At 42.4% G+C, this 72,089-nt stretch overlaps 1 protein-coding gene across 3 annotated transcripts; it reads left to right on the forward strand.

Annotated features, from left to right (window-relative positions):
- The first annotated feature begins 9,424 nt into the window (after positions 1-9,424).
- On the forward strand, positions 9,425-60,108 carry LOC115132964 (anoctamin-4-like). Of its 3 annotated transcripts, XM_029665715.2 has the most exons (29): positions 9,425-9,876; positions 11,276-11,356; positions 22,132-22,368; positions 33,224-33,418; positions 34,193-34,329; positions 34,628-34,780; positions 35,620-35,720; positions 36,114-36,158; positions 36,263-36,394; positions 36,816-36,922; positions 37,265-37,320; positions 37,703-37,824; positions 38,065-38,199; positions 38,502-38,598; positions 39,181-39,241; positions 46,063-46,145; positions 49,048-49,188; positions 49,471-49,635; positions 50,813-50,849; positions 51,056-51,167; positions 51,274-51,331; positions 51,872-51,969; positions 52,068-52,210; positions 55,643-55,795; positions 56,110-56,257; positions 56,364-56,483; positions 56,581-56,689; positions 56,793-56,996; positions 57,400-60,108. In XM_029665715.2, exons 1-28 carry the CDS (start codon positions 9,636-9,638, stop codon positions 56,982-56,984), a joined length of 3,459 nt encoding a protein of 1,152 aa, XP_029521575.1. In that variant the 5' UTR covers positions 9,425-9,635; the 3' UTR covers positions 56,985-56,996; positions 57,400-60,108. The 3 variants fall into 3 exon arrangements, with proteins under 3 accessions (XP_029521575.1, XP_064877607.1, XP_029521577.1); XM_065021535.1 differs by lacking the exon at positions 38,502-38,598 and having other exon boundaries at positions 46,050-46,145; XM_029665717.2 differs by lacking the exons at positions 9,425-9,876; positions 11,276-11,356; positions 22,132-22,368 and adding an exon at positions 24,799-25,205.
- The last annotated feature ends 11,981 nt before the right edge of the window (positions 60,109-72,089 follow it).

Raw genomic sequence — 72,089 nt, forward strand, 5'->3', positions numbered from 1 at the left:
TCTCCCACAGAGTCAGTTTGGTTTTAAATGCCTTCACTGTACTGTACATATCAGAGATGACACGATCCCGACCCTGCAGCTGCAAGTTTATTGCATTCAGATGACTCGTAATGTCACACAGAAAAGCCATTTCACACAGAAACATTTCGTCTCGGAGTTGTGTTGTGTCTTTCCCTTTGCTGTCCAAGAACAGACAAATCTCCTCACGAAGCTCGAAACATCTTTGAAGCACCTTTCCCTGGCTTAGCCATCGCACCTCTGTGTGATAAGGCAAATCACCATGCTCCGTTTCTAACTCCGTCAGAAATGCCTTGAACTGGCGGTGATTCAAACCTTTGGCTCTGATAAAGTTAACTGTGCGCGTGATGATGCTCATTACATGCTCCATTTTCAAGGCTTTACCGCACAACGCTTCCTGGTGTATGATACAATGATAAGCTGTCAGCTCACCTGTCGCGTTTTCCTCTTGCATCTTTTCCGTATCTTCGCCACCAGTCCGCTCCTGTGTCCACACATCGCAGGTGCTCCGTCGGTTGTCAAACCCACGAGTTTTTCCCAAGGCAGCTCCATCTCATTTACACATCTTGACACCTCTTCATACAAATCATGCCCCGTAGTTGTGCCATGCATAGGACGTAAAGCCAAAAACTCCTCTGTCACGCTTTAGGTTGGAGTCCACTCCGCGGATGAAAATTGACAACTGGGCAATGTCAGAAATGTCGGTGCTCTCATCCACAGCCAAGGAATATGCAATAAAATCTTTTCCCTTTTTCACAAGCTGCTCTTTTAGATTGATGGACAACTGGTCTACTCTCTCGGCAATGGTGTTTCTGCTCAGACTCACATTTAAAAAGAGTTGCCTTTTTCTGGGCAAACTTCGTCACAAACTTTAATCATGCAGTTTTTGATGAAATCCCCCTCCGTAAATGGCCGGGCTGATTTAGCGATCTCTTCTGCCAAAATAAAACTGGCCTTGACAGCAGCCTGGCCTTGTGATTTGGCTTTTTTGAACAGAGCCTGTCGAGATTTGAGGCCTCGTTTTTAATTCCTCTGCCTTTTGTAGCCTTTGTTCCATGTCCATATTCTTGTTTTTGTCCGCGTGTTTCGTTTCATAATGTCGTCTCAGATTATACTCTTTCAGTACCGCCACACTTTCTCCACACAGAAGACACACAGGTTTTCCAGCTACCTTCGTGAACATATACTCCGACTCCCACCTTGTTTGAAACCCCCGGTTCTCAGTATCCACCTTCCGTTTTGCCATTTTTGATGGGTATCTGAAAGTTAATTTTACTGTGATGCTGACGACTGCTGTGCCAATAAATATTGAAATGAAGCAGCCTACTGCTCGGTGCGTCACCTTTGCATTGTGGGAAATGTAGTATTGGTGCGTGTAAAAGATCTGCGGGCTGCCGGCTTGCTGCGGGCCGGTTCTAATAATAAATCAAGATCATCCCAGGGGCCGTAAAAAACCTTCTTGCGGGCCGGATGTGGCCCGCGGGCCTGAGACATGGATTGTGTATGTGTGCCATTTAGAGGGTGAATTGGCAAGACAAAATATTTAAGTGCCTTTGAACAGGTTATTGTAGTAGGTGCCAGGCTCACCGATTTGGGTGTGACAAGAACTGCAACGCTGTTGGGTTTTTCATGTTCAACAGTTTCCCGTGTGTATCTAGAATGGTTCACCACCTAAAGGACTTCCTGTAACGGTTCTCTTGTGGTGAAGGAGAGTCGGACCAAAATGCAGCGTGTAGATTGCGATCCATGTTTAATAAACAAACGTAAAACACAAATCAATTATAAACACTACAAAACAAAGAACGTAATGAAAACCGAAACAACCTATACTTGTGTAAACTAACACAGAGACAGGAACAAGGACACTAAGGACAATCACCCACAAAACACTCAAAGAATATGGCTGCCTAAATATGGTTCCCAATCAGAGACAACGATAAACACCTGCCTCTGATTGAGAACCACTTCAGACAGCCATAGACTTAACTAGAACACCCCACTAAGCTACAATCCCAATACATACACACCACATACAAAAACCCATGTCACACCCTGGCCTGACCAAATAAATGAAGATAAACACAAAATACTTCGACCAGGGCGTGACACTTCCAGCCAACGGCAGGCCAGTGGTCATTGATGAAAGAGGACAAAGGAGACTGTGACACAAATTGTGCAGAGCAACAGACGGGCTACAGTTAGTGAATTGACAGTCCAGTACAACATTGGTGCCCAAGGACTTATAAAAGAATGCACAACTCATCATACATGAGTGGGAAGCATTGGAGTCAACATGAGCCAGTATCCCGGTGGAATGCTTTCGACACCTTGTAGAGTTCATGCCACGACGAATTGAAGCTGTTCCAGGGTAAAAAAAAAGGGGTGCGTTCCTAATGTTTTGTGTCAGTGTATGTGGGGGTACAGAGATGAGGAAGTCATTCAAAATCATGTTAAACACTATTATTGCACACAGAGTGAGTCCATGCAACTTATTATGTGACTTGTTAAGCACATTTTTACTCCTGAACTTATTTAGGCTTACCATAACAAAGAAGTTTAATATTTATTGACTCAAGACATTTCAACTTTTCATTTTTAATTAAATTGTAAACACAAAAATTGTAAAAATCCACTTTGACGTTATGGGGTATTGTGTGTAGGCCTGTGACACAAAATCTCAATTTAACCCATTTAAATTCAGGCTGTAACACAACAAAATGTGGAAAAACTCAAGGGTGTGAATGCTTTCTGAAGGCACTGTAGCTGCCATTACCACAGATGAGCATGTGTCATTTAATCACTGGGTGAGCCTGGAAAGATAGACTTCCTGTGAGGCAAAGTCTGAACTCTTGTTACCTTGGTACCCATATACCCATATACATTGAAGTCGGAAGTTTACATACACTTTAGCCAACTACATTTATACTCAATTGTTCACATTTCCTGACATTTAATCCTAGTAAAAATTCCATGTCTTAGGTAAATTAGGATCACCACTTTATTTTAAGAATAGGAAATGTCAGAATAATAGTAGAGATAATGATTTAAGTTATACTGTTACACATGCACTCAGTTAGTATTTGGTAGCATTGCCTTTAAATTGTTTAACTTGGGTCAAACGTTTCGGATAGCCTTCCACAAACTTCCCACAATAAGTTGGGTGAATTTTGGCCCATTCCTCCTGACAGAGCTGGTGTAACTGAGTCAGGTTTGTATGCCTCCTTGCTTGCACATGCTTTTTCAGTTCTTCCCACAAATGTTCTATAGGATTGAGGTCAGGGATTTGTGATGGCCACTCCAATACCTTGACTTTGTTGTCCTTAAGCCATTTTTCATTTGAGCCATTGTCCATTTGAAAGACCCATTTTTGACCAAGCTTTAACTTCCTGACTGATGTCTTGATGTTGCTTCAATATATCCACATAATTTTCCATCCTCATGATGCCATCTATTTTGTGAAATGCACCAGTCCCTCCTGCAGCAAAGCACACCCACAACATGATGCTGTCACCCCTGTGCTTCATGGTTAAGATGGTGTTCTTCAGCTTGCAAGCATCCCCCTTTTTCCTCCAAACATAACGATGGTCATTATGGCCAAACAGGTCTATTTTTGTTTCATCAAACCAGAGGACATTTCTCCAAAAAGTACGATATTTGTCCCCATGTGCAGTTGCAAACCGTAGTCTTGCTTTGGCGGTTTTGGAGCAGTGGCTTCTTCCTTGCTGGGCGGCCTTTCATGTTATGTGGATATAGGACTCGTTTTACTGTGGATATAGATACTTTTGTACCTGTTTCTGGGATTGATTTGCACTTTTCGCACCAAAGTACGCTCATCTCTAGGAGACAGAACACGTCTCCTTCCTGGGCGGTAGGACAGCTGCGTGGTCCCATGGTGTTTATACTTGCGTACTATCGTTTGTACAGATGAACGTGATACCTTTAGGCGTTTGGAAATTGCTCCCAAGGATGAACCAGACTTGTGGAGGTCTACAATTTTTTTCTGAGGCCTTGGTTGATTTCTTTTGATTTTTCCATGATGTCAAGCAAAGAGGCACTGAGTTTGAAGGTAGGCCTTGAAATACATCCACAGGTACACCTCCAATTGACTCAAATTATGTAAATTAGAAGCTTCTAAAGCCAGGACATCGTTTTTCAGGAATTTTACAAGCTGTTTAAAGGCACATTCAACTTAGTGTATGTAAACTTCTGACCCACTGGAATTGTGACACAGTGAATTATAAGTGAAATAATCTGTCTGTAAACAATTGTTGGAAAAATTACTTGTGTCACGCACAAAGTAGATGTCCTAACTGAAACTATAGTTTGTTTTAACAAGAAATTTGTTGAGTGGTTGAAAAACGAGTTTTAATGACTCCAACCTAAGTGCATGTAAACTTGAATGTAAACAAACTTGTATGTAAACAGACTTCAACTGTATCAACAGATATTGCTCTATAACCATATCAATTTGATATCTCAAGTAAAAAATACTCTCTTTATTACCACAGAGACTAAATAGTCCATCCTCCTCTCTTTGAGGTAATCAATGATCTGATATGACTGGATGGGTGAAAGCTATACAACAGAACCCTTGTTTACACCCATTCGATTGTGTGAGATCTACACTTACCTAGAGGAAAGAGGAAAGAAAGTAAAAGAAAGTTGCACATGTAAAGGGTTTGAATAGGGTCGGTGTGTGTACGTGACAACAGTCTCACATACACACACCCTGCCACTCACACCCCTGTCTTGTGATCAGGAAGTCTAGCTCATTGTGACTTAGGCGTCCACTCCTCTCCATAACCAGAACACTGACTGTGTTTCCTCTTGCTTATTGGGATAGGCAGGGTTTGTATCCTTTCTAAACTGATCACCCAGGCCAAGAGCAGAATGCAGTACTAAAGTTCTAAACCAGGCTAGTCACAGTGTGGTGGTTATTAGTATAGAAGAAAAACAGGCTAGTGTTTTGGTTATCAGTATGAGTGCATGCTTCACTTCTTCCTGACTGTGACACCTAGGCTCAAGTCTGGACAGAACACACCATACTGCTGATAACTCCGCCATCTAGTGGTGCTAGTGTAATACAACAGCACAAACAGGATCTCACCACTCTAGTCTTCCATAGAAGCAGAAGAGACCACAAACTGTGTGTATCAAGAATGGTCCACCACCCAAAGGATATCCAGCCAACTTGACACAACTGTGGGAAGCGTTGGAGTCAACATGGGCCAGCATCCCTGTGGAACGCTTTCGACACCTTGTAGAGTCCATGCCCCGAAGATTTGATGTTTTGTACACTCAGTGTATAATGGTCATTGAATTAGTATAATGAATTTTAATTGACACAAAACTTAGCCCAAAAAATACAGGTAAAGTAGTGCATGAGAGCGCTTTTGAGAACACCAAACGTGAGACTTTCAAGATGGTGACACGGTAGAAATGTTACAAACTAAACTGTGTTTTATAGACAAACTGAGCAAGGTAATGATTGCGTCTTCAGCATGAATGTAAAAAAACACTATTGCTAACACATACAAATGCGAGCTCCCATCTGAACATTAATTAATAGACATTCAGAAATACAAATTGACCTATTCCACTCTAAGATCACTCTGCTGAATGACAATACAAGAGGCACGAGTGTTATACTGTAGTACATGGTGGTAGGCTATGTGCAAAAGTGTGTTCATAACCTATGGCACACAGCATTTACTTGCTACATATAGCCTTGGAGATCGGTTTAGTGGGAATATGTCATGCTACAGATAGCCTTGGAGATCGGTTTAGTGGGAATCTGTCATGCTACAGATAGCCTTGGAGATCTGTTTAGTGGGAATATGTCATGCTACAGATAGCCTTGGAGATCTGTTTAGTGGGAATATGTCATGCTACAGATAGCCTTGGAGATCTGTTTAGTGGGAATATGTCATGCTACAGATAGCCTTGGAGATCTGTTTAGTGGGAATCTGTCATGCTACAGATAGCCTTGGAGATCTGTTTAGTGGGAATATGTCATGCTACAGATAGCCTTGGAGATCTGTTTAGTGGGAATCTGTCATGCTACAGATAGCCTTGGAGATCTGTTAAGTGGGAATCTGTCATGCTACAGATAGCCTTGGAGATCTGTTTAGTGGGAATCTGTCATGCTACAGATAGCCTTGGAGATCTGTTAAGTGGGAGTCATGCACATGGCCTATTTATGCATCTACTCACTGGCATAACCCCACCCCCTGCTGCCAGAGAGAGAGTGTGAGGAAGGAAGCCTCTGAGTCAGCACTTCGCACAGCCTTAGTGGAACAAGCCCTCATATTGCAGACACGTGAACCCAGATAGAAAGGCAACGATGAGTCCACCTCTCTGTCTCTCTCTTCTTAGGTAACACACAGGTTCCTGCTTGATGTGTGTGGGCTACTCCATCCTAACGAATGGCTTTCACAAGTGTTGTGTTGATGTGGCTAATAAGATTCAGATTCAATTCAAACACAGTAACTACAACAAAGTTTCTTGTCAAAGTTTCCAACACAACAACTTGTACTAGGCATGTTCTGTAGCTTGACATGGTCACATGTCTTTTGTACTGTTTGGCTGAGCTAGCCAAAGAAGCTGTGATTACGTAGTTTTCCAGCTTCAAGGATGACAGATTCTGGGCCTCTTTCTGTATCTAGACTATACTCTTTGGCTGCAAGGAGGCACTGTTGGCTACTTGGTGAGTGAAATGAAGACGTACTTCTGTGTAGTGAGGCCTAACACTACTCAAGCAAACAAAAGACACTGCTGTGTATCATACAGCTGCTTGGTGTGAGGCAACTGACATTGATTGTTTCTCACTTTGACACATACACACATACACACACATTTAGTGTCAGGTTGCCTTTTACTGAAGCTGTACCCTGGGAAGAGGCAGGATGCCAGATAAAAGTGACTGACTGATGTCCCTTTTTGACATAAGATGAACCCATGGTCTTGTTTCGTTCATATCAAATGACTATGATAACGTTGTAGCTCATCAGAAAATATGTATTGTGTTTCACAGAGATTAGAGGTCAACTTCTCCAACTCTTTATGGGTCTGATGGTGCGACAGTGCAGCTGCTAGTGACCCCAAAAAGTCTCTTCAAAATGTACTTTGAAGAGAGATAACTGTTTCGTGGTGAATAATAACATTGAATGTAATTGTGTGAAATACACTCTTAGAAAAAGGGTTCCAAAAGGGAACCCTCTGTGAAAAGGGGTTCTACATTAAACTCAAAGGGTTCTACCTGGAACCAAAAAGGGTTCTTCAAAGGGTTCTCCTATGGGGACAGCTAAAGAACCCTTTTAGGTTCTTTTTTTGAAGAGCGTAGACACTGATATGTGAAGTACTGATTGAATTCAGCATAAGAGAAGCAAAGCATATGGCAGCAAAATCTGCCAAACATTAAAAAACAGTTTTCCAGCCAAAGATTGAGCCTACTAGTCCTGAATTTAAAAAGTACTTTACACAGGAAAATCAGGTTTTTGACTGCACTGGCCCTTTAAAACAGCACAGCTCTAACTTTCTATATTTTCCCCCTTTTACATTGAAAGATGTGAAGGTAAAGCGAGGGATACTTGCAGAAGTTCCCTGCAAAGGCGAAACCCTAACTTCAAGTCCCCAGGTCCTTCGTCTTATGTTTGTGAATGTAGAACACGGCATTGAGGATATCGGCCTATGAGTAATGACCTGACGGATCTGGGCTATTTCCCCTGAGCCAGAGGGCCTTCCTCCACAGTGCTGTGCTTTGCTGAGGAGCTTTTCCACCCAAAGTTGACAAACACGCACACAAAGAAATTATGAAACATGCTCCACATTTTTCCAGTATTTTCCTGTTTTAAGATGTTGCAATGCAAACTGTGTCCTATAAAAAAAAATGTTATGCCCATGCTGAAAATATATTTTAGATACCTCCATGTTCGTTTTAGACACCGATTTAGCTGAGATTCCACTTCACAGCATCTGAGCAAGCATATAATGTATAGCGCACATACTTCTCATCCGCTGCAACGAAAAGTTTTATCCTAGTTTTTAAAGGACTCTTTCAGTGCAAGTGACCAACATTTTTTTTTTAACAAACTTGAAGGAGTCAACATCGTGTTTTTAAGCTGTACAGGGTGGCAGAAGCTGCTATATCATATCAAACTGTCATTCTGTACTACATGAAACTGAATGGTGGAGCAAAAACATATTTGTCTTCTTGACCCAAAAGACCTTGACCTTAGCCTACATGACATAAGTAGATTTGCTGATGAACCTCTTACTGCAAATTAAATTCACATGGACATTTTAGGATATGGCCCCATGATTTTAATGGATTGGTTGTGGATCATATCAAACTTACAAGCATTTCGCTACACCCGCAATAACATCTGCTAAACACGTGTATATGACCAATACAATTTGATTTGGTTTGATCAAGACAGGTGTGTTTTAGACCTCCTGTTGGACACCAAAGATCAGTTCCTGGTGATCCCGGATTATACCATTTTCATCACACCACTCCACAGGTCGATAAACACTGGTATTCCTAATTGGGTAGAATCATCTGAGAATTTGATTGCATACGTGTTTTGGAACAGTTGCATAATAAAGAGCTCCCTCCAATGTGAAATCCTGACTAAAATATTGAGACTCAAGGTTATAGCACAATCTGACAGTGCTGAAAGATGCTGTGGACCAGCTCTGCACCTAGCTGTTTATCTGTGTTAATGATAAAAGCCATCTGTACTCACTGTACCATGCAAACCATCCACAATTTAGAGTTGATGTGTGATGCATTAATCTACTTATAATTGACTGCTGATTCATTCATACATTTTTATGTAGACATTTTGTGCAGTATAATCCCCTCTTTGAGAGAGTCCGTAATTGCATGTAGCCACAGATCTACAACAATAATAATTTGGTGGGTGCTTATAATTATTTGTCCTATTTTTTTGTGCATATGCCAACTACACCTGAGACACCCTCAGAGTGGTATCACAGGTTACCCTATCCCTACATTCGGTTGAAAACTCAAACCCTGGCATTAGAACTAGTGAAATAATTTTTCTATAATGTAACGACCCTGGGTACACACAATGTGCTATATGCTACAGAATGTGTTGTTTTACGTCAGTCAAATGTAGGTACTTATCAATAAAAGGTTGTGTGCTTAAATCAGAAAATCCCTCCAAGGTTCAAATATATTTAATGGGCTTAGGCTACAGCAATATGCTACACTCATGGTTAACTTATAACGATGCGTATTTTGCAAGTCTCTAGCTGTAGGATCACGTCCATCTATTGATCTGCAGCCTATGATCAGTCGGGAGAGTATGGCAGGTTGCCACCTGGATGACGTGCATGAAAACCACGCCTGTCCCAAACTCTTCGCCTACTGCTAAATCCATCGACCTTATTCTCCAAGCTTCCTGGAAGGACGAAGTCAGGGTGGCCGATAACAGAATGGCAAGCCAAATGATCCATAAAAAAGACGTTATACATCCTGAGTAGTTGTAGGCTAGGTTCTGTATTTATTTATCGTCATTAAAATATTAGCTACACTTGTGCTCGAGACATGTAGGCTGGTTAACATATCTCAGGAATTGAACTTGCTGGTGATGATGCTCGTGGATCATGACTGTTCTGGGACTGATGTTCGGTTGGTTCGTCAGCTCAACAAGGGTATGAGGATTCAACCAGGGATATGCAGCGGAGGGACCGAGCAGCAACGGGGATGTAAAACCGGAGATGTCAATGAAAATATTGTTTGTCTGCAATCTCAGGATGAAACGGGACGGGTGTGTCCTGGAAGCCCAGCACTGGCGACAGACACGCGGCTATCCTCCTGTTCCACAGCAGGTAAAGTCCAAAGAAAGCATTGTATATTTTTTCTGTAAGGTTTGCAAAGTAGGCGACACGAGATTAATGAAAACAAATGAATAACCCCTTTACATAGGAGCTCGTATATCTGATTATGTAGATAAGTGTTGGTGCATGGGTGGTGATACAATGTAGCAAAATGTACAGTGCGCTACAATTTACACTAACATCCCACACTAACTTTAAATTAACAATTTAAGGGCAGCCATAAGCAAGTACATAGATGCTTAATATAAATCATGTATAGTCCTGATGAAGCCTAAATGTGATTGTTTTTCTATAGGCCAACTCAGAGTTATTAAACATTAACTTTTTAATTTCCCTTGATGACCCAGATTTAATTGGTTATTTCTCAGCTCATCAGCCATAGTTTTCAAGGTTAATTTTTTATTTGACTGGATGACCCTCATAATCGTAGCCAGCAAAACTGCTCACCCATTATGGAGAGTCATTGACATGCATGCACACTAGTATTCCAATATGACACCAAGTGTGGAAATACAAGATGTGAGCTTTAATTATTTTTTGCATCATGTTATCTGAAGTAGGCCTACGTAATTGTTTGTAAACGTTGGCACCCTTTCCCCTCAATATATATATATTTTTACCTTTATTTAACTAGGCAAGTCAGTTAAGAACAAATTCTTATTTTCAATGATGGCCTAGGAACAGTGGGTTAACTGCCTGTTCAGGGGCAGAACAACAGATTTGTAGCTTGCCAGCTCGGGGATTTGGACTTGCAACCTTCCGGTTACTAGTCCAACACTAACCACTAGGCTACCCTGCTACCCCAATATAATTAGTAACGTTTCCAAAATGTTAATGCCTTTTTGGCTAATGAATGCATCCATTGCATCTTTTGAGCAGTCTGAGTCAACATAGGTTTTGTAGTGTACGTGGAGACAGTATTGCAATTTAGGACCTATTTAGTGTGCCTTTACTTTAAATACATATTGGATAGTTCGGCGCAAATGTTTTCAGTTCATTTTCAGAGTGGCGACAACAAACATCCTCCTGAATTAAAGGAAACATGTATCTCTGAGTAGAGTATTGATTATATTGCAGCACTTTCCCCAACACAGACACAAAAGTCCATCCAAAAACAGACATTATTTATTTAGTAAGTTTCAGCAGCCTCTGGCCAGATTTAGCTCCTCCATTAAAGCTAATCGAACTAATGGGGGCGTTTTTGTCTTCTGTTCTAAAACACAAAAAAATGTCCTCCAAGAAACTCCAACGCAGTAAATCAACTACTGTGTGTGACCTTGCATGGGATAAATCCAGGTTATCTGGGGAAAATAAACATGTTCTTGAAGGTTGAGTGTGATGTGAGAGTGGCTCTGATCAAAGGCAACCAATGATGATGTTGTCTTTCCAGACCGTGAACCAAGCAGTGGCAGTTACAACGTCTCCACTGGAACGGGAACCTTTTACAGCTGCGTCAGTCAGATCACCATCGGTAATTGTACTTTACAGAATGTCTTACTCTATATCCAAAAGAGACCGCAAGGGGAGGCCATATTTGGTTTGGTGGGAAAAAGTCACGCTGAAACTTTCAGAAATGTTTGGAAAATAGACCATGTGTGAAAACGCTGACCACGCCAAGAAATGAGACTTTTAAAAAATGAGTCTATCCTTTATCAGGTAAAAGTAGACCAGATCCAATATCGTGCATCTTTTACACCTGCACATGAACAATTCCTCAGGTGCTGTATGTGGAGTTCTTGACAAATGAAATTGATATAGAGTAGCCTAGATAAAAAGCTAATGTTTAATGGATGCATGGATGAGTTTTTGACCAGGCACAAGTCATCCACAGATTGATCATTCTAAATGTAGCCCACATGCTTTACCTTGAGCCACCTCTAGTCTTCAGAAAATGACAAATCAATAGCCTTTCTCAATAAGCTACCTTCAGAGGAGTCAATATACCCCCTGGATGAGTGTGATTTGAAAATCTTTCCCCATTGTTTGGCCAGGATAGGGTACTCTGCATCACTATGGGTCCCCTGAAGTGCTAATGGACGATCAGTCTCCCCTAATTCAACCCTATTGGTTTGTTGTAGTCTTTACTCTAGTAAGTGCTGTTGAATATTGGAAATGAATAAGCGTATTATAACCATGGAGAATTCCTGGATTACAAGCAAAGGGTGTTCTAATGTGATGAGCTACATCTAATCAAATGTATTGAATTGATTTATTGATGCAGAATATTCGCCTGGTCAAACATACTGATTGCTGCACTCACCATTGTTTGAATTCACTTATTGACCAGGCCAGCTGATCACAGCCCATGATGAATCCAGATACAATTCCATTTTACTGTAAACAAATTGACCAGACTTTCAGCACGCTTATAGGGAAGGACGTTCAACAAGCACTTGCACAAATGACTGAGGATTGGCTGAGAGAAATTGATAATAAAAAGATTGTGGGAGCTGTTTTGTTAGACTTCAGTGCAGCGTTTGACGTTATCGATCTTAGTCTGCTGCCGGAAAAACACGTGTTATGACTTTACACCCCCGACTCTGCACTATACACACCAGCTACTACAGCGAGTGAAATCACTGCAACACTAAACAAAGAGCTGCAGTTAGTTTCAGAATGGGTGACAAGGAATAAGTTAGTCCTAAGTATTTCAAAAACTTTGGGACAAATCATTCACTAAACCGTAACCTCAACTAAATCTTGTAATAAATCATGTGGAAATTGAGCAAGTTGACTAAACTGCTTGGAGTAACCCTGGATTGTAAACTGTCATGGTCAAAACATGTTGATAAAACAGTAGCTAAAATGGGGAGAAGTCTGTCCATAATAAAGCACTGCTCTGCCTTTTTAACAACACTATCAACAAGGCAGGTCCTACAGGCCCTAGTTTGGTCGACCTGGACTACTGATCAGTCGTGTGGTCAGTTGCCACAAAGAGTGACCTCGGAAAATGACAATTGGCTCAGAACAATTGGCTCCCTTAAATGTACACATGAATAATATCCATGACATGCTGAATGCACTGAGGTGTCTGTTTAAACTACTAGCACACAGCTGAGACACCCATGCATACCCCAAAAGACATGCCACCAGAGGTCTCTTCATAGTACCCAAGTCAAGAACAGACTATGGGAGGTGCACAGTACTATGTAGAGCCATGGCTACATGGAACTCTATTCCACATCAGGTACAGCGCATTCGGAAAGTATTCAGACCCCTTGACTTTTTCCACATTTTTGTTAAATTACAGCCTTATTCTGAAATTGATTAAATAGTTTTTCCCCCTATCAATTTACACAAAATACCCCATAATGACAAAGCAAAAAACACTTTCCTTTTTGGGGGACATTTTATTTATTTTTTTACATGTTTTTTTAATTGTATAACATTTACATAAGTATTCAGACCCTTTACTCAGTACTTTGTTGAAGCACGCTTGTCAGCGATAACATTTACATTTACATTTACATTTAAGTCATTTAGCAGACGCTCTTATCCAGAGCGACTTACAAATTGGTGCGTTCACCTTAAGACATCCAGTGGAACAGCCACTCTACAATAGTGCATCTAAATCTTTTAAGGGGGGTGAGAAGGATTACTTTATCCTATCCTAGGTATTCCTGAAAGAGGTGGGGTTTCAGGTGTCTCCGGAAGGTGGTGATTGACTCCGCTGTCCTGGCGTCGTGAGGAGTTTGTTCCACCATTGGGGGCCAGAGCAGCGAACAGTTTTGACTGGGCTGCGTGGGAACTGTACTTCCTCAGTGGTAGGGAGGCGAGCAGGCCAGAGGTGGATGAACGCAGTGCCCTTGTTTGGGTGTAGGGCCTGATCAGAGCCTGGAGGTACTGAGGTGCCGTTCCCCTCACAGCTCCGTAGGCAAGCACCATGGTCTTGTAGCGGATGCGAGCTTCAACTGGAAGCCAGTGGAGAGAGCGGAGGAGCGGGGTGACGTGAGAGAACTTGGGAAGGTTGAACACCAGACGGGCTGCGGCGTTCTGGATGAGTTGTAGGGGTTTAATGGCACAGGCAGGGAGCCCAGCCAACAGCGGGTTGCAGTAATCCAGACGGGAGATGACAAGTGCCTGGATTAGGACCTGCGCTGCTTCCTGTGTGAGGCAGGGTCGTACTCTGCGGATGTTGTAGAGCATGAACCTACAAGAACGGGCCACCGCCTTGATGTTAGTTGAGAACGACAGGGTGTTGTCCAGGATCACGCCAAGGTTCTTAGCGCTCTGGGAGGAGGACACAATGGAGTTGTCAACCGTGATGGCGAGATCATGGAACGGGCAGTCCTTCCCGGGAGGAAGAGCAGCTCCGTCTTGCCGAGGTTCAGCTTGAGGTGGTGATCCGTCATCCACACTGATATGTCTGCCAGACATGCAGAGATGCGATTCGCCACCTGGTCATCAGAAGGGGGAAAGGAGAAGATTAATTGTGTGTCGTCTGCATAGCAATGATAGGAGAGACCATGTGAGGTTATGACAGAGCCAAGTGACTTGGTGTATAGCGAGAATAGGAGAGGGCCTAGAACAGAGCCCTGGGGACGCCAGTGGTGAGAGCGCGTGGTGAGGAGACAGATTCTCGCCACGCCACCTGGTAGGAGCGACCTGTCAGGTAGGACGCAATCCAAGCGTGGGCCGCGCCGGAGATGCCCAACTCGGAGAGGGTGGAGAGGAGGATCTGATGGTTCACAGTATCGAAGGCAGCTGATAGGTCTAGAAGGATGAGAGCAGAGGAGAGAGAGTTAGCTTTAGCAGTGCGGAGGGCCTCCGTGATACAGAGAAGAGCAGTCTCAGTTGAATGACTAGTCTTGAAACCTGACTGATTTGGATCAAGAAGGTCATTCTGAGAGAGATAGCGGGAGAGCTGGCCAAGGACGGCACGTTCAAGAGTTTTGGAGAGAAAAGAAAGAAGGGATAACATCATTGAGTCTTGGGGATGACGCTACAAGCTTGGCACAACTGTATTTGGGGAGTTTCTCCCATTCTTCTCTGCAGATCCTCTCAAGCTCTGTCAGGTTGGATGAGGAGCATCTCTGCACAGCTATTTTCAGGTTTCTCCAGAGATGTTAGATCGGGTTCAAATCTGGGCTGTGGCTGGGCCACTCAAGGACATTCAGAGACTTGTCCCGAAGCCACTCCTGCATTGTCTTGGCTGTGTGCTTAGGGTCGTTGTCCTGTTGGAAGGTGAACCTTCACCCCAGAGGTCCTGAGCGCTCTGGAGCAGGTTTTCTTCAAGGATTTCTCTGTACTTTGCTCCGTTCATCTTTCTCTCGTTCCTGACTAGTGCCCCAGTTCATGCCTCTGAAAAACATTCCCACAGCATGATGCTGCTGACCACCATGCTTCACCGTCGGGATGGTGCCAGATTTCCTCCAGACGTGTCGCTTGGCAGTCAGGCCAAAGAGTTCAATCTTGGTTTCATCAGACCAGAGAATCTTGTTTTTCATGGTCTGAGAGTCCTTTAGGTGTGTTTTGCCAAACTCCAAGCGAGCTGTCATGTGCCTATTACTGAGGAGTGGCTTTCGTCTGGCCACTCTACCATAAGGGCCTGATTGATGGAGTGCTGTAGAGATGGTTGTCCTTCTCTGGAAGGTTCTCCCATCTCCACAGAGGAACTCTGAAGCTCTGTCAGAGTGACATCGGGTTCTTGGTCACCTACCAGACCAAGGCCCTTCTTCCCTGATTGCTCAGTTTGGCTGGCGGCCAGCTCTAGGAAGGGTCTTGGTGGTTCCAAACTTCTTCCATTTAAGAATGATGGACGACACTGTGTTCTGTTTTGCTAGCACAGACTGGAATATGTTCCGTGATTCTTTCAATGACATTGAGGAGTACACCACATGAGTGCATCGAGGACGTCGTCTCCACAGTGACTGTACGTACATACCCCAATCAGAAGCCATGGATTACAGTTAACATTCGCACTGAGCTAAAGGGTAGAGCTTCCACTTTCAAGGAGTGGGACTCTAACCCAGAAGCTCATAAGAAATCCGGCTATGCCCTCAGATGAACCATCAAACGGGCAAAGCGTCAATACAGGACTAAGATCGAATTGTACTACACCGGCTCGGACGCTCGTTGGATGTAGCAGGACCTGCAAACTATTACAGACTACAAAGGGAAGCACAGCCGAGAGCTTGTCAATGACACGAGCCTACCAGACGAGCTAAATAACTTCTATGCTTGCTTCAAGGCAAGTAACACTGAAATATGCATGAGAGCATCAGCTGTTCCGGACGACTGTGTCATCACACTTTCCGCAGCCAATGTGAGTAAGACCTTTAAACAGGTTTACATTCACAAGGCTGCAGGGCCAGACGGATTACCAGGACGTATACTCCGAGCAATGCGCTGACCAACTGGCAAGTGTCTTCACTGACATGTTAAACCTCTCCCTGTTGGAGTCTGTAATACCAACATGTTTCAAGCGGACCACCATAGACCATCTGCCCAAAAACACTAAGGTAACCTGCCTAAATGTGACTACCGACCTGTAGCACTCATGTCTGTAGCCATGAAATGCTTTGAAAGGCTGGTAAATGCTCACATCAACGCCTTTATCCCAGAAACCCTAGATCCAACACCATCAATAAGTTTTCATATGACACAACAGTGGTAGGCCTGATCACCAACAACAGTGAGACAGCCTATAGGGAAGAGGTCAGAGACCTGACCGTGTGGTGCAAGGACAACAACCTCTCCCTCAACCTGATCAAGACAAAGGAGATGATTGTGGACTACAGGAAAAGGAGGACCAAGCACGCCCCCATTCTCATCGACGGGGCTGTAGTGGAAAAGTTCAACCTTCCCAAGTTCTCTCACGTCACCCCGCTCCTCCGCTCTCTCCACTGGCTTCCAGTTGAAGCTCGCATCCGCTACAAGACCATGGTGCTTGCCTACGGAGCTGTGAGGGGAACGGCACCTCAGTACCTCCAGGCTCTGATCAGGCCCTACACCCAAACAAGGGCACTGCGTTCATCCACCTCTGGCCTGCTCGCCTCCCTACCACTGAGGAAGTACAGTTCCCGCGCAGCCCAGTCAAAACTGTTCGCTGCTCTGGCCCCCCAATGGTGGAACAAACTCCCTCACGACGCCAGGACAGCGGAGTCAATCACCACCTTCCGGAGACACCTGAAACCCCACCTCTTTCAGGAATACCTAGGATAGGATAAAGTAATCCTTCTCACCCCCTTAAAGATTTAGATGCACTATTGTAAAGTGGCTGTTCCACTGGATGTCTTAAGGTGAACGCACCAATTTGTAAGTCACTCTGGATAAGAGCGTCTGCTAAATGACTTAAATGTAAATGTAATGTAATGAAAAGGTTTTACAGCTGCACCATCGAGAGTATCCTGACAGGTTGCATCACTGCCTGGTATGGCAACTGCTCGGCCTCCGACTGCAAGGCACTACAGAGGGTAGTGCGTACGGCCCAGTACATCAACGGGGCCAAGCTTCCTGCCATCCAGGACTTCTATACCAGGCGGTGTCACAGGAAGGCCCTACAAATCGTCAAAGACTCCAGCCACCCTAGTCATATCTGTTCTCTCTGCTACCGCACGGCAAGGGGTACCGGAGTGCCTAGTCTAGGTCCAAGAGGCTTCTAAATAGCTTCTACTCCCAAGCCACAAGATTCCTGAACAACTAATCAAATGGTTACCCAGACTATTTGCATTGCCCCCCCACTGGAATGCTGCTGCTACTGTCTTATCTATGCGTAGTCACTTTAATAACTCTACGTACATGTACCTCGACACCGGTGCCCCCGCACATTGACTCTGTACCGGTACCCCTTGAATATAGCCCAGATATTGTTATTTACTGCTGCTCTTTCATCATTTGTTATTGTTATTTCTTACTTTTTGGGGTATTTTCTTAAAACTGCATTGTTGTTTAAGGGTTTGTAAGTAAGCATTTCACTGTAAGGTCTATACCTGTTGTATTCGGCGCATGTGACATACAATTTTTTTTATTTGATTGGACTTTCTTGGACCTTCAATGTTTTGGTACCCTTCCTCAGATCTGTGCCTTGACACAATCCTGTCTGGGAGCTCTACGGACAATGTTAACTTGCCAAAACTATAGTTTTTGTTTTGTTTTGGCAAGTCGGTTAAGCTTCTGATAGGCTAATTGACATTATTTCAGTCAATTGGAGGTGTATCTGTGGGATGTATTTCAAGGCCTACCTTCAAACTCAGTGCCTCTCTGCTTGACATCATGGGAAAATCTAAATAAATCAGCCAGGACCTCAGAAAATAATTGTAGACCCCCACAAGTCTGGTTCATCCTTGGGAGTAATTTCCAAATGCCTGAAGGTAACACGTTCATCTGTACAAACAATAGTATGCAAGTATAAACACCATGGCACCACGTAGCCGTCATACCGCTCAGGAAGGAGACGCCTGTCTCCTAGAGATTAACGTACTTTGGTGCGAAAAGTGCAAATCAATCCCAGAACAACAGCAAAGGACCTTGTGAAGATGCTGGAGGAAACAGGTACAAACGTATCTATATCCACAGTAAAACGAGTCCTATATCGACATAACCCGAAAGGCCGCTCAGCAAGGAAGAAGCCACTGCTCCAAAACCTCCATAAAAATGCCAGACTACAGTTTGCAACTGCACATAGGGACAAAGATCGTACATTTTGGAGAAATGTCCTCTGGTCTGATGAAACAAAAATAGACCTGTTTGGCCATAACGGACCATCGTTATATTTGCGGGAAAAGGGGGGAGGCTTGCAAGCCGAAGAACACCATCCCAACCGTGAAGTACAGGGGTGGCAGCGTCATGTTGTTTGGGTGCTTTGCTGCAGGAGGGACTGGTGCACTTCACAAAATAGATGGCATCATGAGGATGGGAAAGTATGTGGATATATTGAAGCAACATCTCAAGACATCAGTCAGGAAGTTAAAGCTTGGTCGAAAATGGGTCTTCCAAATGGACATTGACCCCAAGCATACTTCCAAAGTTGTGGCAAAATGGCTTAAGGACAAAGTCAAGGTGTTGGAGTGGCCATCACAAAGCCCTGACCTCAATCCAATGGAACATATGTGGGCAGAACTGAAAAAGCGTGTGCTAGCAAGGAGGCCTACAAACCTGACTCAGTTCCACCAGCTCTGTCAGGAGGAATGGGCCAAAATTCAACCAACTTATTGTGGGAAGCTTGTGGAAGGCTACCCCAAATGTTTGACCCAAGTTAAACAATTTAAAGGCAATTCTACCAAATACTAATTGAGTGTATGTAAACTTCTGACCCACTGGGAATGTAATGAAAGAAATAAAATCTTAAATAAATAATTCTCTCTACTATTATTCTGACATTTCACATTCTTAAAATAAAGTGGTGACCCTAACTGACCTAAGACAGGGATTTTTTACTAGGATTAAATGTCAGGAATTGTGAAAAACTGAGTTTAAATGTATTTGGCTAAGGTGTATGTCAACTTCTGACTTCAACTGTATATAGACAGGTGTGTGCCTTTTCAAATTATGTCCAATCAATTGAATTGACCACAGGTGGACTCCAAGTTGTAGGAACATCTCAAGGATGATCAATGAAAACATGATGCACCTGAGCTCAATTTTGAGTCTCATAGCAAAGGGTCTTATTTATTTATTTTAGTAATATGTATATATTTTAATTGTTTGTACTTTTTTACCCCTTTTCCTCCCCAATTTCGTGGTATCCAATTGATAGTTACAGTTTTGTCCCATCGCTGTATCTCCCGTACGGATTCGGGAGAGGCGAAGGTCAAGATCAATGCGTCCTCCGAAACACGACCCTGCCAAGCCGCACTGCTTCTTGACACACTGCTCGCTTAACCTGGAAGCCAGCCGCACCAATGTGTCAGAGGAAACACTGTACAGCTGGCGACCAAAGTCAGCGCGCATGCGCCTGGCCGCCACGAGGAGTCGCTAGAGTGCGATGGGACAAGGACATCCTAGCCGGACGACGCTGAACCAATTGTGCGCCTCCTCATGGGACTCCTGGTCGCGGCCGGCTGCGACACAGCCCGTAATCAAACCCAGATCTGTAGTGACACTTCCAGCACTGCGATACAATGTCTTAGACCGCTGTGCCACTCGGGAGACCCCTGTTTTTATTTTTAATACATTTGCTAAAATGTCAACCAGTTTTCGCTTTGTCATTATGGGCTACAATGTGTAGATTGATGAGGAACACATTTAATTTAATCAATTTTAGAAGAAGGCTGTAACGTAACAAAGTGTATAAAAAGGGAAGGGGTCTGAATACTTTCTGAATGCACTGTAACTGATGATTTAAAAACAGATAATAATACACCTTATGGAACAGCAGGGACTGTGAAGAGACACACACACACGCCATGATAATACACCCACTCTACACACAAGTACACATGGATTTTGTATTATAGATATGTGGTAGTAGAGTAGTTGCCTGATGTGTTGTGAAAAGTGTTATGAAATGTAATGTCATGTAATATGTTGCCTTAATGCAACACATTTTGTAATGTTTAGATATGTGTATTGTTGTGAATTGTTAGATACTACTGCACTGATGGAGCAAGGAACACAAGCATTTTGCTACACCTGCAATAACATCTGCTAAATATGTGTATGTGACCATATGACCAAATATGTGTATGTGATTTGATTTAATGTTGCTGGACCACAGAAAGAGTAGCTGCTGCCTAATGGGGATCCTTAATAAATACAACATAATACAAATCTAGCCCAATTCTAGGCACCTGCATAACAGTGTACCTTGGTCCCTCTAAGAGGCAGGAAGTGCTGGCGGTGGTGATCTGGGCCTGACGTTCCTCAGAGAGCTAGGCAGGGCAATTTTTTTTATGATGACTGCGACAGAGATGTTGCTTAGAACACACTGTATCGTTCAAGCAGCTCATTGCATGGATGGTTTTAGAGGGCACCCTGAGGCACACACAGGTGTGGATTACCTTGTATGCTATAGCATTTCAAGTAGCATACAGTTGCAATGGAGGTTGAGATTTCCCAGGGATCCACTACATTTGCAATTATAGGAATAAAGATTTATGTTCATGAATAAAGAGTAGTAATAAAGTTGCCACCCGAAGAGGCGATACATTCTTAACTCCATTTTACCGCTTGCTTCAGTGTAATATATAGCCTAATAAAAAATGCAATGAATTATGTATTACTGTCTACTGATGCTTTACACAGCATTAATCAGAAGGCTACTAGCTCTTCAGTATGGGCCATACTACTGTCAATGTTTGTCTATGGAGATTGTCAGCAACGGTTGTGGCTGAAATAGCCAAATCCACTCATTTGAAGTGCATCTTATAATGTGCTGAGGTTGTGTTTCCAGAAAAGCTAAAGAAGGCTCTCTTTGCTCTTTGGTGTGATGCCCGTGGACGGAGATATTTGCGTTCATGCAATGTCTTTAGGATTGCTGGGTATGTTGGCAACCTTCATGTGGTATGCTTCAAAAGGAAAGTCAAATGCATAAAGTAAACTCTGTTAAAATCAATTCAAGTTAAATGTACACTCTGCAGCATGCTATCAATGTTACCATATTTTTCTTATTTAATTCTACAGATTTGACAGAATTGACAGACTTCCACAAAGGTGCTTGCAGTTGGAAATGTTTCACAACATACCTTTTTAATAAAGATTTAGTTGTCAACTGTCAAAACATACTTTTTATCATAAATAGCCTCCTCATACTTAGTTATGATACTTCCCAAGATGTATGTGGAAGTAGACCACTGACAAACGAGAAACGAAGATGGACTCATCAGACAAGGGAAAGGACAGTCATGGAGCAACATCAACCACTAGAGAGCAGCATTGTTATGGACATAGCACCCACATTTTTCCTTTTGAACTGGGAGAGCGAAATATGTCAGCATTTTGCTTAATTGGTCCAACTAGGGAAGCGGAACCCTGAATTTCTGAGATATGGGAAATGTAATCATAAGTGGAAACTCAACCCTCCAGAGAGCAACAACCTTAGTTTCATTATGAAACAGGAAATTATTTGAATAATATCACTAATTTCCCTTTTCAAGCAATGGGATTTTTTTGCAATGTCTGACTTTCTGGGATCTATTCAATAACAAAGATTTTCAAAGAACCATGACATTGCTGTAAGAGAAGTAGACTAAGTATGCAAGTTGCAAGGACAAGTGTTCACATTCACATGCTTTCCAGGGTTATGTGTTATAGCAAGGGAGTCCATGTTTTGAGAAACTCTTTCTGAGATATTAATATTCCCTACAGGGTTTGATCTCGGGGGCCAAGTGGCCATTGGCATCTCTCATTGGAAGAGTCCATTCCCTCCCAGAGGTCACCCCCTGTGTGACAGTCCTGATGGGGTTCGCTCCGAGGCCTCTGCTGCCACAGCCCCGCATCTCCCTGAGTACCAAGAGCCAGTGTCCTGTCCTGCCTCCCTGTCAATCAACCCTATATCATCCCACTGCAGCGCCAGCCAGGAGACCATCAGCGACAGCAGCACAAGTAAGGTTTCACCTTTCAACTTTGAACCCTGACTTCATTCTAATCTCAGCTCTGTGGTTTGGTCACTAAAAATCCGGCCTAGAAACGGCTTTATCCTGCCTAAGCTCAGAACCTTTGGCCTTCGGGGTAAATTGGTTCTGAGATTCACAGAAGAGAGTATCCTGGAATCACATTATAGTGTGAACACACCTGGATCGTTCCATATCATTTCACCAAGTCATGACACCCACTATCTCAGATTGTTCTGAAATTATTTATTTCTGTAGTTAGAAACAGATAAGATGTCCTGCAGCATTATTTTGTTGAAATATAATTTGTTGAAATATAATTTGATCTCTGAGAAATTAAGCTAATTGATTGCATCCACATTGCCAATTTTTAATTTATAGGATTCATATAATACTCAATAAATAAATTACCGTGGGGCGTTGGTTGTCTGTGAGTGGCTTTTGACAATTTCTCTGGATTCCTCATGTCTAACTCATTGTTAGAAAAAAGTTTGGTCCAAATTGGATGTTAGCCACTATATTTATTGAATATTATATGAACCCTATACATTTAAAATGGCAAATTTGGGTGCAATAAATTAGCTTAATATCTCAACAAAATAATGTAGCAGGAATGATAATCTTATGTTTCTAACAACAGAAAGAATTTCCGAACAATCTGAGATGGTGGGTGTAAAAATTCAGTGCTTGAAACAAATATGGTTGTTACATAAGCATAGACACAGTCTATTTCTGGTTAGTACCCGTGGGGGGAAAAGTACCCAGTTGTGATGCTTAAGTAAAAGTACAGATACCTTTTAACAGGAAGTTACTCAAGTAAAAGTTAGTCACCCAGTAAAATACTACTTGAGTAAAAGTCAAAGTATTTGGTTCTAAATATACATGTACTTAAGTATCACAAGTAAATGTAATTGCTCAAATATGCTCAAGTATCAAAAGTAAAAGTATAAATCTCTTCAAATTCCTTATATTAAGCAAACTAGATGGCACCCTTTTATTGTTTTAAACATGTACAGATAGCCAGTGGCACACTCCAACACTCAGACATTATTTACAAATGATGCATTTTGTGTTTATTGAGTCTGCCAGATCAGAGGCAGTAGGGAGGACCACATGTTCTCTTGATAAGTGCGTGAATTTGACCATTTTCCTGTCCTGCTAAGCATTCAAAATGTAACAAGTACTTTTGGGTGTCAGGGAAAATGTATGGAATAAAAAGTAAATGTATTTTATTTAGGAAAGTGAAGTAAAAGTTGACAAAAAAAAGAGAATACAGATACCCCCAAAAAAAGTATTTGGGATCGGTGTCCCTTCCACGGGACGGTTGAGGCTAATGCGAATAGCATGAGGTTGTAAGTAACAAGAACATTTCCCAGGAAATAGACATATCTGATATTAACAGAAAGCTTAAATTATTGTTAGTCTACTGCACTGTCCAATACAGTAGCTATTACAGTGAAAGAATACCATGCTATTGTTTGAGAGTGCACAATTTTGAACATGAAAAGTTATTAATAAACAAATTATGAAATGGTTCATTGGATCAGTCTAAACCGTTGCACATACACTGCTGCCATCTAGTGGCCAAAATCTAAATAGCACATGGGCTGGAATAATACATTATGACCTTTCTCTTGCATTTCAAAGATGATGGTACAAAAAAATACAAAATAACGTTGTTTTTTTCTTCTTTGTATTTTACCAGATGTATTGTTATATTCTCCTACATTCCTTAAAAAATTTCACAAACTTCAAAGTGTTTCCTTTCAAAGGGTACCAAGAATATGCATATCCTTGCTTCAGGGCCTGAGCTACAGGCAGTTAGATTTGGGTATGTCATTTTAGGCGAACATTTAAAAAAAGGGGCAGATCCCAGAACTTTTAAGTATTTTTTATTAAGTACTTTACACCACTGGTTAGCAGACTGTGTTCCAGTTGGATCCTGCCTGAAAACAAATAGTTAAAATAATGTTACTAACATGGTAAAGCGTACAACAGACTTGAAAACACACTTTTGGAAAGCAGCCAGCTATTATATATGTAGGGTTTGTTTCATTTGCAGAAGCGTGACACTCACTCTGAGTGTTGCATGCAAGTAGGGTAACTAATGGTAGAATTTTCTAAGAGATTCCTCCTTTTAAAATATACACACTCTATACAACAATTGTGTGTGTGCATCAATGTGTTTATGTGCATGTGTCTGAGGTGCTGGCTTTTAAAAACACATTGACACCCAGAGCAGCAGCAACTGTCATTCCTTTGGTCAACAACCACACTGATAGAGCCAGCCCTGCTCCGATTGGCTACCCTCAAAGCTCCTATCCCACGGATTGGCTGACAGGGATAACTGATTAAGAATACTGATTGTCTTGCAGCTCTCTTGCACTCCCCCTCACTCTCTCCCTCTCTCTGCATAGACAATCTGCTTGTATTTTTCCCTGAGAGAAGATCTAAGCTGGTCTGCATCTGTTTCTTCCTGAGCTTTGCCTCGTGCCGGCTGGACAGAGGTTTATATAATCTGAGGGATGTTTTGGGGATGAGCAGAGTGGTGTGTGTGTGTGTATGTGTGTGTGTGAGGGAGCTCAGAAGCTAGAGCAGAGCGCTGCGGTGCTCGGGAGTGGAGGTAAACATGGGGAATGCAGCTAATTGCCTCTGCAGAAGGTCCTTTTCCTTTTCCCCCTGCGGGGTCTTTAGTACGGGAGCCAAGTTTAGCTAGTTTGTAGCTACTGTAGCGCTTGCGGAACCTCCGCTGGGTCGGCCCCCGGGCTGTGTCGTCCTCTCCTGTTGCCCTCTGAGGGGTTGAAGCTCTCTCCCTCTCTACCCTGCATGGTGAGTGCTGCAGGCAACTTGTTTTAGACCCACAGCAGTGTTGTTGTTTTTTCCCTCTGTAGTGGTTTTGCTGCAGTGATCTCTCTCTCTCTCTCTCTCTCTCTCTCTCTCTCTCTCTCTCTGTCGCTCTCGCTCACCCCCCCCCCTCTCTGTTTCGATCTATTTCTTTCTGTCCCTCACTCATATGCTATGACCCAAATGTCCTCTTCTTTTACTGTCTATCATCTCTGTTCTCTTTTCACACTATTGTGTTCCTGAACCGTACAGGCATTTGACCTTCATACACACACACACTCACTCCTTCTTTCTCCCATCTCTCCTTGGCTCCCATTCCCCCCTTCTCTCTCTCCCGTATCGCCCTCCCTCCCACACGGTTTCACTCCGGGGGTTGTAAATGAGCTGTGTGTCCAAAGTGTAGCACTCCTCCATTATGCATGGTTCAGGGAAGGAGAAGTGGGTCAGGGATCAGTGGAGACGCCGTGTGTCCAAGCTCTGTTTCCTATCTGGCAGGTGTGAAACGGCCATTGTGTTGCCCCGGGGCCTGATGGAGCCTGGAGGTCTGTTGTCCCCTGACTGTACTGGTGTAGTGGTACAGAACCCTCCTCTGTCTTCCTGGTCCCCATGGCAACCATCCCCCCCTTTTTTTATTTTGCACTCACTTACCCAACCAGCTAGCCTACTGTGAGCTGTCATGCTAAGGCAAGGTTATGTCATATGGAGGAGGCGCTAGCGATTTCATTGGGGAATCATTTTTTGCAAGAAAGATTTCTCTACTGACAATCCATCAGTGGCTTATGATTCAGGGTTACAAATCAACTAGCAATACTGTTATACTGTAGCATTTTGTCATTTAATTCAAAAGTCATTTTCGCAGCATAACTAGAAGTTCATGCACTTTGTTGCAAAACATCTTAATATTCAACAAAAGTTTTATTGTACCCAAGAATGTAAGGCAATGTAACTCACCATCGTTGCATCAGTGGGAGCCTGGAAGCCTTGGGCTTGTTTTCTTGATGCGTGGAGAAGTCCGCTAAATAGCTATTTGAAAACCAACCGAAACTAGCTTCGACTATTTATTTGAACCCTACTTCTGATTTTTAAGTATTCTCAGGTAGCCTAGATTGTTGGTTAATCGGTGTGTCTGACTGGGTATCATGCAACATTTGCTGTTGTCTGTCCTGTTCAACAGTTTTAGATTGCTTGTAGATTCCATGATGAATATATTGTGTAGGTGGTCTAGTTTTTGACGAGTTCACCATTTCCAGACATTCAGATCCAAAAATGGGCATCCATCCCAAAATATCTCTGTGCTCTGTCTGTTTTCCTCTGCTGCCAAGGCTGAGGTGACCTCACCAGTAGCTTATGTTACAAATGAATGGAGATTCCATATGAAACCAGGACAAAGAAATACCATGATTTGTGGGGATTTTCACTATTTTATTCATATCATTTTTCTTTGGGGGAGGTATTGTTGACATATTTGACATTTGTATCTAAAAGTATAATTGAGAAAAAAAAGAAAAAAAGTTGGCATTTATAAAATTGTCCTGGTTTCATATGGAATTACTCAAATGCAGGTGTGACAGAGAGTCTTATAATGATACAGATTAAATGAGTGCCGACTGTTTAAGCCATAGAATTATATACAGAATCACATGAATTATAGGACCTCTATGAGCTCAGCTCACTAGATTTGTGTGGTCATAAATACCATGAAATGTGAAATAAATATTCTGAATCAATACTAGCCAATCTCTTTTTCATCATGTAAGAGGTGACATTTATGGGAATGAGGGAAAAACAATTTGACTCTTGACAGAATGATTATTTTGTAGGAAACACTACTTTTCTGAATTGTTAGATATTACTGCACAGTTGGAGCTAGGAACACAAGCATTTCGCTACACCCACAATAACATCTGCCAACTATGTGTAATTGACCAAAACAATTTGATTTGATTTGCTGTGAATTGTGAGCCAGGCTAAATAATGTTAGCTAAACAGTGGCGATTTTAGCATGTAAATCTCAGTGGGGCAAACAAAATAAAATGTGGGATGCATGCCAGCAAAGCCACAACACAACACTAAACAATACATTTATTGCACTATAACAGTGACCACAAACTGGTAGGGCCTACATGTATTTTGTATTTAACCTTTATTTAACTAGGCAAGTCAGTAAAGAACAAATTCTTATTTACAATGATGGCCTAGGAACAGTAGGTTAACTGCCTTGTTCAGGAGCAGAATGACAGATTTTTACCTTGTCAGCTCGGCAATTCTAACTAGCAACCTTTCGGTTACTGGCCCAACGCTCTAACCACAAGGCTACCTGCCGCCCCAATAAAGCTGTCATACATAAAGCTGTCCCAACAGCAGAGTCCCAACACCTTACCACTGCTACACTTGGATTTCAGCGGAGGCTTGTCTGGCAGCGAAGAAAGTTAATTCAGCCTCATTTACTGCCTTTTAAAAAAACATAGCTGATATGGCTGACTTGCTTCAAAAAATGTGGTTTCTACTGACAATTGGGATGTACAAACTATGGCATAAGAGGACGACAAGCGGATAAGAGGCAATCCATCATTTCGATTAATGAGCGAGCAACGACGGACGTAGTCAATAACTATTTGTTCAGCACTTTTGAAATGTACAGCGACAGAATTCAGAACATGGGCCGTTCTTAGTGTACTCCCTGTACAACAAGTCAGAACCGTAGGAAAAATAAAGGGGGCACATAAACAGACAATGAAAGCTCTTACAATATTCAATTATTACATTTCTCTAAAACAGGTTATAGGCTACATGTGCACCACCAAGTTAGAATAGTAGACAAAATTAAGAGGTGAAAATAGACTAAATTATTAGGGTGAGGCACATTGAACGCCGTTTGGGTATTTGCGTGTCAAAAATATACATGTCATATAACACTATTTGACGCATTAAATAGTGTCAACTTACACAATTCTATTATAGAACGTTGTGTGTGCTGAATTTGCACGTGCAAGCCAAGCGCCACCACTACTATTAGTAGCTCTGTACAAAACAAATTTGCAAATAGCCACACACCTGCCACAAACGATGTGTTTACAATACCACGTTGGTGAAAATTAAACAAAATATTAAGATGAGGCACATGGGCTACTAACAGCTTACTACACAACATACACTTAGTATTACTTTTTTAGCTACAGTATACATATCTCCCTTGCATATTACATCATTTATGCTGCAGCATACAATACATTTTTGGACTCACCTTGTGAAGGTGGCGTGGCAGTCCTTTGTGGGCAAATTTTGTCATCAAAGTCTGGCTTTCTCTGGATTTATGGTGGGTACACTGAGGGAAAACAGGGGTTGCTTTGCAATGTTGCAGTCAGCCACTGATTTCTTACAAACCACTCATTGTTGAATTTGTGATTTCCAACTTGTTGTGTAATCTTTATATCCAATGGCCGATGAGCACCGACACGTTTTATCTATCATTTCTATTCATTGTTTCTCTTCATATATGACAGGGATTAAAAATGATTTGCCAGTAGATTGACTTAATTCATGGTGATGACTTGCTAGCTAAGACTAAGTAAGATGTTGACATGATCAGTCCAATCAAAGCTACTGTACATATAACGTGATTTGACGTCATTTTATCTGTGGCCAATGATCTTGAGACTTGTAATATAACTCTATGGCAGGACCCAAAGGGCTGAAATTTTGGATGTCTACTCTTACTAAGGACTTAAACTTGGCGATGACATAGTGTCCCCATGAGTGACAGAACACTGAGCCAATCTCGGCGCAATGCTCCTATTTTCTGCTGGCTCGCCCCACCACCACAGAAAGCACTGAGATGGGCTGAAACACCTCCATTTTGGAGCTGCCTCACGCAATAAAACCAAAAATATACCATGTTTGTCGCCACTGTAGCTGAATGGTGCAGCTTTACTCACAGATTAGCAAATAAAGTCACCTAAGAATCACTGTAGTCCCATGTTACATTTCCTGAGTGTAATTTCATTACATCCACTGAATGTAACTTCATACTTTGTTTTGCTGTCTGCTAACTTCATTGCATCTTGGTAATGGCCCCCATTCCTGGAGGAATAGAGCCTATTTTTCCCTCCATGTGGCAGACTCAATCACTAACTTAATAACTTGTCAAGTAAGACTGCTTACCTTTTCATGTACAGAGGCCATGAGCCACTGTTTGGTGCTATCTGGGATCCTTGGAACTTCCCTGCCCTTACTTAACCATTAACCGTTTTAAATTTCAACTTCAATGGGGTGTCGTCAGAGTTGGGAAATTCCAAGGATCCCATTTAGACTTTTCCCATGAGCCAGTCTATTTGTCCTGTAATTAGCTGGTGATGTGATGCAGCACACCTGAATGTAATGTACTTCTCATTATCAATCAGAAGTTTCTGATAATACACTTCTCCACTGAATAGTACTATGTGTTTGTGACTGTACAATGGTTTTGTGTGGGAAACAACTTAAACCAACTAGTTTAGCCTGAACATCCTCCTGAGATAGCTAGCATAGCAACATGTTAGCACTGGCTTGGCCTACACGCTTATGGCATGGATTACCACATGACAATTGGCATTTTGTGTGTGTACCTTGGGTCAGGATTTTGGCCGATATGCTCATTGACTCTGCACTGTGACTGTCTGACTCAGTGTAAATCAGTTGGTGTGTGTGTGTCTCAGTTGGTAGAGCTTGGTGCTTGCAACACCCGGGTTGTGGGTTTGATTCCCATGGGGGACCAGTATGGGAAAATGTATACACTCACTACTGTTGATCTGGATAAGAACATCTACTAAATGGCTCAAATATGTGTGTGCTGCTACCTAGTGGTCACTCAGAGGCAACAGAGCCACTGTTGTTAATTATTGATTGGCTTTATGTTTCTCTATGGACACCTAGGCTTCTATGCTGATATCATATCAAATCATCCAACCTAGATCAACCTAATGGTCTATTAGTAGGCCAATCATCTTGTCATGTTCAATATTTATAATTTTCCAGGGTCTAATCTACTGACTAGTTAATATAAATAATGTAAAGTATATCTTAAATGTAAAGGATTTTCTCAATGTTGTGACTTGTGCTTAATCTTGAACTTAGAGGGTACTGTGGTAGTTGTGGTAACAGCACGATACAGACCTTGTGCTTAATCTTGAACTTAGAGGGTACTGTGGTAGTCGTGGTAACAGCACGATACAGACCTTGTGCTTAATCTTGAATTTAGAGGGTACTGTGGTAGTCGTGGTAACAGCACGATACAGACCTTGTGCTTAATCTTGAACTTAGAGGGTACTGTGGTAGGCGTGGTAACAGCACGATACAGACCTTGTGCTTAATCTTGAACTTAGAGGGTACTGTGGTAGTTGTGGTAACAGCACGATACAGACCTTGTGCTTAATCTTGAACTTAGAGGGTACTGTGGTAGTTGTGGTAACAGCACGATACAGACCTTGTGCTTAATCTTGAACTTAGAGGGTACTGTGGTAGTTGTGGTAACAGCACGATACAGACCTTGTGCTTAATCTTGAACTTAGAGGGTACTGTGGTAGTTAAGGTAACAGCACGATACAGACCTTGTGCTTGGAAGTAGCACAGATGGAATTTTAAAGTGTGCAAATGATATGCTTTGATGTGTCAATTCAGACCGGCAGAGCTGTGTTAGAAAACTCTTTCAAATATGATGGAATCATTGGATTTCTATAGTGCCCTGGCTTTTATCACTCACATCTCCTCTGGGGCTGCAGTAACCTCTACTCACGCTATAAAATACCTCCTAGCAGCTGATGGCTGAGTGAAACGTTTATTACAACTGAAGTCCCTGAGGGAACCCGCCCATCGATTTCATCCAGGAAGAAAGAGTTTGTGGTGGTTTTATTACCTGCTGTTATTTCAATACCTCAGCCACTGCGGGAAGGGAGCGTTCTCCCTCCCACTCCTTCTCTGTATGTCTGGGGCTCAGCAGAAATATTTTGCTGAGTCGCGGAGCTGTCACAAAGGGAAATTCAGCTTTCAGACCAGCGACGACCTTCCCCAGAGCCTCGTCAGATGGACGAGTGGGTCACAGACCTCTTCAGAGGGGTTGTTGTTAGCCTACTCACTAGGCCATGTTAGATAATGGCTCCTCTCAGCGGGTGCACAGGATCACTTCAGGGCACACAATTTATTTCTCTGATCAATTTTATTAGTGTCAACAATGTGCAAACAATATAGCTCAGTGTTTGTATTATTTATTTTATACAGGCTTTTTTGCTCATCTTTATTAAGGGTGTCAATTATTTCAGGCCCGACTGTATAGAGATAGATATATCTATACATCTTCTTTGGGGCCACTGTAAAGTTTACTCATGATTTGCATGTCTGTATAATAGTGATGGGGGGTGTATTATTTTGGGACAATATTATATCAATATTTGACACAAAGTATTTTATTTTTTATTGGTAGCGTTAGCTAGCGCTATCGGCTGTGGGCCTACCTGCGCCAAAACGCTGGTATTTACCTCCTATATCTTGTTCTCCATCTTCTTTTTAAATATTAAGCCAACATGGTTTCAGCACTTGTATTTCCCTGACTGATCAACACTCATTTTCTCATGGCTCTCTCGTCCCTCTGCAGCAGACATATGGTGAGCAATATATTTGAAACATCGAATCACAATAATATCACAGTATCGAATCACAATAATATCACAGTATCGAATCACAATAATATCACAGTATCGAATCGCAACACAATCACAGTATCGCATCGCACTAAAATCACAGTATTGCATCACAATGCATATAGAATCACCATACATATAGAATCACACTGCATATATAATCACACTGCATATAGAATCGCCATACATATAGAATCACACTGCATATAGAATCACCATACATATAGAATCACACTGCATATAGAATTACCATACATATAGAATCACACTGCATATAGAATCACACTGCATATAGAATCACACTGCCTATAGAATCACACTGCATATAGAATCACACTGCCTATAGAATCACACTGCATATAGAATCGCCATACATATCGAATCACACTGCATATAGAATCACCATACATATAGAATCACACTGTATATAGAATCACACTGCATATAGAATCACCATACATATAGAATCACACTGTATATAGAATCACCATACATATAGAATCACACTGTATATAGAATCACCATACATATAGAATCACACTGCATATAGAATCACCATACATATAGAATCACACTGCATATAGAATTACCATACATATAGAATCACACTGCATATAGAATCACCATACATATAGAATCACCATACATATAGAATCACACTGCATATAGAATCACACTGCATATAGAATCACCATACATATAGAATCACCATACATATAGAATCACACTGCATATAGAATCACCATACATATAGAATCACCATACATATAGAATCACCATACATATAGAATCACACTGCCTATAGAATCACACTGCATATAAAATCACCATACATATAGAATCACACTGCCTATAGAATCACACTGCATATAGAATCACCATACATATCGAATCACAATGCATATAGAATCACCATACATATGGAATCGTGAGATTTGCCATACATTATCATATCGACACCTAAGTATGGAGATGATAATATCGTGAACTCCCTGGCATTTCCCAGCCCTACTATATAAGCCTCTGGATTCACAACTCCCATTTCTTAACCAACGGAGGTTGTCTCCTGAAGGTCTCAAAAGTTACAATGTAAATGTTCCAGCTCCCTTACGGTTAGGTTATTTTATTTGTATTTTTATTTTATTGAACCTTTTATTTAACGATGTGGGTTTTATTTGACTTTATTTACTGAGCTCTGATAATACCCCTCACCCTCTCTTCTGTCATCTGTTTTCCACTAAATGTGGGGCCTCAGACTTTACTGATTTCTCTCCCTCTCCTTTCTCTCTATTTTTCTCTCTTTCGCTCTCTCTCTCTGTTTCTCAACTCCAGGTGTGAGTTTCTCTCTACATGGGGCTGAGCTCCAATGGCAGAGCCCCCACAGACGCAGAGTTCTGCGGCCCCCGGCCCCTGGGGTTGAGGCTGCGGATTTCTCCTTCCCCCCCAACAGGTCACCAGTCAGAATGGAGGAGTCCTTGGCTGGGGCTCCGGATTCCCCCAGCACACAGGACAACGTGCCACCCCCCGGTAAGCCATTTGGCACCTCCTTCAAGGGGTACCTCAACCAAATAACATTACCATAATGTAACTGTTGTGCAGCATCTTTTTTTATTCATTATTATTTATTTTTTCTCACCAATTGTTAGTAGTTACTATCTTGTCTCATCGCTACAACTCCCATATGGGCTCGGGAGAGACGAAGGTCGAAAGCCATGCGTCCCCCGAAACACAACCCAACCAAGCCACACTGCTTCTTAACACAGCGAGCCTCCAACCCGGAAGCCAGCCGTACCAATGTGTCGGAGGAAACACAGTGCACCTGGCTACCTTGGTTAGCGTGCACTGTGCACGGCCCGCCACAGGAGTCGCTGATGCGCGATGAGACAAGGATATCCCTGCCGGCCAAACCCTCCCTAACCCGGACGACGCTAGGCCAATTGTGCGTCGCCCCATGGACCTCCCGGTCGCGGCCGGGCTGCGACAGAGTCTGGGCGCGAACCCAGAGTCTCCGGTGGCACAGCTATTGCTGCGATGCAGTGCCCTAGAGCACTGTGCCACCCGGGAGGCCCCAGCATATTTTTTAAGAGCAAATTTTATGAGACAAAAACAACTTTTGTGAAGTTGAAATTTGAGTGGTAGTCATGCACTTCATTTTTAAAAACATTTTTTTAAAGATTTTTGTCTATGTCATTTTTTTGTTAGATTAAGTCAATTAGGAAGTAATCTAGGTGTCTACAGAATCAGAAACATATTGGAGGGTTTGACCAATGACGCAGAGTTTTCTGCTGATGTTCTGTCCAGTTTTGAAGGATGTGAAGTTGTTAATGGAGAGTTTGGAGGGACTGAGCACTCCGTCCAAAGATTGCGACTCGACCCTGCTCGACCCCGGGACCAGTAGCATCCTGGACGACAACACCAGGACTGACCCGGCACCAGAGGTGAGAGGTCAAATACAGGTGTGTCCGTAAACCACGTATGGTCGATGTGGGTTGAAGCTGGCTGCTGTCAGTGTTATTCTTATCCTCCTTGGGGGAACTGTAAAGACGTTTAGTCTTCTTAGGGTGAGCTCATATAACCCTTGGAAGGGCATATTTAGATATTATGCTTATGAGAAAAGCACTTTAGCTCAACCACCTCTGTAAATGTTAAGCAGTGCTAATGGTCAAATATATTAAAGTCACTTTGGGTCAAAACAACCTTATAGTGGTTACTCCCTCCCTCTGTTTCTCTCCCCAGGTAGGGAGAAGTAGGTCCAGTGGCTTGTGCTTCAGCGATGGCAAGTGCCACATCGACTACATCCTGGTTTACAGGAAGTCTGGTCCACAGTCGGAGAAGAGGGAAATATTTGAGCGCAACATCCGGGCCGAGGGCTTGCAGATGGAGAAGGAGGCGAGTACTACGGAGTATTACAGTAACATACTATTACAGTAACAGTATATTATAGTATGACAGTATTACAATAGTCACTGAAGCTCTGCCTGTCACTCATAAACCAATACAAATGTGCTGATGGCAAGTTTCATCCTCAATCCTGTTTAGAAGGAGCAGGTAAGCAATTGTGCTGAGAGTGTGTGTGTGTGTGCGCTTTTGCATGTGTGTGAGTGGCTGATGCCTAGTGTGCTGACGCAGTAGCATCAAGGTCATCATATGGAGCATTCAAAGAGACTATGCTTCTTCTCTCTTTTAACAGCATCATTTGCTGTCAGACTACTTAGGATGACAACAAGATGCAAGGCAGAATTCTGCTTGAAATTATCAGATAATGCAGTACTGACTATATAACTGTGCTACTGGGATTTTGAAGAAATCAAACTCACATAGTTTGGTATCTTTTAAAGATCCTAGTAAAAACTATTCCACAGCCATGACAGTGAAGGCCTGTTAACTGTTCTGAGAACAGTCACAGGAAATTGATGTCACAGGAAATGACGAGAGAGAAAAGAAAATCAATATTTCAACTGTCCCTTTCCTCTTTACGTCCAGGTATGAAGTCCATAAACCTCTACTCTTGAAGATTAGTCCAAATGAGGACTAAAAGAGATCCAAATAAAGTCAAATCTACTGAAGCTCGATACATGTGTGGCAACATGATTTAGAATAGAAACATTTTCATTTAAAACATTAGAGTTTATATTATTCACATTTTTTCACGTGCTAAGAAACTGTTCTAAGAAATATTATCAACAGGACGTAATACTTCTAATGCTGCGTCTTTTCCCCTCAAACAGTTGTCTGTGTGCAACAGTGATGTGATCTTCCTGAAGCTGCATGCTCCCTGGGAGGTGCTGTGTCGCTACGCAGAGCTTATGAACATTCGGATGCCGTTCAGGTGGGGAGACGAACACACAGCCTCTGTAGTTCCGGACACTCACACACATAAATCACATCGACAGACACTGCCTGTCTCTCTCTCCCTCTCTCGCTCTCTCTCTCCCTCTCTCGCTCTGTCTCGCTCTCTCACTCTCTCTCTCTCTCGCTCTCTCTCGCTCTCATACTATGAATCTACAATTATTTGCAATGCACTTTTATTTTCTGTACTTCTTCATGATTGTTAGATAGAATCTGACCCCTCTAGAGCACTCTCACCATTCTAACACATGTGAGCACCGGTACATGTGTTCCAGAGGCTTAAGTGACCTAGACTGCTAGACAGCCCCAGGCCACTGCAATGCATTAATGCACTGAGATTTTTAATAGTTGATAATGTTGTGGGAGTTTTCAGGAGGAAAATCTACTACATGCATCGACGGTACAAGTTCATGAGTAGGTGAGTGCGAATTGATTTATTGATTTGAATTTTGGGGCACAACCCTAATGTTAATGGTCTCTGGCTGTGTGTGATGTGGTTTGGGGTTTTCTGTCACCATCCAGGATGGAGAAGAGAATCAACAGATTTCGAGGATGGCTGCCTCGCAAACCCATGAAGTTTGACAACAACACCCTCCCTGACCTAGAGGAGAACGAGAGCTTTACTGCCCCCTTCAGTCGCTCCAGAATACATCAGTGAGTGAGTGTGTGTGTGTGTGTGTGTGTGTGTGTGTGTGTGTGTGTGTGTGTGTGTGTGTGTGTGTGTGTGTGTGTGTGTGTCCAACACCACCAGTCTGGTATATGTTTTTTCCTTACTAACTTAAAGGTGAAAATGAATCAATGTCTTCCATCTTTAAACGACAATTCTTAGTTTTGGGTACCACATTTTTGCGATGTAAACAAATGAACAAAATTTCCTTGTGGGTGTGGTCCAATTTTAGGGGCCTTTTTGGGGGGGGCTCACAAGCGCCCGTCGAGGCAAAATGATATAGAATGCACTGAGATGACATCAGGCCAAAATGGTGTGCTTTTCAAAAGCTCAATCAATCCAACGGACTGGAACAGTCTAGAAGAAATATGATCTAGGATCCTTTTCTGTATCTATATTATGTTCCAGTTTCACCATTCACAACAAAGACACGTTCTTCAACAATGCCACCAGGAGTCGCATCGTCCATCACATCTTGCAAAGGGTCAAATATGAGGAGGGCAAAGACAAAATGGGTGAGATTGTCATCATCGTCTAACACAGTTACAAATGGCCTCTGGATAATACATTTACACTGTAATCATTTAGCAGACATTCTTATCCAGGGTGATTTACAGGAGCAATTAGGGTTAAGTGCCTTGCTCAAGGGTACATTGACAGATTTTTCACCTAGTCGGCTCAGAGATTCGAATCAGCGACCTTTCAGTTACTGGCCCAACGCTCCTAACCGGTAGGCTACCTGGCACCTCTCCAAGTAGTACAAGTCCACTGCTAGATGTGTTCCACGTTTGAGATACAGCATGTCTCTGGTGTGTAGAGTTATTGACGGTGTCTTCATGTTCTTGTTTATGCTCCAGGGCTGAATCGTCTTTTGAGCAATAGTTCATACGAAGCAGCTTTTCCCCTTCATGAGGTAATGCACTGACACTTCACACATTGGCTTGGAAGAGAAATATCACGTGTAGGATCTTCATTTGAGTCAGTTCACTACAGCAGGAAAATAATCCTGCACCAACGGGAAATGTGAATTATTATTTGATTTATTTAATGGACATTTTTGTAGGGGTTGATACATTTTTCATTGGGACAAATCAAGTCTGATATTTCAAAGTGGAAATTACCAACTTTAGAAGCATTTTTAAAACTCAAATACACTACAAGTTTGCATTTCCTGTCAGCAACAAAAAAAGTGATCAAATTAAGATCCCACATCTGTAGTTATGATGGTACATTACGTGTGTGTGTGTGTGTGTGTGTGTGTGTGTGTGTGTGTGTGTGTTTGTGTGTGTTAACAGGGGAGCTACAGAAGTAAGAACTCCATCCGGACGCATGGGGCAGAGAACCACAGACACTTGCTGTATGAATGCTGGGCCTGGTGGGGTGTGTGGTACAAGTACCAGCCACTGGACCTCATAAGGTACAACACTGTGTTAACACTCCTGCTCTAGAAGGACATCACAGGTCTAATACAATTATCTGCACCTTGCAGGTTGTCCCTAGATCCTGCAAGCAATACAACTTCACCAGCCACGTGTATTAAAGCCACATGAATTAATCAATGAAGGAGTGAATTTACTAGATCATTAAAAACATATGAAGCCACATCATTGCAGTGGTGGTACATAATGACATGTTTTTCTCCTGGCGGTGTTGTCAGGCGGTACTTCGGGGAGAAAATTGGTCTCTATTTTGCCTGGCTGGGTTGGTACACTGGGATGCTGTTCCCTGCGGCGCTGGTTGGGCTCATGGTCTTCCTCTACGGCTGGTTCACCTTAGACCACTGCCAGGTCAGGTAATGTGAGCTCACCTAATACTCATTGGTCTTCTTTAATTAGGTTTTACCTCATTGTTTTACCTTAGTGAAGGATAAAAATATGTATAAAATACTATGTTTGGTCTTCTGTTCTTCCACTAGAAAAAATACCAAACAGACGCATGCTTTACACTGGTGTATATCTGGCCTTAGTCTGGTAGAAGTCTATTACCAATGCTATCAATGCCTTAGTCGTGTGGCAACACTGACACAGGCTGATAAATGCACTAAGAATTGATGAGTGTATGGAACCAGGCTAAAGGTTGTCTGTGATTCTCCAGTAAAGAAATCTGCCAGGCCACTGACATCATCATGTGCCCCATATGTGACGAGTACTGCCCCTACCTGAGACTCTCAGACAGCTGCATCTATGCCAAGGTGACTTCCGTACTACCATGTTAAACGTTTGCCCCAGACTGAGCACTGCTGACAAACATCAGGGCAGTTGTGGCTAATTCTGATCCTGGAGAGCCACTGGGTGTGATTCAAATGATTAACTAACGATGGTCATGAATTTAGACCACAATTATTTTGTGTTAGAGCTGGGCTGAAACAAAAGCCTGCGTACACTGCAGCACTCCAGGAACAGTGATTTTTGTCATATACTTTTTAAAACAATATTGCATTTTTTTGACAAACATTTATTCCAGAGCTATGCCACAGTAACATAAGTATAACACATTTAGCAAGGTCACCTTTTTACTTCACATTTTTGTCATTTAGCAGACGCTCCTATCCAGAGCAACTTGTAGTAGTGAATGAATACATTTTCATACTGGTCCCTCATGGGAATCGAACCCACAACCCTGGCGTTTCAAGCGTCTCGCTCTACCAACTGAGTTTACACGGGACTTTCTATATCTTTCTATACAAATGTGACTACTTTGTGTTTGCACTGAATTCATGTTTTCAGAAATCATTTCTCTAAGCAATTGCTATTGATGTGTTTCTTGGCTTTAGGTCACCCATCTGTTTGACAACGGAGCAACAGTTTTCTTTGCAGTATTCATGGCTGTGTGGGGTGAGTTTTTATCATTTAGTATAAATATGATAGGTTCAATTTAAAACATCTAATTGTATTGAAAAATCAAGTTTAAGAAGTAACTCAACAGTTTAATGGATCAGCATTCCATGCTCACTATATTTAAGTGTCAGTATTTACAGTGAAGTGTTACAGGGTCCTCCTCAGCATTGCACAAGATCCCAGGGAAAGGGTGTATAGGGAGAGTTAGTGCAGGGCCCGGCCTCCTCATCGTCATAGCAACAGGGTCTAGGCAGGAGGATTCAGCCACTTCTACGTCATAACGTAAGTAAGCCGGTGGTTTCACACTCTTCAAGTCCTCTGGAAGTTGAATGATGGAGGAAGGGACTGAAACATATGGAAGACAGGTGTTATTAACATTGCCTCCTGTTTAGTCAAATGAAAGGTCACATTTCAACCTGCTTAACTTTTGATTTCGGAATGTAGTGAGATCGAAAGTGTTCAGTGGATTTGATAAAACAAAAACAAACGTTTTTGTCAAACTACACACTTGCCTTGGTCAGTTCATTGATCACTGCACTGTCAAGGCAACATCCCTGGAATAGACCTACCTGTTGTGAGGAGCTTCCCCGTAGAGGGCAGGTTTTTAAGAGCCTGCTTTAGCCCCGTGTCAAAACTCCAGCACTTCAGCAGGCAGAACACAGCTAGGTAGAACTGCAGGCCAAAGGCCAACAGAAGCGCCAGCCAAATGAAGACTTGGGTGGCTGTGTGAGAAGACAGGTGGGGAAAAAGAGTTAGGGAGAGAAAGAGTGAGATAAAGGAAGAGAGCAAAGCTGGTAGACTGACATGGAGGAAGGGATGATCAAATGTCTACAGTTTATCCAAAATGTCCCTGGGGAAATGGACCCAGATTAGACCAAGCACCTCTGGACAAGCGCTCCTAATGGCCAGGGCAAAGCCCTCTGGACAAGCGCTCCTAATGGCAAGGCCAAGCCCTTTGCAACGTAGAGCAAAGTAACCATACAGAAGTTGTAGACTGTAACCAGTGTGGTGGAAAAAGGCAGTCCGATCTCAATATAAAAAGCTTTATTACGAGCATGCATGCAAGGGTAAACCAATTTGACTCGCTATTTGTTCTCCACAGACATTTTATACAGATCAAGGATGGGTGGGGTGCTTCACATGCCCTTCAAATGAGTCTGATACTTCTGCTTATCACCACAGATAGTAGACTCTGAGAAAGACCTATCATATCAAGGACATGTTCAGGTCATGTAAAATTAAAAATCGAATTTCCTCTTCCACACCAGTCCTCTTCCATCTGTTTTCCAGAAACGTACACAATTGAACAATAGGCATGAACAATGGCTTTAAAACACTGTAGATACCTGACTGTCAGCTGCCCAAACACTAATCCATATTACCAGTCCTCTATTTTCCAGATAGTTCAAATGAGAAATACAAGTTGTGTGATGTATCTTCTATTCTTCTCAGGTGACTTCCAAAGCTGAGGTGGTGAGTGCGCTGCCAGACTGTGCTCATATTAAAATAGCTGTAACTCTTAGTTTTTCAATTATTGATTGCACTGCAAATTCAGACATTGTCTTCAGGGCTAATGGAAACCACTCTTATAAATTTCCTTGTCGTTCATCTTTTATGGTGAGCAATTTATGGTATAGAGGGATTTAACTTCCACATACATTGGATCAGGTATTCATTACACACTCTACATATAATACTGTACTGTAAGTCAGAAATTTAAATTCAGTTTATCCAAGAATAATTAATTGACCAACACAAACAATGGAGCAATGCTCCCAAGGTGCATTCTAGGCCATTTTCACATGCAATATATAGCACTTGATTTACAGTTGAAGTAGGAAGTTTACATTACACTTAGGTTGGAGTCATTACAACTCATTTTTCAACCACTCCACGAATTTCTAGTTAACAAACTAGTTTTGGCAAGTGGATTAGGACATTTTTTCCAACAATTGTTTACAGACAGATGATTCACTTACAATTCAATGTATCACAATTCCAGTGCGTCAGAAGTTTACATACACTAAGTTGACTGTGCCTTTAAACAGCTTGGAAATTTCCAGAACATGATGTCTTGGCTTTAGAAGCTTCTGATAGGCTACTTGACATCATTTGAGTCAATCGTAGGTGTACCTGTGGATGTATTTCAAGGCCTACCTTCAAACTCAGTGCCAAAAGAAATCAGCCAAGACACCCACAAGTCAGGTTCATCCTTGGGAGCAATTTCCAAACGCCTGAAGTTACTACGTTCATCTGTACAAACAATTAGTATGCAAGTGTAAACACCATGGGACCACGCAGGCTCCATACCGCTCAGGAAGGAGACGCGTTCTGTCTCCTAGAGATGAACATACTTTGGTGCGAAAAGTGCAAATCAATCACAGGACAACAGCAAAGGACCTTGTGAAGATGCTGGACGACACATTTACAAAAGTATCCATATCCACAGTAAAACGAGTCCTATATCAACATAACCCGAAAGGCCGCTCAGCAAGGAAGAAGCCACTGCTCCAAAACCGCCATAAAAAAGCCAGACTATGGTTTGCAACTGCACATGGGGACAAAGATCGTACTTTTTGGAGAAATGCCCTCTGGTCTGATGAAACAAAAATAGACCTGTTTGGCCATAATGACCATCGTTATGTTTGGAGGAAAATGGGGTACGCTTGCAAGCCGAAGAACACCATCCCAACCGTGAAGCACGGGGGTGGAAGCATCATGTTGTGGGGGTGCTTTGCTGCAGGAGTGACTGGTGCACTTCACAAAATAGATGGCATCATGAAGAGGGGAAATCATGTGGATATTGAAGCAAGATCTCAAGATCAGTCAGGAAGTTTAAGCTTGGTCGCAAATGGGTCTTCCAAATGGACAATGACCCCAAGCACACTTCCAAAGTTGTGGAGAAATTGCTTAAGGACAACAAAGTCAAGGTATTGGAGTGGCAATCACAAAGCCCTGACCTCAATCCTAAAGAACATTTGTGGGAAGAACAGAAAAAGCGTGTGCGAGCAAGGAGGCCTACGAACCTGACTCAGTTACACCAGCTCTGTCAGGAGGAATGGGCCAAAATTCACCCAACTTATTGTGTGAAGCTTGTGGAAGGCTACCCAAAACGTTTGACTCAAGTTAAACAATTTAAAGGCAATGCTACTAATTGAGTGTATGTAAACTTCTGACCCACTGGGAATGTGATGAAAACTGAAATAAATCACTCTACTATTATTCTGACATTTCACATTGTTAAAATAAAGTGGTGATCATAACTGACCTAAAACGGGGAATTTGTTTTAGGATTAAATGTCAGGAATTGTGAAAAACTGAGTTTAAATGTATTTGGCTAAGGTGTATGTCAACTTCCGACTTCAGCTTTATGTGATTCACTCACCCGCCGTTGGCGTGGGTTCTGGCTGCCAGACCCAGACGTCTGACTGGGAAAGGTCCAGAGAGAAGCTGTCATTCTGGGGACGGCCCATCGCTCTACTCCTTTACACCGGACCAGGACCAATCTAGACAAGACGGAGACATTAGCATGTAGCGTCAACCACATATTGCTTTAGATAACAACAACTTGGACTTGACAGAGGCTGTCATAATTCTTCATAAGAGCTTGTGACAGTAGGGTTTGCATGTTTCTTCAATGCACGTTATGGTTACTGATTGCATACTTCATGAGTCAAGATTGTTGTCATACTGTTCACTGTTTGAATGGTCACGTGTTGATCAGTGGTCGTTTGTGATGGCTTTACTAACATGGAACCCAAAACGGCTGCACACGTGCGATATCGTGCATAAATTTATTTTGTACTCCCACACCAAACGCGATCACGACACGCAGGTTAAAATATCAAAACAAACTCTGAACCAATGACATTAATTTGGGGACAGGTCGAAAAGCATTAAACATGGCAATTTAGCTAGTTAGCTTGCACTTGCTAGCTAATGTTAATTAGCTAGCCGAATCGTTTCTAGTCATCTCTCCTCCTTACAGGTTTTTTCATCTTTGAACTTATATGGTGATTGGCATCTAACTTAATTTTACCACAATGACCAGCAATTTTTTTTGTCTTTCAATCACCCACATGGGTATAACCAATGAGGAGATGGCACGTGGGTACCTGCTTCTATAAACCAATGAGGAGATGAGAGGCAGGACTTTCAGCGCGATCTGCGTCAGAAATAGGAATGATTTCTATTTTAGCCCTTGGTAACGCAGACGCTCGTTGGCGTGCGTGAGCAGTGTGGGTGCAATAATTGAATAACATGGATTTCTACATTTATTTTGCGACGCTCGCGCATGCGACGTGTCCGGTCTGGTCAGCATGTTAGGCATCGTGTACTTAAAGCTTGAATCCAGCAGTGAAACTGTCACATCTGTTTGCGATATTACAACAACGAAGACGTTACTTAAAACAACAAACTGTTTTTCCCCCCTCGGACATCTTTGCATGCGCGAGAGAACAGCAGAGTATGTACGATGCTGGATGCTTATTTCCTCAAAACAAGAACGGGTGGGGTGCCAGTGGTGCTGTTTCGCCAATTGCGGATTTCTTCCCTAATGTGTTAGCGAGATTCATGTGTAGGATAATGGGGTCAAATGTAGGTTAAATCTCCAACATTCATCATTCTCTTGAGTGCAATGTCTACTAAAAATATTTGATCTAACCCTGCCTTTAATTAATTAGTCACAAATTGGCGATTTCATCTCCTTGGTACAAAGTTACAGTACTTCAATGGTCAAATTGTCACGGCTGTTGAAAGGAGAGGCCCAAGGTGCAGCGTGGTAAGCGTACATTTTCTCTTTATTTGGAAAAAAGACGCCGAACAAAAACAACAACCACTACAAAAACAAACCATGACGCTAAAGGCTATGTGCCCTAAACAAAGTCAACTTCCCACCAAGAAAGGAGAGAAAAAGGGCTACATAAGTATGGTTCCCAATCAGAGACAACGATAGACAGCTGTCCCTGATTGAGAACCATACCCGGCCAAAACATAGAAACACCAAATCATAGAAAACGAAACATAGAATGCCCACCCCAAATCACACCCTGACCAAACCAAATAGAGACATTAAAAAGCTCTCTGCGGTCAGGGCGTGACACAAATATATTGCGTGAACTCTGCTTCACTCAACTTCATGCAACAAAGTAGATCAGCTGAAAACGTGAAACAGTTACAGTAGGTAGCAAAAATGAATAAACTAACCTGAAACATGTAAGTAATACATGTTAGCTTCACTTCAATAGCACACTACTCTTTTGTAACGATCCATAGCCTAATCACGTTTTTAGTATTTTTGTTGTTTTTGTTGCTAGAGCAAATTATGGAAAATCTACAAGTGATAAACAACCTAACTGCATTCGGTGCTCTTTCAACTGGTAGATTGCAATCATTTTCTGTAGTGCAATTACATTTACATTTTAGTCATTTATCTGACACAATATCCAGACACACTTATAATCATGTAGGTGCATACAAGTGGAACCAACCACAGGTATAAAAGTATGACAAAGCAAAACATTTCAAAATACATTTGGGATTAATCAAGGCTAAATAACTGCATCGGCCCTCAGATACTTAATACAGCATGGTTCCCCAACTGGCGGGCCGTGGGCTGAATTTGGCCCGCTGGTGCTTTTTTTTGGCCCCCAAAGTTTTCTGAGCAAAAACGTTTTCTTTTTTTTTTTGTGGTGAATTTTCATTGTTGGACATGAGACTGTAAAAAAGAAAACAGTTCATCAGCTTTAAGTTACTTTAATTTAAGAAATCTGTTCCCAAGTATTCTCACGCATAATAGAGAGGCAGGACGTGATCATATACAAATGCAAGCAAGGTTTGAAATGATTGTTTTAGTCAAACATAATCTGTTTGGGCAGTCTTTTTGCAGTCTACAAATTATTTGTAGTTATGTTCTAACCTCCTAACCATCCGCTCAAGAAAAAAACGTCCCGCGGCTGAATCTAGTTGATGATCCCGGCAATACAGTATCGTTGGACTGCCTGTAAATAAGTATACAACTCAACCTACCTGGGTTTGTCTGGAGAGCAGGGGATCTTGCTGCAGGGCCTTGCTGTTGTCCAACACTGACTATTTCTTGGCATTCACCTACAGTAGAATACCCATTGAAATCACTTCATTAACATTCCTCTCAAGTGTGCTCCCCTGCTGCTGGCTCTGCAGAAACATGTGCCTTTCCACCAAAAGAGACCGCTAGTCACTGGCCGGCCTTGTGCAACTGTCTGGAACTACTAAAACATGTGCCTTTCCATTCAGAGCTACTAGTTTAACTGATCTTAGTCCAGCCTCTGCAAAGAGATATTGCTCTGATTGTCAAGTGACACACTGGTAAACAGGTTGGCATCTAAATGACCTTATTCAGGAGAACCTTTCCTCTCTCTCTTCAGTGCTTTAAAGGCAGCAATGGCTTGTTGGTGAAATGACCTATTGTGACCATCCTAAATAGCTAAACTAGTGAACGATTTTAGATAACTGAAGTAACAGTATGTATCCTGGCACCCAGCAACCCTGCTGCAAAATACTTGTGTTATTGTCTTATCTGAATGTGTAGAACTTCTAATCATTTTAAGTCATGCAAAACAACCTTCCTTCGACAAAGAAAGCGATGGTTGAATTTAAAGGGTTCCTGTTTTTGGCAGCATTGCAAGAGATGGTTGAATTTAAATGATTCTGTTTGTAATACATTGCCAACATTGTTTTATAGCTTGAACACAAGTGTACATATTTGTCCCACATTGAATATGACACATACTCACCTAGCCCTAACAACCCTCAAACACTAACCTAGTTGTGTATTTTAGCAACCGTGTTTCTCGAGTTCTGGAAGAGGCGGCGAGCGGTCCTTGCGTATGACTGGGACCTAATTGACTGGGAGGAAGAGGAGGTAAATATATCTTCATTATGATCAGCATCATCAAATTATTAATAATCTCCCAGGCAAAACGTGTGTGTGTTTCTAGCAAGAAGAATTTTTCAGATTTTTTTGTGATTTTTTAAAATACATTTCTTATAAGATTTTAACAATCATACCATGAAGGTCCTAGGGACGTTCCACTTTGCTGAAATATACAACATATTACAAGAGGGAACATTGCCTTGAGATTCCCACTCGGGTTATGACTAGGTATGAGTAGTGGGAACTGGGTTACTGAGATTTTCCACCCAAACCAAATCCCTTTTCTCTGGATAAATAACAGCAAGTAACCTGTAAATTATTTCTAGTCCTTCTCTCTGCTATCGCATACAGTGGGGCAAAAAAGTATTTAGTCAGTCACCAATTGTGCAAGTTCTCCCACTTAAAAAGACGAGAGAGGCCTATGACTTTCATCATAGGTACACTTCAACTATGACAGACAAAATTAGAAAAAAAATCCAGAAAATCACATTGTAGGATTTCACACACTGTTGCTGGTATTTTGGCCCATTCCTCCATGCAGATCTCCTCTAGAGCAGTGATGTTTTGGGGCTGTTGACGGGCAACACAGACTTTCAACTCCCTCCAAAGATTTTCTATGGGGTTGAGATCTGGAGACTGGCTAGACCACTCCAGGACCTTGAAATGCTTCTTACGAAGCCACTCCTTCGTTGCCCGGGCGGTGTGTTTGGGATCATTGTCATGCTGAAAGACCCAGCCATGTTTCATCTTCAATGCCCTTGCTGATGGAAGGAGGTTTTCACTCAAAATCTCACGATACATGGCCCCATTCATTCTTTCCTTTACACGGATCAGTCGTCCTGGTCCCTTTGCAGAAAAACAGCCCCAAAGCATGATGTTTCTACCCCCATGCTTCACAGTAGGTATGGTGTTCTTTGGATGCAACTCAGTATTTTTATTTTATTTTTATTATTTATTTTTTTAATCCGTTATTTTACCAGGTAAGTTGACTGAGAACATGTTCTCATTTGCAGCAACGACCTGGGGAATAGTTACAGGGGAGAGGAGGGGGATTAATGAGCCAATTGTAAACTGGGGATTATTAGGTGACCATGATGGTTTGAGGGTCAGATTGGGAATTTAGCCAGGACACCGGGGTTAACACCCTTACTCTTACGATAAGTGCCATGGGATCTTTAATGACCTCAGAGAGTCAGGACACCCGTTTAACGTCCCATCCGAAAGACGGATTCTTTGTCCTCCAAACACAACGAGTTGAGTTTTACCAAAAAGTTATATTTTGGTTTCATCTGACCATATGACATTCTCCCAATCTTCTTCTGGATCATCCAAATGCTCTCTAGCAAACTTCAGACAGGCCTGGACATGTACTGGCTTAAGCAGGGGGACACGTCTGGCACTGCAGGATTTGAGTCCCTGGCGGCGTAGTGTGTTACTGATGGTAGGCTTTGTTACTTTGGTCCCAGCTCTCTGCAGGTCATTCACTAGGTCCCCCTGTGTGGTTCTGGGATTTTTGCTCACCATTCTTGTGAACATTTTGACCCCATGGGGTGAGATCTTGCGTGGAGCCCCAGATCGAGGGAGATTATCAGTGGTCTTGTATGTCTTCCATTTCCTAATAATTGCTCCCACAGTTGATTTCTTCAAACCAAGCTGCTTACCTATTGCAGATTCAGTCTTCTCAGCCTGGTGCAGGTCTACAATTTTGTTTCTAGTGTCCTTTGACAGCTCTTTGGTCTTGGCCATAGTGGAGTTTGGAGTGTGACTGTTTGAGGTTGTGGACAGGTGTCTTTTATACTGATAACAAGTTCAAACAGGTGCCATTAATACAGGTAACGAGTGGAGGACAAAGGAGCCTCTTAAAGAAGAAGTTACAGGTCTGTGAGAGCCAGAAATATTGCTTGTTTTTAGGTGAGCAAATACTTATTTTTCACCATAATTTGCAAATAAATTCATTCAAAATCCTACAATGTGATTTTCTGGATTTTTTTCTCATTTTGTTTGTCATAGTTGAAGTGTACCTATGATGAAAATTACAGGCCTCTCTCATCTTTTTAAGTGGGAGGACTTGCACAATTGGTGGCTGACTAAATACTTTTTTGCCCCGCTGTATCTCCATGATCAATCCTCAATGCTCACATTGAGGACAGACAGCCCACCTCAGTATGGAGCACAGAATTTTTACAATTATTTTTATGTTGAGGTACATTCATGTAATATATTTTTTTAAACACCCCCTTTCTAAAATAAGGGTTTTACATTTAATAAAAAATATATACATTCTGCCCACTTATTTTCCTTCCAAATGTGTTTGCCAGTTTTGCACATATCTAAATATTACCAAAAGGGAGGGTTATACGCTAATACACACGTCACACAACATTAGGGGAAATATTATGAAAGTTGTGTATATATAGGTGTAAGCCTACTAATTATAGAAATGTAAAATAGGCCTTACTACATACATTTTTTTCAATCAAATTTACTTGCCTATAATTGTAGCTTTGTAGGCCGCATGTCCTGCACCAGCATAACAGCTTCTCTCCCAGCGTCATGGTTTGAGCGATGTCCACATAATACAGTGACACAGTCCACACTCCAAAAATGAAACACTTTGAATGACACTTCCAGTTTTGGTGGGAAGTACTGGGTTACTCGGGAGAAAAGTGGTTTTATTCTCGGGATGGAACATTTGTAAAACACCAGGAAAATGTTCAACCTTGGTTATGGCACTCTGCTGTGTTCTTGAAATACCCACAGTTATGCGTTCTACAGCTGTTTCAAGAAAGCCAAGGAGACGTGTCATGATCACGTTCCTAGAACATTTTGCAGACGTTTGCAGAACATTCTGGGAGCGTTTGTGGCTCAGCCAGCTTTCTGTGTGCTGCAGGAGGAAATCCGCCCCCAGTTTGAGGCCAAATATTCCAAAAAGGAGAGGATGAACCCCATATCTGGAAAACCTGAGCCATACCAGGCCTTTACAGACAAGTACAGCCGACTCATCGTCTCAGCTTCTGGAATCTTCTTTATGGTAAGTCCCTGGAGTAGGTATAGTGAATATTTCATAATAAATTCATTTGAGTAGGGACAGGTTCATTCAAATGATTTGCATGTTGCCTCGTGCTTGCCACAAAACCAGTTTCCCACTGGATTTTGTTTGAATTCATTCAAATTTTCAGTAAGTGGCCCATGCAGGAATCAAACCCACCACTGTGACGTTGCAAGCAAGCCAACACAAGCCAGTGAGCTATCAATCAGATTTGCCTTGTTGCTATCGGTGTGTCTGACCAGAATGTTTTATTGACCTACTCAGATCCTGGTGGTGATCGCTGCCGTCTTCGGCATCGTGATTTACCGCGTGATCACAGTCAGCACTTTTGCCGCCTTCGGCTGGGCTCTCATCAGGAATAACTCTCAGGTGGCAACCACCGGCACAGCCGTGTGCATCAACTTCTGCATCATCATGCTCCTCAATGTGGTAAGGGCTTTGTTGAGAAATGCATTTAGGATTATGAGATTAAAAAAGTGGCATATATATATATATATACACACACACACACACACACACACACACACTGAGTGTACACAACATTAGGAACACCTGCTCCACCAAAAGGACATCTGGCAAACCAGTGGTTAAAAACGGGTAATTGATGAAAGGGGACAAAGGAGGCTGACACAAATTGTGCTGAGCAGCAGACGTGCTACAGTTAGTCAACTGATAGTCCAGTACAACATTGGTGCCCAAAAACGCACAAAAGAATGCACAACTCGTCATACCTTGACACGAATGGGGTATGGCAGCCGACAACCTTACAGAGTTCCACTTCTTTCATTAAAAACAAGAAACTGCGTTTGCAATGGGCTAAGCAACGAAGACACTGGAGAATTGGAAAAACATTGCCTGGTCTGAGGAATCCTGGTTCCTGCTTTTTCACATTGGTGTGTGTCAACATTGCAGCCTAGTGGTGATGGTGTGGGGTGTGTTTTCATGGCACACATTAGGCCCCTTGATAAAAGTGCAGCAACATTTGAATGCCAAAGGATATCTGAACATCATTGCCAATCAGGTGCATCCCTTCATGGCAGCAGTGTATCTGTCTGCAAATAGATTTTTAACAGCAGGATAATGCCCCATGACACAAGGCTAGGATTGTCCAGAAATGGTTCCACGAACATGAATGAATTCATCTTACTGCAGTGGCCTGCCCAGTCACCAGATCTCAATCCAATTGAGAATATGTGGGATGAGATGGAACAAGCTATTTGGAGTAGAGATCCACTACCAGTAATTCATGGGGGAATCATTGGAGTCAACATGGGCCAGCATCCCTGTGGAACGCTTTCGACGCCTTGTCCATGACCCGAAGAATTGAGGCTGTTCTGAGGGCATAGGGGGGTGCAACTCAATATTAGGAAGGTGTTCTTAATGTTTTGTACACTCAGTGTATATTAATGTCTTATCAGTGGTAAAACCCCAATGTCATGTGGCGCTTTTTGATTCAGTTAACTAGAGTTGTGCTCAAAATGTTGATAAAAATGGATCCTAACGCCCTTCAATGTCATGACGTATCGGATTTTAGCTACAACCGCATGAGATTCAAGAGAGTCATAGAAAACAAACCCTATTAACTGGTAACCTTGTTTCTTTTCAGTTGTATGAAAAAGTTGCCCTTCTGCTCACCAATTTAGGTAAGCTACAACTGTTCCTCCATCAGTCCTCATGCTGTAACATGCCATCCTCAGAGGTAATTACAGTCAATATAATGCAGGGGCTGTGGTTTTATACACACCCTCTCTCCTTCTGTCGCCCTCTCTTTTATTCTTCTTTCTCTCTTATTCTCTATTTTCTCCCTCTTTCTGTTTCTCTGTCTCTCCCTCTGGCTCTGTGTCCACAGAGCAGCCGAGGACTGAGTCCGAGTGGGAGAACAGCTTCACCCTGAAGATGTTCCTGTTTCAGTTTGTCAATCTTAACAGCTCTACCTTCTACATAGCTTTTTTCCTGGGCAGGTGAGGAAACATCTCTACTTCATGGTTTAAATCATAATACCCGGCTATATTTCACACTATATTTCATAGAGATTAGTTAGTAAAATGATGTGACCACCTTTGTCAGGTTCACTGGTCGGCCAGGAGCCTATATCCGCCTCATTAACCGCTGGAAACTGGAAGAGGTGAGTGAACTTGTATGTTTTTCATTGGGCTTTTGAAATGTGTTCAACGTGGAAAGGTTAATAGTGGAAAGTACTCTCGTGGACAGATGCACATAACATAAATGGTAGTAGCATCTGTTCGACCGACTGTGGGATGCCACTACGAATTAGGAACTTTGTTCCAGTACGTCGATTTTTCATCGCTGATCACATCACAATTTCGCAGTTGCTCGCATCTTTCGAATTTAGGAAATGGAGTGGACATTTTGTCCCGTGGACTTGCCAGAAACTGTTTGAGAGTTTCAGTTTAGAGGGGTGGAGACTTCACTAGTCTCTTTAGTATATTTCCTAACACGTCTCCGCCCAGAACTGAATTGAGTTTATGCCGCAAATACCCCCAAAATTTGTTCTGGGTGTCCCAGATTAAGTGGAAAGTAGCTTGGAAGACAGTATTCTCACTCAAACCTCTGTGTTATGAACCAGATAATTAGGGTTACTGGATAGTTAGTTGAAGAGTTATGATTGAATAAAGTGTCGGCACTGTATCCCCTTTCTGTGTAGTGCCATCCCAGTGGTTGTTTGATAGATCTCTGCATGCAGATGGGTATCATCATGGTGCTCAAGCAGACCTGGAACAACTTCATGGAGCTGGGCTACCCGTGAGTATGGCCTGGCTTAGCCAATTAGACGCAACTAGCGCCTATCGTGTCATCTCCACCAGTCACCCCCTGTGACTTTATAATTGCTTGTTTGTCAGGCTGATCCAGAACTGGTGGACGCGGCGAAGGCTGAGGCAGGAGCACGGCCCCAACGCCAAGGCCAGCTTCCCGCAGTGGGAAAGGGACTACAACCTGCAGCCCATGAATGCCTACGGACTGTTTGATGAATACCTGGAGATGAGTATGTGCCCTTTGACCCTGAGGCCACGTTTAAACAACTGTCCAATGACTCATCCTATACTCGTATTTGTGGCCAAAGCATAAATTGGAGGAAAACACTTTTTAAAAAACACCTCAAACAGACCGTTTAAAAAATGCTTGCTATTTCCACATAGAGGATGATGTCATCCTCCTGGCCAATCAGTTGGTCTACTCATATATATTTTTTTAATTACCAGTGTACACCCACACCTTTCTGTTGTTGGGCTACAACGTTCCAATACAAAAAAGCTGCTTTTTAACATACTTAAGTACCATTTTTTGGATGAAAAATTGTAATTAGTTCTAGGTTATATTCCATAGAAATCTGGAAACACTGGACAGTTACTTTAAAATGCAAATAATTTCTATCTCACTATCAATCAATTGACCAATCAGAAGAAATCAGTGTGGCTCCAGCGATATAGACCTGAGTGAGCAACCAAGTAAGCCACTGCTCTGCATTGAGAACACTGAGAGTCATTGCCGTCATCATCTTGTACACAGTTAATACACAAGTGCAGAAAACATAGCTAACTCCTCTGTGTAAGATGGGTGTAAAAATGTGCTGGTGTTGTCATCGATAGATCCCCTTTCTGTTTGTCCCATTCCCATCAGTGGTGCTTATACTGTTCTGTTTGTTATGTTCACACGCTTTGACTAGAAATGGCTCAATTGTAGACACTTTGGAATGATTTAGACATGAAATGCTAAACATGTTAATTTTGGGGATATTGAGTTACATTGGTCTTTGGACAATAAAACAACAATGTTAGAATTTAGGAATTGTGTATATAAAACCAAAGGATGGATTGATGTCTAACCTTATCTCTAGATGTCTTACAGTGTAAGGAAAACAATGTACATTTACATTTACATTTAAGTCATTTAGCAGACGCTCTTATCCAGAGCGACTTACAAATTGGTGCGTTCACCTTATGACATCCAGGTACATGTGTATATTGGGTGAACCATTTCCTTAAACAATTTGGGTAACACTTTACAAGGGGTTCTTATTACCGTGTAATTATTCCTGCAAGTACAGTGTAATTATTCATGTGAGTGCAGTGTAGTTATTCCTGTGAGTGCAGTGTAGTTATTCCTGTGAGTACAGTGTAGTTATTCCTGTGAGTACATTGTAGTTATTCCTGTGAGTACAGTGTTACAAGAATTTTAATTACTCATTGTTACACTCCAACTTAGAGCAGCACAACTAACCCTAGCAGCACCTAGACGTAACAGTAAGTACAGTGTAGCAATGACTAATTACAATTATTTTTGCACCACTTACAATAATAATTCAACAGTAATAAGAGTAGTGTAATGTAAATTGTTAATAAGTTGAGAGAACCTATTGGTCAGATGTGGGACACCAACTCCGTTGTCATTTTTCCCTGATTACCTGATTGCTTGCAGTGAACATGAAAGGTACTGTAGAACAAAATGTTGTTTACTAGTTAGGTCATGAATGCATGTGCCAAATATGTTTATTGCGCTCCTTGCCATCATATTCTGCTTTGCCAGGCAAACTGCACATGGAGAGGAGAAAGGCCATGAATATTAGCTAAGGATCTAATTACTTCTATAGAAAACCGATTTCCACTGGGCACAACAGTGTTCTTTGAGGGGCTGGTTCTGTGGTGGACAAAGTGCTGGTGTTAGTGGCAACTTTTTCTCCAGGCTGCCAAGACAATAACACACCTGACTACAGTCTATTGATGACTATAGATCACCTCAGAGGGGGTTGATTAACCTAGATAGTTTCTGGGTGGTGGAAATGACCTTTCTGTCTGAGAGATTCCAGACTGAAATACAGCCTACTTGAATAAGTGGCCAGTTCATAGATTAAACGTCACAGGGCCCACATAAGGCTAAAAACACCTGTCATAAGAATACAGAATTTCTAACAATTTATACCAGTATCACAAATGACCCGGGAATGTAATTTACCAAGAAAACACTGGTGTAAAGAATGAGTGGTTATGACCTGGGTATGATGTCATTATTGAAAAGTTAACTGAAGTATAATGCTATGCATTTCTCCATGTGAAATGTCCATATCAATCTGTAAGCTCTTCACCTTTACAGGAATGACATCCTCTAAAATGGCATGCAGCCTCTGCCAACTTCACTAACTAGGAGAGATCATTATTGAAACGTCATCATTTCACTCTTTTATAATCCTCTAATACAGTCTGATATTTAAGAACTGTTGAGTAAAAACCGGAACATGTTTGGACAGTAAGGTCTCTAACCTGCTCTTGTTACATTCTAGAATACGTTGACCTACATGACTGATTTATACTCTTTGCCCCCCTGGGGAGCTGGAGGTCGAAGGTCAACCATAAACTAGCACTCGTACAGTGTTTGCTCATGTAAACCATTATATACAAGCCATGTACTGTATATATCATGTTTACATTTATTTACCATGAATGCTGGTAAATGTGAATAATTAACGTCTACATAGATTTTCCACGTGTATATTGAAGGAAAAGTCTGCCCCAAAACTATCTTTTGGTATTTGTTTAATTAGTCCATTGTTGACATAGTCCCAAAATGTTATGCTTGTCAGCACTCAAGTTTTCAAGATACGTAACTTTCAAAATACAGTAATCATCACTACATGATGCATTTTGCATTATATGATGCTGCGGTTTGCACCATACGGGGATGATTTCTGTGTTTTGAAAGTTACGTATCTTGAAAACTTGAGTGCTGACAAGCAAAACATTTTGGCAAAACAATGCACTAATGAAACTAATACCAAAAGATAGTTTTTGGGGTGGAGTTGTCCTTTAAGTATGATTATGTGAAGTATACATAAAGCAGGCACATGCCATGTATTAATCACACAATGGTTACTTGAAGCATTTCTCCTACATGTGTTTGGTGTAGACAGATTTATGTGTGACAATGTCAGATGACCGTGACATTTATGACAGTGACAGATCAGTGTAACGCTTAGGCTAGGATTCCGTGGTTGCATGCAGCTATGTCCACATGCATGTGTCACTGTTTATTTTAACCCATAAAGCTATTTTAACCCATAATGCTATTTTAACCCATAATGCTATTTTAACCCATCATGCTGCATAGATCCATTATGTGGCGTCTCTGTAGGCTTTTTGAATGCTGATTTGTAATTTCGCTCGATGTACTACCGTCTGTGACTTCCTTGGCGAGGCTCTTCACGAAGCACAAAATCAAATGGCAAACTTTGTCCTGTGAAATGCCCACACGCACTGACATACAGTAACAATTGTGACATTGAATGGTATAACCTCAAATCATATTGCCCTTTCTGAGTGAATATGGCTTTGGGGTGGCCATCTGTACAAAATGTAATGGGGTTTTTGAATGGGGTTTTGAATAGGACTACTGGCGCTTTACTCCCTGTGTCTGTGTGTTTCAGTCTTACAGTTTGGCTTCACCACCATATTTGTGGCAGCTTTCCCCCTGGCCCCGCTCCTGGCCCTCCTCAACAACATCATCGAGATCCGCCTGGACGCCTACAAGTTTGTCACCCAGTGGCGGAGACCCCTGCCCTCTCAAGCCAAAGACATAGGTTAGGCTCAACTTCCGGTCTGACAATCCCCTACTGTAGGGCCATTTTCAAAGGAACGCAAAACATGCCATATAGACGTAATTGTTTTACGCCAACAATCGTGCCTCAGCTATTTTCACTCAATGGAACCCTATTTCATTAGTTTCAGCATAGACAGACGATTTTAGCCGGCAAATCTATTATACTTTATACTTTTGGAATCATTCTCAAACCCCTTTATAAGTATTCTTTGAAGAAGTCCTGACAGGCTGCTTGCTGGTGAACTGTAATAAATCATTTGCATCGGAGCAAGAACATTGTTATTTTCTCTCCAGGGATCTGGTACGGCATCCTAGAGGGCATCGGTATCTTGTCCGTCATCACCAACGCCTTTGTCATCGCTGTCACCTCCGACTTCATCCCACGCCTTGTCTACGCATACAAGTACGGCCCGTGTGCCGGGCAGGGCCGGGCCGGGGAGAGGTGAGCGAGCCTGACCACAGTGACCACACAGGCAAAGTGTCTGCCTTTGACATGTTTTCTGGAATCACAACGTCAAACCACTGACATTTTAATGTTTCCTGTCCAGGTGCATGATGGGATATGTGAACGCCAGTCTATCGATGTTCAGAGTGTCTGATTTTGAGAACACTTCGGTGCCCAGGACAGATGGATCGGATACGTTTGGAGAAGCAGTGAAGTACTGCAGGTAGGTTTGGTGACCAAAGAGAGTCTTGGTATGTTTGGGTTTTTTGAACAGAAAAGCCATAACCTTTGACCTTTCGACCCTGTGCTTGACCCCCCAGGTACCGTGACTACAGAGAGCCCCCAGACTCGCCCGGTGAGCCATACTCCTACACACTGCAGTTCTGGCATGTCCTGGCCGCACGACTGGCCTTCATCATAGTCTTCGAGGTTAGTTTGTACAGTTCATTCCATTCAACAAAACCATAACACAATATTCAGCCGAGATGACATTTTGTAATTTCTGTACTATTGGTGTTGTGTTCTTTTGTAGCACATGGTTTTCACCATCAAGAACCTGATCGCCTACCTGATCCCAGACCTGCCCAAGGACCTGCGGGACCGCATGCGGCGGGAGAAGTACCTGATCCAGGAGATGATGTACGAGGCCGAGCTAGAGAGACTGCAGAAGGAGAAGAACGAGAAGAAGAAGAATTACAGGGCCCATCATAACGCATTGCTCTAAATGCACAAGCAGGTGATAAATAACTACACTGCACTGAAGGGACCAGCACAGAATACAGACAGGCAATCTATAACAGTTTGCAGGCTGCAGAGTGTGGCGCATAGGAATTACATTTATATATAGGAAGAATAACTCACCTGTATGACCAAGATGTAGCACCACTCATCTGGGTGAAGCACGGCTGTCATTTTATGCCTGAACGCTCAACACACATCAGCTATCGAAGTAAGATTTGCCAATTGAAGCACGGGACGACAAGGGACCAAGGCAAGGAAGTTAAATAAGTAGGACCAGGTTGTGCAAGGAAGGGAAATAAGTCAATAAAATAAAAAAGTAATGTCCCTTTTGTTCCTGTTGTCTAGAAGTTCCACTACTGTTGTGATTATCTACTGACACTCTCTCTATGACTCCACAGGTCATACTGGTGTCAATTTTTGCTTGGTGGTGTTGTGAGTGGGAATGACAGAGAACTGGCTGCATGCACGCCAGGGACTGTCCTGCCTGTCTGCGTCTCCCACTGGACCAGGTGAGCGCCCCCAAGAGGACCGTCAGCATGCTCCTCACCATGGTGTTCAAACAAACTGTACGTCATTCTGAATCCGAGAGGCCAGTGGGTGAGGGGGAAAATAGAGGACATACGTTGGAACATTTTACAATGGGTTTACTACTTTTTTTCCCCAGATTGCTCCTTCCACTTTGGACTCTCAACTGTACATTTCTTGAAAACCTGAATGTAGATTTCAAAGAAACACAAAAAAACGAACTTTTGCAGTTCTGTTGTCACAACTTAAAGAAATATTCTGTCATCTGTGCGATTGAATGACAAACCCTGTTTACAATCCTAGCCTTTTCATTTTGAGGACAAATTCATGAGGAATCATGATCAATGGCTTTTACAAGGTTGTAAACCTTCGGCCATGTTCTCTGCTTACGTTGTGTGCTGCTTACAATGTTATTTTGAAACGTTCCATCAGATCTGTGTTAGTGGACGCAGACTGCTCAGACATCCAATGCCTTCCTTTACAATGGATACTAATAAGAGTAATAAAAATGTGTATTTGTTACAAACCGGTTTTGTAATTGTCCCATTTGCACTTTGCTGTCATTTTAAAACCGTTTCAACATGTTTCCATCTGACAGAATGTGCCACTACGAGAATCTCCATGGCGGTTAGCACATCCTTAGCGGGTAGGTCAGGTTGTCAGAGCACAGTATGCATCACTAACACTGATGTCTCCTCCAGCTCGTTTAGAGGCTGCCCACCAAGTAACTGTAGCTACTGTCTGCCTCTAGTGTCTAGTGTGGTAACACCTGATACCCCCTCTGCAGTTCCCTACTTGGCCACCAAGGGGCGCCAATACACCTATCTTCTGATGCAGCCACAGGCATCAACAATGAGAGAGAGAAGGGAATAGGTGCACAGTTCTCACATTTTTTTGTCAGGTGTCCAAAGATAAACACAGTCATGTTCTGATACTTTGAAGATGAGAAGTATCTTTATTTTTGTTTATTGTATGGTGTTTTTTTGTGTCCCTGGAGGAATTCTTGTTTGGTTTACACCATTATTGGTGTAAAATATCTGTCAAATCCTTAAAGCTTTATGTTTATTTAAATGCTCTCTACCGTTGGCAGTTTTCTCCTGTACGTTTATATAATTCCTAGTGTCTACACGTCTATGTAATAGAAATACACATTTTGCCAAGGGCAGCAGTTGGTTCCCCAAGCACCGCCTCAATATCGACCACTTTCTTTCATATCCGTAGGAATTGTCAGACTCGTTTCACACATTTGACACTATAACAGCCTATCAAGGTGAACTAGCTTGTTATCCCTTTCTGTGATAGGTAACAGTTACATTGAGGATAAGACGTCATTTAAAACTGTTACAGCTCCTATTCATGATTGACTTTCAGGGGTCTAATAAGACAAAACAAGAAGATGGCTGAAGTGGCCAGTCAAGGTCGTGTTGGCACACTGAAAGGCCTTTTCAGCAGCAACCACAGGGCTGGATTCAAGCAGAAATCGCATGTTCCTGTTTGAGCACAAAATACACAAATGTTGGAGGGAAATTTCTTGGCTGAATGTCATTGAAGAGAGACAGCATTTTGGTGGAAGTTGATTGTCTTGACAACGGAATCACACCCATCTTGCAACCCATCACACCCGTCTTGACCCTGGACGCCTGAGAAAATGGCTTTGTAATGCCACTGAGAAGTTCCAAACCATTCTGTATGTTATATGAAAACCACTTTTACAGTATGTTGTCTATGGTCATATTGTGTGAGCATTATAAAGCCATTCTGAGGTTACATAAAGTATCCCTTCTTAGTCTGTCTGACCTTGACTGGAACTGATACATGTGGAGCTGGAAGCTGTTGGAAATCACATCAGCATGCTAAATCCTCCTGACCCTTGGAAAATGCTTGTAATCTACTGTTCACATGTTTTACTTTCTCTTGTACATGGAGGCTATAAATTGGAGGCTATAAATTCTATGTAGTCCAGTGCCATGTCCTTCAGGTTGGTTACTGTGGTGTGGTGGAGGAGTTAGCGCAGGGTGCACATCCACACGTAAACTCTCCATTATGAGAATGAAAAACAGGAGGGGAAACATGGCGTGTTTGTTTCCTATTAAGGCAAATGTTCTCCTCTAAGAGGATTATCCCTGACACCGGCTTTGAGTTGCGTAAGGCTATCCTGGGAATCTGCGATCATATCAGCCATGGCCTCACATCCTGTATTTTTTCAGAAATGTCCAATACAAAGTGGTAGGGACCTGCGAACATAGAATGAATGAATAGATTATATTTATATGTACAGGCTCCTGTTTGATGGGATGTAAGCTTCATTTGAGTTTTCATCCATTTCGTTCAGACCAGTGACCAGTGTTCCTTGACCCGTCTGGGTTTTTTTTAGTCAAATGTGTATCCCTCGCTAGTCTTTTTAATTAATCCAACTCATTTTCTAATACTTATTCATGCAGAACTACTCAGTCTACCACTCCAGTCTGTCTCAGCCACGATTCCGACATCAAACACAATGTCTCATGTTATACCCAGACTTATTGGTGTTCAATATCATTTAATAGGAGTTCTCAAATATAGACTTTCAGATTTTAATTGAATTGTGCATTGTGTGGTTCCTTGAATGTTGCTTGCACCATGATCAACCATGCCTGATACCTGAAAACCCATGTCAGCTCCTAGAGCTAATTCTAAGGCTATAGCTCGGTGAGCTACCACAGACAACTTGGGTTTGATACTGGTCAAATGTGTATACCCTAAGATCAAGGCTCACGGGTAAAAGCTATTTTGTCAGGATCTGGAACTTCAATGTGAGGGTGAAAAAGCTCTAGCACACCTGAATCACACAGTGATGGTCCCACAGGCATTTCCCAACCCCAGTGAGAGCTTTGCCAGAATAATGCTTAGGCCCTTTGAGCAACAGAAAGCACCAACACACAACTGATGTTTCTAACATGGTCTTGTATTTTTATCATATGTCATCAATGATTTCAGCACTCCCGTGGCAACAGTGCCATGGTGCACGTCCTTGAATGTCAGGGCCCCAGCTGTCGGCCCTAATGTTGCTGATGAAGAGCCCTCCTCGCAGGCTGTTTGCACAAACAGATTAGATGTATGACTGTCTTCCTCTGTCCCTGCTACAGGGAGAGAAAGAACCACTCACTGGTTGCCTGGAGCGACACAGCAGCCTGTTCCATCTCACACACACACTTAAGTGCACCTACAACCCTTGTAACAGCGGATAGATAATAATGTAGTCTAATAACATGGTTGATGATGTGGAAAGCTACTCTCATCCTGTCCAAACCGTGACCCCAATGCGTGCACCCAATGCGTTAAAAGGGACCATTTTTAAGAGTGAATCTGTCAGCCCTTGTCCCAGTGAAAGTGGCAATTATGTGCACCACTCTTCACCTTCCCCACACAAGAAACTGTGTCAAAGGTACCACGTTCTATTTATTGACTTGTCTATGGAATCCATTTCTGTTTATATGAAATGTTATGGCACCATTTTACCAGTCCTGTTCTAGGAAATAGTGTCACAACAAGAGTCTTATTCCCCTCACTTTAATAGGTCCACCGGCCATACGAATGAATTCATTCTGAAAGAACACATACAATTGTTATAAATTGATGATAAAAACAAATTATGAAATTAGTTCCATATTTAATAAATAAACAATCATTTAGTGTGTGCTGCAACTCTAAGACAAACCTTTTGAAATGCTGCTTAATAGTTTCATAGCCAATCATGTTTGACCTTTTCTTGCACCATGTAACTGAATATCATTTAGAGATTAGGATCAAATGTCAAACGTGAAAGCTTTCAAAGCATGTTAAAAATCTAAGTGAATAAATATACATTTATAGATCTGGCTAAATTTGCTAATGCAGACCCATCATAACAACTCTTATCTCTTTTAATGTATTTGTCTTGTTTCACAAGCTCCTGCTAACCTAACCTGTTAATTGACTTGTTTACTTTCCAAACGTACATCTCCTTCTTGCTGAATGTTTTTTGTATTATTTTATTTTTTTAACCTTTATTTTAACATGGAAGATGTGCCCTGTATAATATAAACATAAATATACACATTATACACACAATAAAACACCCAAAAAACTGTAATGAGAAGCACAAATAAAACATTACAAATCATGTGTAACTCTGTACCAGAGTTACACATGGAATAAACAAACATACAATCAAAAATACAGTAGAAAAATCTATATACAGCATGTGCAAATGAGGTAGGATAAGGGAGGTAAGGCAATAAATAGGCCGTGGTGGTGAAGTAATTACAATATAGCAATGAAATAATGGAATGGTAGGGTGTGCAGAAGATGAATGTACAAGTAGAGATACTAGGGTGCAAAGGAGCAAGATAGAATAAATAAATACAGTATGGGGATGAGGTAGATTGGATGGGCTATTTACAGATGAGCTATGTCCAGGTGCAGTGAGCTGCTCTGACAGCTGGTGCTTAAAGCTAGTGAGGGAGGTAAGAGTCTCCAGCTTTAGTGATTTTTGCAGTTCTTTCCAGTCATTGGCAGCAGAGTACTGGAAGGAGAGGCGGCCGAAGGAAGAATTGGCTTTGAGGGTGACCAGTGAGATATACCTGCTGGAGCATGTGCTACTGGTGGGTGCTGCTATGGTGACCAGTGAGCTGAGATAAGGCGGGGCTTTACCTAGCAGAGACTTGTAGATGACCTGGAGCCAGTGGGTTTGGCGACGAGTATGAAGTGAGGGCCAGCCAACAAGAGTGTACAGGTTGCAGTGGTGGGTAGTATATGGGGCTTTGGTGACAAAACGGATGGCACTGTGGTAGACTGCATCCAATTTGTTGAGTAGAGTGTTGGAGGCTATTTTGTAAATGACATCGCCGAAGTCGAGGATTGGTAGGATAGTCAGTTTTACGAGGCTATGTTTGGCAGCATGAGTGAAGGATGCTTTGTTGCGAATAGGAAGCCAATTCTATTTCATTTTGAATTGGAGATGCTTAATGTGTGTCTGGAAGGAGAGTTTACAGTCAAACCAGACACCTAGGTATTTGTAGTTGTCCATATATTCTAAGTCAGAACTGTCCAGAGTAGTGATGCTGGACGAACAGGCGGGTAGGGGCAGCAATCGGTTGAAGAGCATGCATTTAGTTTTACTTGCATTTAAGAGCAGTTTGAAGCCACGGAAGGAGAGTTATGTGACATTGAAGCTCATCTGGAGGTTAGTTAACAGTGTCCACGGAAGGGCCAGAGGTATACAGAATGGTGTCGTCCGCGTAGAGGTGGATCAAAGAATCACCGGCAGCAAGAGCGACATCATTGATGTATACAGAGAAGAGAGTCGGCCCGAGAATTGAACCCTGTGGCACCCCCATAGAGACTGCCAGAGGTCCAGACAACAGGCCCTCCGATTTGACATAATGAACTCTATCAGAGAAGTAGTTGGTGAAGCAGGAAAGGGAAACCAAGAAACCAAGGCTGTTGAGTCTGCCAATAAGAATGTTGTGATTGACAGAGTCGAAAGCTTTAGCCAGGTCGATGAATACGGCTGCACAGTACTGTCTCTTATCGATGGTGGTTATGATATCGTTTAGGACCTTGAGCGTGGCTGAGGTGCACCCATGACCAGCTCTGAAACCAGATTGCGTAGCGGAGAAGGTACGGTGGGATTCTTCCTAGGTTTTGGCCTTTCTATGGAGTTTTTCCTAGCCACAGTGCTTCTACACCTGCATTGCTTGCTGTTTGGGGTTTTAGGCTGGGTTTCTGTACAGCACTTTGAGATATCAGCTGATGTACGAAGGGCTATATAAATAAATTTGATTTGATTTGATTCTAAATGGTCGGTAATGTGTTTGTTAACTTGGCTTTCGAAGACCTTAGAAAGGATAGATAGAGGTCTGTAGCAGTTTGGGTCTCGTGTCTCCCCCATTGAAGAGGGAGATGACCGCGGCAGCTTTCCAATCTATGGGAATCTCAGACAATACAAAAGAGAGGTTGAATAGGCTAGTAATAGGGTTTGCAACAATTATGAACACTAACACATACAGTGGGGAGAACAAGTATTTGATACACTGCCGATTTTGCAGGTTTTCCTACTTACAAAGCATGTAGTAATTTCTATCATAGGTACACTGTGAGAGACTGAATCTAAAACAAAAATCCAGAAAATCACATTGTATGATTTTTTAAAGTAATTAATTAGCATTTTATTGCATGACATAAGTATTTGATCACCTACCAACCAGTAAGAATTCTGGCTCTCACAGACCTATTAGTTTTTCTTTAAGAAGCCCTCCTGTTCTCCACTCATTACCTGTATTAACTGCACCTGTTTGAATTCGTTACCTGTATAAAATACACCTGTCCACACACTCAATCAAACAGACTCCAACCTCTCCACAATGGCCAAGACCAGCTGTGTAAGGACATCAGGGATACAATTGTAGACCTGCACAAGGCTGGGATGGGCTACAGGACAATAGGCAAGCAGCTTGGTGAGAAGGCAACAACTGTTGGCGCAATTATTATAAAATGGAAGAAGTTCAAGATGACGGTCAATCACCCTCGTTCTGGGGCTCCATGCAAGATCTCACCTCGTGGGGCATCAATGATCATGAGGAAGGTGAGGGATCAGCCCAGAACTACATGGCAGGACCTGGTCAATGACCTGAAGAGAGCTGGGACCACAGTCTCAAAGAAAACCATTAGTAACACACTATGCCGTTATGGATTAAAATCCTGCAGCGCACGCAAGGTCCCCCTGCTCAAGCCAGCACATGTCCAGGCCCGTCTGAAGTTTGCCAATGACCATCTGGATGATCCAGAGGAGGAATGGGAGAAGGTCATGTGGTCTGTTGAGACAAAAATAGAGCATTTTGGTCTAAACTTAATTCGCCGTGTTTGGAGGAAGAAGAAGGATGAGTACAACCCCAAGAACACCATCCCAACCGTGAAGCATGGAGGTGGAAACATCATTCTTTGGGGATGATTTTCTGCAAAGGGGACAGGACGACTGCACCGTATTGAGGAGAGGATGGATGAAGCCATGTATCGCGAGATCTTGGCCAACAACCTCCTTCCCTCAGTAAGAGCATTGAAGATGGGTCGTGGCTGGGTCTTCCGGCATGACAACGACCCGAAACACACAGCCAGGGCAACTAAGGAGTGGCTCCGTAAGAAGCATCTCAAGGTCGTGGAGTGGCCTAGCCTGAACCCAATAGAAAATCTTTGGAGGGAGCTGAACGTTCGTATTGCCCAGCGAAAGCCCTGAAACCTTAAGGATCTGGAGAAGGTCTGTATGGGGGAGTGGGCCAAAATCCCTGCTTTAGTGTGTGCAAACCTGGTCAAGAACTACAGGAAACGTATGATCCCTGTAATTGCAAACAAAGGTTTCTGTACCAAATATTAAGTTCTGCTTTTCTGATGTATCAAATACTTATGTCATGCAATAAAATGCAAATTAATTACTTAAAAATCATACAATGTGATTTTCTGGATTTTTGTTTTAGATTCCGTCTCTCACAGTTGAAGTGTACCTATGATAAAAAATTACAGACATCTACATGCTTTGTAAGTAGGAAAACCTGCAAAATCGGCAGGGTATCAAATACTTGTTCTCCCCACTGTATACACACGCACAGACATGCACACACACAAGCACTTAGCCCAGCATCTACCTTAGGGGTTTGTACATGTGTAGTCAGCTGTTAATCATAATCAGCCAGTATTTCTCTGTCTGTGTTTTCAAAATCTCCCATATGTTTCACTATGGTAATTCAGCCATGTAAAGTTTATTTTTGTATTTTATTTAACCTTCATTTAACTAGACAAGTCAGTTAAGAACAAATTCTTATTTACAATGACAGCCCGGCCAAACCCTAACGATGCTGGGCCAATTGTGCGCTGCCCTATGGGACTCCCAATCACACCCAGTTGTGATACAGCCTGGAATCAAACCAGGGTCTGTAGTGACGCCTCTAAGAATGAGTTGCAGTGCCTTAGACCTCTGCGCCACTTGGGAGCCCAAAGGTTCTGTATTGAAAAAGTTGTGTTGCAATTCATAACAGTAACCGCGTTTCCATCCACACCATATATAAGAAAATCACAACAGCTGTGATGGAAACAGGAGGTTTTGGTACATTTTTATAACTTCTACGAGATCATTTGTTCTTTCTTTTTGTGTGATAAGTGGCAGTGGAAGCGCCTTTATTGATATAGTAACCATCATATCGAAGTAAACTTGGAGTCACGCGATGACATGGTGGGTGTGGTCCTCCCACTACGACTCAGAAAATCATGCCGTTTATTAGGCTACAAATGAAATGAATGATGATGAACTTCACAGGGTGGTGAAAGTATGAGCTTGATGCTCCTTTCCAATAAATGTTGGTCTTATTCATCTGTTATTTACCAGGTAAGTTGACTGAGAACACATTCTCATTTACAGCAACAACCTGGGGAATAATTACAAGGCAGAGGATGAATGAGCCAATTGTAAACTGGGGATTATTAGGTGACCATGATGGTTTGAGGGCCAGATTGGGAATTTAGCCAGGACACTGGGGTTAACACCCCTACAATAAGTGCCATGGGCTTAATGACCTCAGTGAGTCAGGACACCCGTTTAACATCCCAACTGAAAGACAGCACCCTACACGGGGCAGTGTCCTGCAATCAGTGCCCCAGTGCAGTGGGATATTTTTTTAGACCAGAGGAAAGAGTGCCTCCTACTGGCCCTCCAACACCACTTCCAGCAGCATCTGATCTCCCATCCAGGGACTGACCAGGACCAACCCTGCTTTAGCTTCAGAAGCAAGCCAGCAGTGGTATGCAGGGTGGTATGCTGCTGGCACAAACATGGCAAGTTCTGCTGACATGATTATCAATGCTGGACTGCTATTTGACAAATATAAATATAATCGCTCTTATCCAAAATAATCTCATGTATTGCAGACTAACATACCCGCAGAGCCTACCCGCGCTGTATCTGCTGGCTGTTGGCTAGAGTGCACGTGCCAAGACCAGAGTAGGCTAATTGTTTATTTAACGCGTTTAAAAACACTTTTTTGTGACAAAACTATTGGTAGAATTGAAAATGTGATGGAATTCATTGAACAGTAGATTTTTATTTTGTACATGAAAACTAAGGCGAAAAAGTACATTTTGTGTGCACTACATCATCACGCACTGATTTTAATCCACAACAATTCAGTTTGGTGGAAACACCACTGTTGGGAAATGTGCAGATTTTAGAATATCAACATGAAAATCTGTCAACCAACTGAATGGAAACCTAGCTCCTAACTAACTTAAATAGCTATGTACCAGGAATGAGCAGCAGGTGCAATCAATCAGGCTTGATTGACATTTGGTTTCTTTGGCATGGAATATTTTAAAAAGTGTTACACAGGAAGAGGAAGAAGGAGAGCCAGGTGGGAAAGATGGGGGGCAGTTTGATTTAGGGAAGTAGTATATGGGCACAAATGTGTAAAGAGATACAACTTTGGAGACCATAAACCTCAGAAGAGTTAGTAGCATAAACCAAATACATGTTTATTCATCACATGCTTCGTAAACTAACAGTGAAATGCTTACTTACAGACCCTTCCCAACAATGCAGAGAGAAAGAAAATCAGAGAAATAATAGAAAAATTAAAGTGAAAAAAATAATAGAAAAGTAAAACAAGTAATAATAATTACACAGTGAGTAACAATAACTTGGGCTATATACAATGTACTCAAAGCATGCACAGACCAACTGTCAACTGTCTTCACAGACATTTTCAACCTCTCCCTGACCAAGTCTGTAATACCTATATGTTTCAAGCAGACCACCATAGTACCTGTGCCCAAGGAAGCGAAGGTAACCTGCCTAAATGATTACTGTCCCGTAGCGCTCACGTCGGTAGCCATGAAGTGCTTTGAAAGGCTGGTCATGGCTCACAACAGCATCCTCCCGGACACCTTAGATCCACTCTAATTAGCATACCACCCCCAACAGATCCACAGATGACGCAATCACACTCCACACTGCCCTTTCTCACCTGGACAAAAGGAACACCTATGTGAGAATGCTGTTAATTGACTACAGCTCAGCGTTCAACACCATAGTGCCCACGAAGCTCATCACTAAGCTAAGGATTATGGGACTAAACACCTCCCTCTGCAACTGGATCCTGGACTTCCTGACGGGCCTCCCACAGGTGTTAAGAGTAGGCAACAAAACGTCTGCCACGCTGATCCTTAACACTGGGGCCCCTCAGGGGTGTGTACTTAGTCCCCTCCTGTATTCCCTGTTCACCCATGACTGCATGGCCAAACACGACTCCAACACCATCATTAGGTTTGCTGACGACACAGCAGTGGTAGGCCTGATCACTGACAACGATGATACGGCCTATAGGGAGGAGGTTAGAGAACTGGCAGTGTGGTGCCAGGACAACAACCTCTCCCTCAATGTGAGCAAGACAAAGGAGCTGATCATGGACTACAGGAAAAGGTGGGCCGAATAGGCCCCCATTAAAATCGAGGGGGCTGTAGTGGAACGGGTCGAGAGTTTCAAGTTCCAAGCTCCCTTGGGGGCTTGCTCCCTGCCATCTAGGACCTATACAATATGCAGTGTCAGAGGAAAGCCCATAAAATTGTCAGAGACTCCAGCCACCCTAGTTATAGACTGCTTTCTCTGCTACCGCACGGCAAGCGGTACCAGAACGCCAAGTCTAAGGACCAAAAGGCTCCTCAACATCTTCTACCCCCAAACCATAAGACTACTGAACAATTAATAAAATCGCCACCAGACAATTTACATTGATCCCCCCCTTTTGTACACTGCTGCCACTCTTTGTTTATTATCTATGTCACTTCACTTCACCCCCACTTACATGTAAAAATGACCTCAACTAACTGTACCCCCTCACACTGACTCGGTACCGGAGCCCCCTGTATATAGCCTCGTTATTCTTATTGTGTTACTTTTATTATTACTTTTTATTTTAGTCTACTTGGTAAATATTTTCTTAACTCTTCTTGAACTGCACTGTTGATTAAGGGCTTGTAAGTAAGCATTTCACGGTAAAGTCTACACTTGTTATATTCGGCGCATGTAACAAATAAAGTTTGATTTGATACACAGGGCACCAGTACCAATTCGATATACAGGGGTATGAGGTCATTTGAGGTAGATATGTACATATGGTATAACTAGGAATAAGTGACAGCTAATGGGGGTGGCAGGTAGCCTAGTGGTTAGAGCTTTGGACTTAAAAACTAAAGGTTGCAAGATCGAATCTCCAAACTGGTGAGGTAAAAATTGATGTTCTGAATCAGGCAGTTCCTAGGCTGTCATTGAAAATAAGAATTTGTCCTTAAATGACTTGCCTTGTTAAATAAAGATTAAAAAATTGTATAAACATTAGCAGCAGCTTATGTAATGAGTCAAAGTTATTTCAAAAAGGGCAGATAGTCCAGGTAGCTATTTAGCTTGGGGGTGCAGCTGTAGAACTTTTTAAGGATCTGCGGACCCATGCCAAATCTTTTCAGCCTCTTGAGAGGGAAGAGGCGTTGTCGTGCCCTCTTCGTGACTGTATGGTGTGCGTGGACCATGATCGATCCTTAGTGATGTGGACACCAAGGAACTTGAAGCTCTCGACCCGCTCCACCACAGCCCATCAATGTGAACGGGGTGTGCTGGGCCCTCCGTTTCCTGTAGTCCACGATCATCTCCTTTGTCTTGCTGACGTTGAGGGAGAGGTTGTTGTCCTGGCACCACACTGCCAGGTCTCTGACCTCCTCCCTATAGTAGTCAATGAACAGCATTCTCACATAGGTGTTCCTCTTGTCCAGGTGGGAAAGGGCAGTGTGGAGTGCAATAAAGATTGCGTCTTCTGTAGATCTGTTGGGGCTGTATGCGAATTGGATTGGGTCCAGGGTGTCTGTGATGATGGTGTTGATGTGAGCCATGATGGAAAACCAATGTTTTACTGTAGCTAGTACGGCTCCTTTGGAGGTACTCCTAACAACTAATTCCGCTTCATTGACTTTTCCATGTACATGTACGTACTCTGTGGATTTGCTGAAGGAAGAACATTTCATATGCCATTGTTACTTGTTTTTAAAGGCCCACTACTGCAGCCACAGAGCTCAGCCAGCCTGAGGATTCATCTGTAAGAGTCTGGTCATCAGTTGGTGAGTCCATGTGCCAAGACTTTTGTTTAGTTCGTTGACATTTGTAATAACAGGTATATGAACCCAAGTACATATTGTTGCCAAGATAGTGAGTGAGTGAATGCCTCTTAGCACTCAGAATAATTTTTCATTGGGCAACTGAGAGACAGATTTAATGAATCAGGTCCTGTCCAGTCAAAAATGAGGATTTCCCTGAAATTCTATCATATTGGTACAGTTAGCATCACCAAAGTTTTGAAGTTCTGAAAAACAAAAGATAAAACTTAATCTGAAATAGCAAGGCTTCCAAAAAGCTGTTATATCTGACAAAAGATAAGCTATACAGGTTCAGATCAGTGAGACGCCCCTCGGTGTGACCAGAAGGTAAATACAGCAAGGTGTCTGGGGTAAACCATCCCATTTCTATCATTCAATCCTTGATGTGTCGTGGTGGTTGGACACTTTTGCAGGGCTCTTGAGACCATCTCTTTTGATGATGATTTCCATGGCAACCGTCCCTAAGGCAGAGTGTGTCTGTCACAGTGCCCGGGATGGGAAGCTCATAATTATAGAGGAAGTCTGGATTACGTTGTAGGCCTCCCATTCAATTCCCGTATGGCTAATTGAATTGACTTCACTTTGGGTGTGGGAATTAAATGGACTCAAACTGCTCTGTAGTTTCATCAGGTACTATTGTCTCTGCTAACTAAAGCATCACTTGTGATGCTATAACGGTGTCAGGTGTGCCAGTACACATGCAATGGGTGTGGTGACTAAACATGTCTTTATCCAAAACAGAGGCCTGCTATCAAAAATGTTGTTTCCCAGTTTACCTATATAGTAGGACCTGTTTTGCTATTGATCTAAATGAATATCTGATCTGATTGCCCGGCAAGCTAGCAACTATTTGGCTGTAGGCTCAATTCAAGTTTACAGCGGGCAAGGAGTTCACCCTCAACTCTTTGTAACATTGTCCAGCACCTCAGAAAAGTTAAGACAATCATTATGGAAAGCAATGAAAGCTACCAAGTTAGTTATACATTTAAAGGCTATGTGATGGATTAAACAAAGCTACAGTATATGATATAACTTCACACATGGAGATATTATCTTGGCTGTTACGGTAAAATCAACCTGGTGTAGTGGAGGGTATACGCAGGTATACCCCGTATACCCACTTATTTTTCAGTGGGCATTAAGTATACTCACTTGAATCCCCACGATGCATATCAAAGTAGGACCAGTGTAGTGGAGGTACAGTGTACGCTGTATAAATCAATAAGGCTGATGGAACAGACCATTTTGAATCAACATCTTAAAATGTTGATAAACTATTATTTCTTCACATTTTAAGCGCACCAATGTGCACACGGATTTTAACCTAATGTTGCAGGCGTAAAAGAAATGCCTGAAACTAGATCCCCTACATACTGCTCTTGACGAGAAGGGGAAAAAGCTGTCGGGGGAGGTTCTCTTCTGCACTGTTCAACCAATCCAGTACATGTGGAGGAGGAGTTAAGCTGGAGCGTCACCTTATTAAAATCCAATAGAAAAAGTTGCATCACAGGCTCTATTTCCCTCAAAACTGAACATCCAGTTGTTGGGGACTCAGCAGAGGCTACATGGTGGTAGGCCTACTCGCAAATGTTCCAAAATGCAATTTGCGGGAAAACCTTGTCCTGAAATGCCCATCGCACATGTGAGCAGTTTCATGGACAGAGATCTAAATATCTGTTAGACATTTTAAAAGAGGGGAGATCTAAAGATGCAACATCATGGGTTGCTAATATGACTAGGATTATGCCTTTGGTGGCTAGACAATGAAAGAAAGCCTACCTGGCTGAATGATATCCTGATTATTTGCATCAATCCAGTGCCTATTTGTTTTGTGAACTCCATCTCCATCATGTGCTACAGAAACACCGCTAACCAAACAACAGTGCTATGTGCTTTGTAAACTCCATCTCATGTGCTACAGAAGCACCGCTAACCAAACAACAGTGCTATGTGCTTTGTAAACTCCATCTCATGTGCTACAGAAGCACCGCTAACCAAACAACAGTGCTATGTGCTTTGTAAACTCCATCTCATGTGCTACAGACACACCGCTAACCAAACAACAGTGCTATGTGCTTTGTAAACTCCATCTCATGTGCTACAGACACACCGCTAACCAAACAACAGTGCTATGTGCTTTGCACACTTGAATCAAAGGGTAACTACAATAACAAATACATCTATTTGATTTTTCCCAGACTTTCTGGGAAGAAGTTCCTTAGTGACCTTAATTAATCCATCAAGTACAAGGGTGTAGCGAAAACCCACAGACACTCGGTCCTCCGTGGAATGAAACCCACAGACACTCGGTCCTCCGTGGAATGAAACCCACAGACACTCGGTCCTCCGTGGAATGAGTTTG

Source organism: Oncorhynchus nerka, linkage group LG8 (genome assembly GCF_034236695.1).
Source record: "Oncorhynchus nerka isolate Pitt River linkage group LG8, Oner_Uvic_2.0, whole genome shotgun sequence".
NCBI lineage: Eukaryota > Metazoa > Chordata > Actinopteri > Salmoniformes > Salmonidae > Oncorhynchus > Oncorhynchus nerka.

Coding starts and splice junctions, on each gene's coding strand:
- LOC115132964 (XM_029665715.2), top strand. CDS start 9,636: ATGATGCTCGTGGATCATGACTGTTCTGGGACTGATGTTCGGTTGGTT. Junction 11,357..22,131: donor CGTCAGTCAGATCACCATCG/GTAATTGTACTT, acceptor TATTCCCTACAG/GGTTTGATCTCGGGGGCCAA. Junction 34,781..35,619: donor GCTTGCAGATGGAGAAGGAG/GCGAGTACTACG, acceptor CCCCTCAAACAG/TTGTCTGTGTGCAACAGTGA.